This window comes from Styela clava, chromosome 1, assembly GCF_964204865.1.
Source record: "Styela clava chromosome 1, kaStyClav1.hap1.2, whole genome shotgun sequence".
NCBI classification, from domain to species: Eukaryota; Metazoa; Chordata; class Ascidiacea; order Stolidobranchia; family Styelidae; genus Styela; species Styela clava.
Genome location: NC_135250.1, coordinates 26,641,487 through 26,702,947, shown reverse-complemented (window position 1 = coordinate 26,702,947; position 61,461 = coordinate 26,641,487). Strand labels below are relative to the sequence as shown.

Here is a 61,461-nt window from a genome sequence, read left to right as displayed (position 1 = left end):
TTTGTGTCTGCAAATCATGTATATTTAGCCACTTAATAAAGTTTTTGCGTTGTATTGCAAATTGGAAGATGGGAGCGTTCCAGTTACAAGCTTGATCTCTATCACATCTTCCTTTTGCAGTTTCCTAATCCCCACTCCCAACAACGAACGCGACTTCAACAGCACACAATTGATGTATTATTGCCAACTTGCTCTTCACAATTTTACAGGTATTATGGTTGAGGTATATACTGTTCCTTTCTGTCTTATCCATTTTCAATACAATCCGTGACGTGTTAAGTTATATTTAGGGGATAATTTTAGTATTTGCTGTTGTTGTAGCCGATTCTGTTTCGATGGACACATATTCGAAATATATACTCATGGTTCAGAATACATGTATTGCAATTGTGTATATATACACATACAAATGACAGTTCCAAATCATTGCTGAGAAGCCAAACAAAATACCAAGTTCCACTGCACTCACGAGTTCGTTAATTATTCGTCCATCGATATTCTCTCTTAACGAATGGTCGCTTTTAAGCTGGTTTTGGTATTCTCAGTGCATGACGCGTTATCGTCATTACAACCTACAGTTGTACTACTTCTAATTGTTACGTGTTTTATGATTAAAAGCTTATTCCAATTTTTTTAAGACATCTTTAAACAATACGTCTTGTCCTCGGGCTACGGGCCTGCGACTCGAATGACAAACAACAACTATAATACTTGGAAAATGAATTGGTATGAACTTGTTTTGTTCTATTTTAAAAAATGCGATTTGAACTCGATTTACAACTAATAATTTTACTTTGCAAAAATTACCGAAATTCAATAACTTGCTATGAATACGCCTACATATTATATATATTTTCCTGATAGGCCTACTCCGAAGATTGTTAATATTGACAAATTAAAATTTATAAAATGTAGCGAATATACAGACACATATGTCCTTATTGTTATTTATAAAAATTCTAGTTTGAATAAGGAAATTCCTTTTATTCCCCCCTAAATGAAGCTATGTAGCGACTGAGCTTCTTTCTAAAAATTCGTGTGTCGACTTGGTTTTGGCAATGTGTAACATGACTTATTTTTCATAATGCGGCCGTAATTAGTTATTTTCTCAGCTGATCTGCAGTCATGCGAATCATTTTGTGATGCCAAAGGCGCAATAAATTCCCATCGAACCTGCGTCATAAAGACCACTGTGAAGCTAGTAGCAAACCTTCTTCGAATTGTGCGCAGCGGTGCGTTAAGTCTCGTTTTTGTGCTCATTGAAGAGTGATATTACAGTTTTGTGCTTTTTGAAGGGTGATGGAGTAAAACGTAGGCGATTTCTAAATTCCACACGGCAGATCTGCTCTCGATTATAGAATTGCTCTCGAATATAGATATGGAAGAAACATCAAGACCAACCACCCGAGACCAACAATCGCCGTGAAAATGCACAATTGACGATTTTCACAGCGCTAATGTTGTTATTAAAATAGCCGATTATTTTCGGCAGCGTGACATGTTATTCAGCCGTAATGACAAATAGCGGAAGACAAATGTCTTGTTTCATGAAGAAAGATTAAAATTACATATTGTTTATTTATTTTTTGTCAATTGTGCGAGCGAGGCACTTTTTATTCATTGTAAAAATACCTTTTTATATAAAATAATTAATGTGTAAAGTATCTTCAATCAACTTTTTGAACTAAATTTAACTGAATGAAATTTTATTGCTGACGCAGGGATTTGTCTAACCGAAAGAAATGCGATAGAGCCGTGTCAATATTACAAGAACAGCTCAGATTTATCAAATTTGCGAAAATACAAATTACATACAACACGATATTATCAGTCACTTTACCACACATTTTTATGTCCGCGGATTACCGTGTTAATTTGAGAATTAACGCTTTCATTTTGTTGACGCAATTTATCTCATATTATTATGTCCACAGATTGCCGTAGTATATTACAGTAGACTCTATCGACGCAACAACGAGTTACACTGAACACAATTAAATTAATATAGAAGGACTTTTCAAATTCCTGTAGTTGTCGCGGATTAAATATTTCAAGCCACATAAGAGTCATTGTACGCTGAATATATCAGCCGTTTTAACGAACACACAATCTCGGCGAACGTTTTAGAAGCCGTTGCATGGGAATTTCCGATTTTGAACAATCGGTGATTTTAATAACAATATTAGTGCTGTGAAAAACGCAGTCGATGTTATGAAAATTTCATAAGAAATTATTCTGCGCTTTTAATAGAGCGTCTCGCATAGATTCGAGATCAGACATGGGATAAATTGTGTCCAAATATGTTCTTAATAGAAAGTCCTTCCGCTCAAGTGGCACCAAATTTTATAATTTCTTATCAAAGTGGAATATATGAAGTTTATCACACACATTGAACCTAAAACTACTCGAACTTAGAAAAGGGGGTACTTCCCTGTTGAAGATACCTCTATTCATCAAAATTACGTAAAGCGAAAAAGGGTTTAATTTTGCAATTTTCAAATATTAATAGAAAGTCTTTCCGCTCAAGAGGCACGCGATTTTATAAATTCATATCAAAGCAGAATATATGAAGTTTATCACACACATTGAACCCTAAAACTACTCGAACTTAGAAAAAGGAGTACTCCCCTGTTGAAGATACCACTTTTCATCAAAATTACGTTAAGCGAAAAAGGGTTAAATTTTGCAATTTTCAAATATTAATAGAAATATCTTCCGCTCAAGAGGCACGCGATTTTATAATTTCATATCAAAGTAGAATATATGAAGTTTATCACACATAATGAACCTAAAAATACTCGAACTTAGAAAAGGGAGTACTCCATTGTTGAAGATACCCCTATTCATCAAAATTACGTGAAACGTAAAAATGGTAAATTTTGCAATTTTCAATTATTAATAGAAATATGTTCCGCTCAAGAGGCACGCGATTTTATAATTTCATATCAAAGTGGAATATATAAGGTATATCACACACATTGAACCTAAAACTACTCGAACTTAGAAAAGGAGGTACTTCCCTGTTGAAGATACCTCTATTCATCAAAATTACGTAAAGCGAAAAAGGGTTTAATTTCGCAATTTTCAAATATTAATAGAAATATCTTCCGCTCAAGAGGCACGCGATTTTATAATTTCATATCAAAGTAGAATATATGAAGTTTATCACACATATTGAACCTAAAACTACTCGAACTTAGAAAAGGGAGTACTCCCTTGTTGAAGATACCCCTATTCATCAAAATTACGTAAAACGTAAAAATGGTAAATTTTGCAATTTTCAATTATTAATAGAAATATGTTCCGCTCAAGAGGCACGCGATTTTATAAATTCATATTAAAGTGGAATATATAAGGTTTATCACACACATTGAACCTAAAACTACTCAAACATAGAAAAGGGAGTACTCCCCTGTTGAAGATACACCTTTTCATCAAAATTACGTAAAGCGAAAAAGTGGTAAATTTTGCAATTTTCAAATATTAATAGAAATATGTTCCGCTCAAGAGGCACGTGATTTTATAATTTCATATCAAAGTGGAATATATAAGGTTTATCACACACATTGAACCTAAAACTACTCAAACTTAGAAAAGGGAGTACTCTCTTGTTGAAGATACCTCTTTTCATCAAAATTACGTGAAACGTAAAAATGGTAAGTTTTGCAATTTGCAATTATTAATAGAAATATCTTCCGCTCAAGAGGCACGCGATTTTATAAATTCATATTAAAGTGGAATATATAAGGTTTATCACACACATTGAACCTAAAACTACTCAAACTTAGAAAAGGGAGTACTTCCCTGTTGAAGATACCCCTTTTCATCAAAATTACGCAAAGCAAAAAAGTGTTTGATTTTGCAATTTTCAAATATTAATAGAAATATCTTCCGCTCAAGAAGCACGCGATTTTATGAATTCATATCAAAGTAGAATATATGAAGTTTATTACACACATTGAATCTAAAACTACTCGAACTTAGAAAAGGGAGTACTCCCCTGTTGAAGATACCCCTTTTCATCAAAATTACGTAAAGCGAAAAAGGGTTAAATTTTGCAATTTTCAAATATTAATAGGAATATCTTCCGCTCAAGAGGCACGCGATTTCATAATTTCATATCAAAGTGAAATATATAAGGTATACCACACACATTGAACCTAAAACTACTCGAACTTAGAAAAAGGAGTACTCTCCTGTCGAAGATACCTCTTTTCATCAAAATTACGTGAAGCGAAAAAGGGTTAAATTTTGCAATTTTCAAATATTAATAGAAATATGTTCCGCTCAAGAGGCACGTGATTTTATAATTTCATATCAAAGTGAAATATATAAGGTAAATCACACACATTGAACCTAAAACTACTCGAACTTAGAAAAAGGAATACTCTCCTGTCGAAGATACCGCTTTTCATCAAAATTAAGTGAAGCGAAAAAGGGTTAAATTTTGCAATTTTCAAATGTTAATAGAAATATGTTCCGCTCAAGAGGCACGCGATTTTATAATTTCATATCAAAGTAGAATATATTAAGTTTATCACACACATTGAACCTAAAACTACTCGAACTCAGAAAAAGGAGTACTCCCCTGTTGAAGATACCCCTTTTCATCAAAATTACGTAAAGCGGAAAAGGGTGAAATTTTGCAATTTTCAAATGTTAATAGAAATATGTTCCGCTCAAGAGGCACGCGATTTTATAATTTCATATCAAAGTAGAATATATTAAGTTTATCACACACATTGAACCTGAAACTACTCGAACTTAGAAAAGGGAGTACTCCCCTGTTGAAGATACCTCTTTTCATCAAAATTACGTAAAGCGAAAAAGCGTTAAATTTTGCAATTTTCAAATGTTAATAGAAATATGTTCCGCTCAAGAGGCACGCGATTTTATATTTTCATATCAAAGTAGAATATATTACGTTTATCACACACATTGAACCTAAAACTACTCGAACTTAGAAAAAAAAGGAGTACTCCCCTGTTGAAGATACCCCTTTTCATCAAAACTACGTAAAGCGAAAAAGGGTTAAATTTTGCAATTTTCAAATATTAATAGAAATATCTTCCGCTCAAGAGGCACGCGATTTTATAATTTCATATCAAAGTAGAATATATGAAGTTTATCACACATAATGAACCTAAAAATACTCAAACTTAGAAAAGGGAGTACTCCCTTGTTGAAGATACCCCTATTCATCAAAATTACGTGAAACGTAAAAATGGTAAATTTTGCAATTTTCAATTATTAATAGAAATATGTTCCGCTCAAGAGGCACGCGATTTTATAATTTCATATCAAAGTGGAATATATAAGGTATATCACACACATTGAACCTAAAACTACTCGAACATAGAAAAGGGAGAACACCCCTGTTGAAGATACACCTTTTCATCAAAATTACGTAAAGCGAAAAAGTGGTAAATTTTGCAATTTTCAAATATTAATAGAAATATGTTCCGCTCAAGAGGCACGTGATTTTATAATTTCATATCAAAGTGGAATATATAAGGTTTATCACACATATTGAACCTAAAACTACTCGAACTTAGAAAAGGGAGTACTCTCTTGTTGAAGATACCCCTTTTCATCAAAATTACGTGAAACGTAAAAATGGTAAGTTTTGCAATTTTCAATTATTAATAGAAATATCTTCCGCTCAAGAGGCACGCGATTTTATAAATTCATATTAAAGTGGAATATATAAGGTTTATCACACACATTGAACCTAAAACTACTCAAACTTAGAAAAGGGAGTACTTCCCTGTTGAAGATACCCCTTTTCATCAAAATTACGTAAAGCGAAAAAGTGTTTGATTTTGCAATTTTCAAATATTAATAGAAATATCTTCCGCTTAAGTGGCACGCGATTTTATAAATTCATATCAAAGCAGAATATATTGCGTTTATCACACTCATTGAACCTAAAACTACTCGAACTTAGAAAAAGGAGTACTCCCCTGTTGAAAATACCCCTTTTCATCAAAACTACGTAAAGCGAAAAAGGGTTAAATTTTGCAATTTTCAAATATTAATAGAAATATCTTCCGCTCAAGAGGCACGCGATTTTATAATTTCATATCAAAGTAGAATATATGAAGTTTATCACACATAATGAACCTAAAAATACTCGAACTTAGAAAAAGGAGTACTCCCCTGTTGAAGATACCCCTTTTCATCAAAATTACGTAAAGTGAAAAAGGGTTAAATTTTGCAATTTTCAAATATTAATAGAAAGTCCTTCCACTCGCGATTTTATAATTCCCCCCTCCTTTCAAATTTATGGAAAACTGAAAAAGTCACAAATAGCGCGTGCGATTGCTTTTCGCTAAAATTCCTGATTGTTTTTATCAGCGTGACGTGTTATTTAGGCCGTAAACACTTTTAGTTGGTGTTTATTCTCCCTGAATCACAACAATTATTTCACGACAACGATAATAATTACCTTATTTTTGCCCAGAATTGAAATTCGCTGAGAGTTATTATACAATCAATCGAAACTAAATGACGTAACCGCGAGTTACGTTGGACACAAGATTATATCAATATAGAAGAATGTTTTAGATTCTCGTAGCTATCATGAAATAAATATTTTACTGGAGAGAATGTTGGTATACGCTGAAAAACTCGGCCTTTTTAATGAGAGCGTAATCGCGGCGACTGTTTCATGAGGGAATGGAAATTTTCGGTTTTGAAACACCCCCTTTTTAAAATCCTGACTGCGCGCCTGGCTGATTTTCATCATTCCACCGTGAGCTACATGTAACCCTAACAAAAACGATGAAATAAAGGCGTTCCGTAGTATGTGCACCAAGATGGCGGACACCGGAACGTAGAATGTGTACCAGGTTTGGGTTAGGGGATAATTTTATTCCAGTTCTATTCAGAGATGTACCGATACCGATTAATGTTTGGTGTTTGCTTTAACTGATTAAGATACACTGTACACTGTACAGTAACGCTAGTAATCTCGGTGTTCAATTAGAAAACTCATAAGCCGGGATGTCCAATTTGAATTTAATGTCAATATCGCGACCTTCGAATATCGTTGTTCGTGTTTAAAAGAATATCGAATATCACCCACACATTCTAGCGCCGTCGTCCTATTGGCCCCTAAAGAAGGCCTACCTATAACCGTCGAGGATGTTTTTTTACTTTACTATTTCATAATATAAAATATTTTACAATTGCTATCATATATTTTGAGACATTCTAGAGGGCTAGGCGGTCACGTCAATATATCTATAAAGTAATTGTGTAGTTAAACAAAATTAAATTAATACCTGCGTAGAAAGATAATTGTGTCGGAATTTAGTTTATCGATGTCGACGGACTAAATGACACGCGTACTTGACGACAAACAATCAGAATTTATACCCGTGCCAAAAGTATATGTGCCGTTAATAGGATTTACGAATCGAATCGATTCGAATTGCATCTTTTCCGAATCGATTCGAATCAGATTTACGCGATTCGGAAAAAGAGATCGATTAACCGGAAAAAACAAAACATTGAACGTTTGTTAATAAATCGTTGTTTTCGGCGGCTTTAAATCTGCCGAATGCGTGCATGCGCACTCCAAATAACACCAAATTACGGGACCAAAAGAAATACATTCAACATTTGTTAACCGTTGTTTTCGGCGTCGCTAAAACTGCCGAATGCGTTTATGCGGCACTCCAAAAAACATCAAATTACGGGATGGAAATGAATGAAAATGAATTTTTCGTGATTGACTTTTTTACTTATCTGTCGTCATTTGTTTCAAATTCGGCACAACACACTCTTCTACGCATCACTCGAGATGATGTGTGGCGTAATTTCCACCAACCTGCAAGTTCAGTTTTCCACTAAATAGCCTAAGTTTCTATTATGCGCGAATTTAAATAGATCGTATACTTAAAAATTCGTGATAATTTTGATGAAAATTTTCAACAGCACACCTGCGCTGCGACTGAGTTATTGTACGCCCTGTCATGATTGGATAAAGAATCAGCTACCGACGTCTAGATAATATTTAATTTTGATTGAAATTTAATTTGAACTTTGTTATGAGTGAATTATTTCTCGTACAATTGAAGAGAACTATCACTGAATGAGTTCATCGACCGGCAATGTTAATTGACAATCATGTTTCTCATCTTAAATATATATATTTATTTTGTTTGCGTTTGTCAGGCTTCCACTCGAGTGGCGGTAAACGAAATCAGGGGGGGGGGGGGCATAATGTAATAGCTAATACAAAAAAAAGTAGTATATATTTACTTTTAATTTTGTTAGCGCGATACAAGCGGGAATAAAACATTTCGGACTATTTCTAGCAGATGTCATAACGGACAGGTGGGAGTAAATAATACTTGAGGTATGGCAACTTGTGCACTGTTTTATACTTGTGCACTGTTTAAATCAACACGTGCCAGATTTCATACCAGACCAAGCATACTGTGCGAATGTCGTCTTACTTTAGCCCTGTTTGATCGAGATGAAGCGTCGACCAATTATCGCTCGTCAGCGCGCAATTATCGCTGGTCAGCGCGGCGTCCGCTATGCACATTTGGACTTTCTGAATTACGAAATTAAACGTAGTCCACGATAATAATGAAGACCTAGTTAGCCAATAACGCTGTTAGCCACAAATAACATTGTCTGCAATATTTATGGAAAGTTTTGTTCGCAATCGTAGTCGGGTGAACGATTGTTTTTCTCGAAATTAATGTAATTAATCGTGGTTAATTTTATTGTCTTCAGTCATATTCTTGCAAGCATTTCCCATTTATAGTAATTCAGATGCAATTTGAATGTTTTTGTCGTATTACTCTATGCTGCTAGCATAAATATAAAATATTGTACTGAAAATTTTGAAGATAAAGAAGCGCTAATAAGGCCGGCCTCAATTCAATACAACAAGAAGTGAAACACCATATATACTGGTGTGGGACTAGGGAAAGCAGTGCTGTTATTGTGTTTCTGGCATAACAGTACAACTGTTTCCTGCTTATTTTCTTATATGAATTCCGTCAAATTGCCTCAGTCCTGATACAAGTACAGCGTATTTGGAGCTCAAAGATACACAATAATAACTCAATATTGTAAGACTCACAGATAAGTTGCAACAGCAAGTTTTTCATCAATGCATTTATTGGGGATATCTATGACCTACATCTTTTTTTATCATGATGGAAATAAGTGTGACTTATTCACTGAAAAACCCTTATCATCCTTGCTATATAGCTTATTTCACTTTCAAGTTTTTCTCTTCTAGATTTGAGCTTTTTTGTGACTTTGAGCCAACATACGCATTCAATAAACAAAAAAAAAGTTTAATGGAATCAGATTCGGAAAGATTCGATTCGAAAATTTTTGATTCGAGATTCGATTAAAAAAAAAATGTATCCAGAAGTGGCAACCCAAGCCGTTGATAAGGACCCCAATTCCACTGTATGATTTAACACTGGGCGCCTATAGTTGCTTTTTGTTATGTGCTGTGTTGATATATTTCTTCATAATTACTACGTAATATTAAAAATGTCAATATAAAAATTTGACAGCGAAAATAGCCGAATTAGTTGAGCTAGTTTGGCTGATAAATAGCTAAAACACGTGAATCCTATTCTTTCGCGGGGGTGGGGACATGTATGGCTCATAGCTCACGATCTCTCCAGACGAAAAATAAATTAAAAAGTAGTATTCCAACTAATCTTTTAAAACATTCTGGACCATATCAAAAGGGTAAATATATCGGAAATATCGGCCTTAATCCAACCGATGCCGATACCGAAAAATGGCCGATATTGTCGATACCGCTACCGATATATCTCTAGTTCTATTACGAGTTTGGGGACTAGCCAAATGACTCCTGTAGTATTTGTACCTGAAATTATGGCCTAACCCTAACCTGGTACACATTCTACGTTACGGTGTACGCCATCACTGTGCACATAATACGGGAGTACCAAAATAAATTTTATCTTCTTTAGTATTTATCGCGATTTCATTGTTTCTGGCTACAAAACTAATCGCGAGTGTCCTTAATTAATACCTATTACTTAAGTCGTCCAAAGACAGGTCGGGTGTAGAAATGCCGTATGCCGAAATCTCTCGTAGCTATTTTCCATGCACGTTATCCAATAAAATGATTTTGTTGCTCATCCGCTTACTATTCAAACCAGGTAGATGGCTATGCAAACCATACGCATAAAAATGTTTGGCACGCAAAGGTGCTCATTATTCATAAACTGGCACGCCAAGTTCAAAAGGTTGCCGACCCCTGTGCTAGAGGTAACATGCATACTCTACTCCCTACCCCAACAGAATTTTTTTAAAGCTATTCACCTGCTCGAATTATTATTATTTGTATTATTGTTTTATCAGAAAGTTGTTATTTTAAAGGGCTGCGAATTCAATTTTTCTGTGTGCACGATCCCCGGAGGAAAACTTTCACATGGAATATCCGAGATTTTACATGGCACAGTATTTAAAAATGTGGATCTAATTATTTTGGCCCTGGGTATCAACGATTTGAGGGGGTCGTGCGCTTCTCATGCAAGGTTTATAGAATTATACTTTCACTTTTAAATGTCGTGGGACAAGTATCCGTCAAAACAAAGATAACAAATTGTTTGTTATTAACCTTTGTAGCAAAATTTGCGATGCATATGTTAACGACCTGCCGAATGTTAGCCCTAACACTTTTGCTGCCACGGACCACTATAGTGGCCCAAGAAGCTGACTTCCTTTCTTGCACAATAAATCGACGTTGGATGGATTAATTTTAACAATATTCACATCGACAAAATCTGCAATCAATTACCTTGCTAACTTACAACAATTTTGTGCAAATGAGCAAAATAGGCCTGAGAAAAAATTGTGCACGATTTAAATATATTTCCATCGATTCCAAAATGAATATTATATCTTTATTTGTCGCTGAGTTATAGTCAATTAAGTTTGCCATATTCAGCTGTTATTGGTAATTTTGATGAAAAGGGGTATCTTCAACAGGGGAGTACTCCCTTTTCTAAGTTCGAGTAGTTTTAGGTTCAATGTGTGTGATAAACTTAATATATTCTACTTTGATATGAAATTATAAAATCGCGTGCCTCTTGAGCGGAACATATTTCTATTAACATTTGAAAATTGCAAAATTTAACCCTTTTTCGCTTTACGTAATTTTGATGAAAAGGGGTATCTTCAACAGGGGAGTACTCCTTTTTCTAAGTTCGAGTAGTTTTAGGTTCAATGTGTGTGATAAACTTAATATATTCTACTTTGATATGAAATTATAAAATCGCGTGCCTCTCGGGCGGAACATATTTCTATTAACATTTGAAAATTGCAAAATTTAACCCTTTTTCGCTTTACGTAATTTTGATGAATAGGGGTATCTTCAACAGGGGAGTACTCCCTTTTCTAAGTTCGAGTAGTTTTAGGTTCAATGTGTGTGATAAACTTAATATATTCTACTTTGATATGAAATTATAAAATCGCGTGCCTCTTGAGCGGAACATATTTCTATTAACATTTGAAAATTGCAAAATTTAACCCTTTTTCGCTTTACGTAATTTTGATGAAAAGGGGTATCTTCAACAGGGGAGTACTCCTTTTTCTAAGTTCGAGTAGTTTTAGGTTCAATGTGTGTGATAAACTTAATATATTCTACTTTGATATGAAATTATAAAATCGCGTGCCTCTTGAGCGGAACATATTTCTATTAACATTTGAAAATTGCAAAATATAACCCTTTTTCGCTTTACGTAATTTTGATGAAAAGGGGTATCTTCAACAGGGGAGTACTCCTTTTTCTAAGTTCGAGTAGTTTTAGGTTCAATGTGTGTGATAAACTTAATATATTCTACTTTGATATGAAATTATAAAATCGCGTGCCTCTTGAGCGGAACATGTTTCTATTAACATTTGAAAATTGCAAAATTTAACCCTTTTTCGCTTTACGTAATTTTGATGAAAAGGGGTATCTTCAACAGGGGAGTACTCCTTTTTCTAAGTTCGAGTAGTTTTAGGTTCAATGTGTGTGATAAACTTAATATATTTTACTTTGATATGAAATTATAAAATCGCGTGCCTCTTGAGCGGAACATATTTCTATTAACATTTGAAAATTGCAAAATTTAACCCTTTTTCGCTTCACGTAATTTTGATGAAAAGGGGTATCTTCAACAGGGGAGTACTCCTTTTTCTAAGTTCGAGTAGTTTTAGGTTCAATGTGTGTGATAAACTTAATATATTTTACTTTGATATGAAATTATAAAATCGCGTGCCTCTTGAGCGGAACATATTTCTATTAACATTTGAAAATTGCAAAATTTAACCCTTTTTCGCTTTACGTAATTTTGATGAAAAGGGGTATCTTCAACAGGGGAGTACTCCTTTTTCTAAGTTCGAGTAGTTTTAGGTTCAATGTGTGTGATAAACTTAATATATTCTACTTTGATATGAAATTATAAAATCGCGTGCCTCTTGAGCGGAACATGTTTCTATTAACATTTGAAAATTGCAAAATTTAACCCTTTTTCGCTTTACGTAATTTTGATGAAAAGGGGTATCTTCAACAGGGGAGTACTCCTTTTTCTAAGTTCGAGTAGTTTTAGGTTCAATGTGTGTGATAAACTTAATATATTTTACTTTGATATGAAATTATAAAATCGCGTGCCTCTTGAGCGGAACATATTTCTATTAACATTTGAAAATTGCAAAATTTAACCCTTTTTCGCTTTACGTAATTTTGATGAAAAGGGGTATCTTCAACAGGGGAGTACTCCTTTTTCTAAGTTCGAGTAGTTTTAGGTTCAATGTGTGTGATAAACTTAATATATTTTACTTTGATATGAAATTATAAAATCGCGTGCCTCTTGAGCGGAACATATTTCTATTAACATTTGAAAATTGCAAAATTTAACCCTTTTTCGCTTTACGTAATTTTGATGAAAAGGGGTATCTTCAACAGGGGAGTACTCCTTTTTCTAAGTTCGAGTAGTTTTAGGTTCAATGTGTGTGATAAACTTAATATATTCTACTTTGATATGAAATTATAAAATCGCGTGCCTCTTGAGCGGAACATGTTTCTATTAACATTTGAAAATTGCAAAATTTAACCCTTTTTCGCTTTACGTAATTTTGATGAAAAGGGGTATCTTCAACAGGGGAGTACTCCTTTTTCTAAGTTCGAGTAGTTTTAGGTTCAATGTGTGTGATAAACTTAATATATTCTACTTTGATATGAAATTATAAAATCGCGTGCCTCTTGAGCGGAACATATTTCTATTAACATTTGAAAATTGCATAATTTAACCCTTTTTCGCTTTACGTAATTTTGATGAAAAGGGTGTCTTCAACAGGGGAGTACTCACTTTTCTAAGTTCGAGTAGTTTTAGGTTCAATGTGTGTGATAAACTTAATATATTCTACTTTGATATGAAATTATAAAATCGCGTGCCTCTTGAGCGGAACATATTTCTATTAACATTTGAAAATTGCAAAATTTAACCCTTTTTCGCTTCACGTAATTTTGATGAAAAGGGGTATCTTCAACAGGGGAGTACTCCTTTTTCTAAGTTCGAGTAGTTTTAGGTTCAATGTGTGTGATAAACTTAATATATTCTACTTTGATATGAAATTATAAAATCGCGTGCCTCTTGAGCGGAACATATTTCTATTAACATTTGAAAATTGCAAAATTTAACCCTTTTTCGCTTTACGTAATTTTGATGAAAAGGGGTATCTTCAACAGGGGAGTACTCCTTTTTCTAAGTTCGAGTAGTTTTAGGTTCAATGTGTGTAATAAACTTAATATATTCTACTTTGATATGAAATTATAAAATCGCGTGCTTCTTGAGCGGAACATGTTTCTATTAACATTTGAAAATTGCAAAATTTAACCCTTTTTCGCTTTACGTAATTTTGATGAAAAGGGGTATCTTCAACAGGGGAGTACTCCTTTTTCTGAGTTCGAGTAGTTTTAGGTTCAATGTGTGTGATAAACTTTATATATTCTACTTTGATATGAAATTATAAAATTGCGTGCCTCTTGAGCGGAACATATTTCTATTAACATTTGAAAATTGCTAAATTTAACCGTTTTTCGCTTTACGTAATTTTGATGAAAAGGGTGTCTTCAACAGGGGAGTACTCACTTTTCTAAGTTCGAGTAGTTTTAGGTTCAATGTGTGTGATAAATTTAATATATTTTACTTTGATATGAAATTATAAAATCGCGTGCCTCTTGAGCGGAACATATTTCTATTAACTTTTGAAAATTGCTAAATTTAACCCTTTTTCGCTTTACGTAATTTTGATGAAAAGGGGTATCTTCAACAGGGGAGTACTCCTTTTTCTAAGTTCGAGTAGTTTTAGGTTCAATGTGTGTGATAAACTCAATATATTTTACTTTGATATGAAATTATAAAATCGCGTGCCTCTTGAGCGGAACATATTTCTATTAACATTTGAAAATTGCAAAATTTAACCCTTTTTCGCTTTACGTAATTTTGATGAAAAGGGGTATCTTCAACAGGGGAGTACTCCCTTTTCTAAGTTCGAGTAGTTTTAGGTTCAATGTGTGTGATAAACTTAATATATTCTACTTTGATATGAAATTATAAAATCGCGTGCCTCTTGAGCGGAACATATTTTTATTAACATTTGAAAATTGCAAAATTTAACCCTTTTTCGCTTTACGTAATTTTGATGAAAAGGGGTATCTTCAACAGGGGAGTACTCCTTTTTCTAAGTTCGAGTAGTTTTAGGTTCAATGTGTGTGATAAACTTAATATATTCTACTTTGATATGAAATTATAAAATCGCGTGCCTCTTGAGCGGAACATATTTCTATTAACATTTGAAAATTGCAAAATATAACCCTTTTTCGCTTTACGTAATTTTGATGAAAAGGGGTATCTTCAACAGGGGAGTACTCCTTTTTCTAAGTTCGAGTAGTTTTAGGTTCAATGTGTGTGATAAACTTAATATATTCTACCTTGATATGAAATTATATAATCGCGTGCCTCTTGAGCGGAACATATTTCTATTAATATTTGAAAATTGCAAAATTTACCATTATTACGTTTCACGTAATTTTGATGAATAGGGGTATCTTCAACAAGGGAGTACTCCCTTTTCTAAGTTCGAGTAGTTTTAGGTTCAATGTGTGTTATAAACTTAATATATTCTACTTTGATATGAAATTATAAAATCGCGTGCCTCTTGAGCGGAACATATTTCTATCAACATTTGAAAATTTAACCCTTTTTCGCTTTACGTAATTTTGATGAAAAGGGATATCTTCAACAGGGGAGTACTCCCTTTTCTAAGTTCGAGTAGTTTTAGTTTCAATGTGTGTGATAAACCTAATATATTCTACTTTGATATGAAATTATAAAATCGCGTGCCTCTTGAGCGGAAGATATTTCTATTAATATTTGAAAATTGCAAAATTTAACCCGTTTTCGCTTTACGTAATTTTGATGAATAAAGGCATAATCAACACGGGATATTTATAAAAAATTAGTTGCTAACTATTTATTATGCTTATTTTATCAAGCAATTATTGCTTTTGCTTTGTAAACGGTAATTTTAGTTTTATTTAATAAATACCTTTCCTTTTTTGTTATGTTAATTTTACCTGTCTACATTTTTTCAGTTGTAAATAATGACACGCCTACAATTCTGCCAAGAATTTTAACCTTTTCGCCTCGCCGCACACAAAGGTCAAATTCTACTAGCTTCACAGCGGTGTCATAAAGTTAGCTTGTCGAACATTTCCATTTGACTAACAAAGTAATGAATCACATATATAGTACAAAATCTACTTCAGTATTACCGTACGTCAAAAAAGAAATTAAAATATCAGGAAGTTGACTAATCAACTTGATGTTGTGACAGCGTTGAGAAAATAGAACTCACACACCAAAGCTAATTTAATTCATAGGACATATCAAGAATAGAATATATTTATTATTTCTGGGAGAAGAAAGGATATGAGACGTCCTAATCGTATGGTGAAATATTCTCCTGTGGTCCGAAATAGTTAACAAAGTATTTGCATAAGATGCATGGACTTTGATTCATATATCAGAAGAGAGTAAAAGTGTGGCTCGGTATAAAATAGTTAAGAGTTATTTGTATCAGATGGCACATATATTAAAAAAGTGAAATTAATTATGTTAGTTATGTTACCTTGGCAGAGAGAGGGGAGTGAATCACGGGATATAAAACCATGTAAAGGAAATCTGGATGATGATTCCCAATCAATCAAATAGCAATATATCAAAGGCTAGTAGAAAGTAACCATATGGGTAGATGAAAAATACAACAAAATTTGTTGATAACAATTAGATGGAATTCAAAGCGATTATGCTAAGTCCTGAGAAATATGTGAAGAAAATTTAAAAGTTCATTCTCTATCAAATAGCAATATATTAAAGGCTACTTAGTCCAAACCAAAAAATATACAACCATTATTGTTGATAACAATAAGATGAAGACTTTTGGAATTAAGAGTGAATAAAAATATAGAAACAAGCTTTTGAAGCTTTAGTATATTTTATCATTTATTCAGGGGTGTGCAACCTGCGGCCCGCAAAGAAAAATTGTGCGGCCCGCGAAACGAGCTTTCAATTTAGTTTAATCTGGTATGCGCGACTAATTCCAAGCCTATGACTGAGACAATTTTTTTCATCAATGCTCATGACTTTAAAATGCCCTAACAGCTTGCTTGAACGAAGCGAACAACACATGTCATAAGATCAATAATCAAAATTTTTGTTTCTGCAACTACTAGAGAACCTTTGTTAAATGAAGGTGCAGCCCACGGTTTCACTCAGTTATTTGTATCTGGCCCTCCTGTATTAAAGGTTGCACACCCCTGATTTAGTTCATGACTGATTTATCACCTGATAGAGACACCTCAAATCCATGCTAGTTGAATAGTAGAATTATATAAAAAACGGATTCATTGCAAAAAGATAAGGAAGCAATATTGAACAAGCAAAAAATTGATTGGCACAAAATACAAAACGACACAAATACTCCATTTCATTGAAGAAATGCAAGTTTGCATGTTTTTAAAAACATTGAAACTAGTATGGAAAGTATATAATTGTATAAACTTTTAAAATACGGACTAATTTGAAGTAATCCTCAATCTAAAAGGATCCACTGCATTTAGTAAGAATAATTTGTATAAAAACACATCTTAAAAACCAAATGAAGTACAAGTTTTTAAAAAGCATTTGAAACTAGTATGGAAAGTATATAATTGTAAAAACTTTTAAAATACGAATTAATTTGAGGTAATCCTTATCTAATAGTTAATATTTACTGCATTTAGAAAGAGTAGAATACCATATTTCTCCATGAATATTGCACACTTCCACAACCAAATTTTTTCTTCGGAATAAGGGGGTGCGTGTTATGCACTGACATAAAAAATATCAAAAAATATGAGCAAAAGACGGATAGAATGTCTGATACGCTTCCATGAAGAAAACAGCAGCGCAAGAGAGGAACAGAAACCCGGGTTGCGTATTATGGATGGAGATTAGAAAAATTCTTGCTACTGATGTGCTAAAATGCACCTGCCAATTATATATTATGCATGGAGAATATATGGCAATTTGTATAAAAGCATATTTTAGAAACTAAAATATGGATGGTAATTTACCTTGTACTAAGATTTTGAGTTTCTGAGAATTTCATTCAAAATGAATAAAAACATTTTGTATAAAACTTAACTTGCTTGAATCTAACAGTTGAATTTACTGCATGGTTTCAACTAGAAAAAATAAGAATATTTGAGTACAAATACGTATGGAACATGTATGAAATAGTGCAAAATACATAAAAATTTTGACAAGGCTACTTACTTATTTCACAATAAAGGAAATTAAAAGATTATAAAAATATTTATGAGGTTTTTTTATGTATAAGTATGCTAACTACACTAACTTATTAGTCTACACAGGAATATAAAATAATATGTCATATCACATAAAATTGCATTCTGGACATGAATCATAATCGGTGCTCCCGAAGTATGCGAACCAAGATGGCGGACATCGGAAAGTAACATGGCCAACAGGTTAGGGTTAGGCGATAATTTCTTTCCAATTTTCCCTATTTTCCACATAAAATTGCATTCTGGACATAAATCATAATCGGTGCTCCCGAAGTATGCGAACCAAGATGGCGGACATCGGAAAGTAACATGGGCAACAGGTTAGGGTTAGGCGATAATTTCTTTCCAATTTTCCCTATTTTCAACATAAAATTGCATTCTGGACATAAATCATAATCGGTGCTCCCGAAGTATGCGAACCAAGATGGCGGACATCGGAACGTAACATGGGCAACAGGTTAGGGTTAGGCGATAATTTCTTTCCAATTTTCCCTATTTTCCACATAAAATTGCATTCTGGACATAAATCATAATCGGTGCTCCCGAAGTATGCGAACCAAGATGGCGGACATCGGAACGTAACATGGGCAACAGGTTAGGGTTAGGCGATAATTTCTTTCCAATTTTCCCTATTTTAGTCCTATTATCAGTTCGAAGACTAGCCAAGAGCCTTCCGTAGTTTTTATACCTTATAGCCTAACCCTAACCTAGTACACATATTACATTCCGATGTCCGCCATCTTGGTTCGCATACTTCGGGAGCCCCTAATAATCAATAAAATATTCGATTTCTTAATTATGTTAACAATGCTTGTCTGTAACCAAAAATATTCCATAAAATTCCCCAATGACAGCATGATGGAAACACAGCATGCTCTCTATTACCAAAAGAATTTAGAATTGATTTGATTAAATTTGAAAATTTTTGATTTAGCTAAACTTGGTTGACAATTCATTTTACCAATTTCAATTGATTTGTGACTACTCTTCGGTTTGCTCAGGTACTTTTGTACTAATTTTATGAAGTCTGCATTCAACTGCTGCCACTAGTGCGGCGCCACGTCCACTACCATCCGTCGATTCACGGAATGTTATCTTTAAGTCGCCTCCAAGATCCTTTACTTTTGCATGAAGTAGTTTAGCAAACCTGTAAATCAAAAAATTCCTTAATAACTGTCACAATTTGTGTCAGTGTGCAACTAGCTTGAATCAAATAGAATAATCATATTTATTCCTGCTACATCATCCTCCCATTATATGCACAAAGGACCGGACCCACTTGCACAAAGGCATAAAGGAAGGAAAAGGAGCTTGCGTAAACCCCAAATGAGAGTTGTGTAAATATTTCAATTATGGAGACAGATGCTGGTTTGGTAACTGTATTCCATTTCCGAATGGTTACAATTGCATGATTTTTATAATTTTATGCAATGCTGCCTCACGCATTCCACTATGAAGAAGGCTCTTACAAGCATTCAGTGATATGTAAAAACCGAATCTTACAGCTTGACGCCGCCCACCACCCAGGGTGCAGTAAACTGACTAAGCAATGCTGAGTTGCTGAATGCTGGGAAAATCCTAGTTTGGAGTGAATGTTTCACAATGCCACATAGAAAATTCCCAAAAAAATGAATTTTATGCAATTATTTTTTAACTTTCAAAAACTTGTTTTAATCAAGCATAGATATTTTCGGAATCTGTGCTCCCAATATTTCAGAAATATGATTCAGTTTGTGCATCATTGAAAAATAACTTCAATTCAAGTTACTTACGTTGGATGTTTCCTATACACAGATCCATCAACACCAATTGTCATTTTAGCATCTGGTCCTTTATTTTCCGCAATTTTCCGAGCAACTGCTACGACACCTGCTGCACAAAGATAGGCAGCTCGTTTGGATATCGCTTCACAGAGCTGAAAAAAAGAAAAAAAATTCATGATGAAAAAATTAATATACAAGGGAAATATCAAATTTGAAAAAAAATTTTTATCAAAGTTTTTAATTTCAAACTTTTATTGTTATAATCAATCAAATCAATCCTAGGATAATCATGCGTGAATAATATACTATTGTAAATACATTCTAAAATAATATTTTCGAAAGGATATTGAATATATTCTAAATTGGTGCGAAGACAAAGCGATGAGCGATGCTCAAATATATTAACACAAAATCCGTAGTACTGGGTGTACAATCTGTCACAGTAGACTACCGCTACTGGCCGTCACATGTCATAAAAACGTGAAAGACAGCCGTCATGATATCATAAAAACGTGTACCCAAAATATAAATTATATAGCGGCATAGCGCATTTTAGATGAATATCAGTTATTATCAGATCTCACATAATAAAATTTATAAACAAAGTAATAGCCTTCTAGTGAAAAATATGATGTTTAATCACTGAACATTTCAAAGCAATGGGTCCATTAGTGAATTAGAATAGCGATTTTTCATAAGGTAACAAGAAGAAGAATAATAACAACATGATAACAAAACGACCCATAGGCCAAATTCTCATCCAATAATGTATATTCAACGAGTTTGAATTTGGGAATGCAGGGAAGTTAGGATAAACAATAATTTAATTGGGATAAATTTATATATTTTCATAGGTCTCAGAAATGGATGAAATCAAAACTTTCTTGGTAATACTGTAGAATTTCAATTGTTCAGTTATTTTTAAATATACATAATGTACAAAGTACATTTTTAGTATGTTGGAAAAATAATCTACAGATTACCTGAACAAGTTTATTGCAGTCATCATCAGTGGCAATCAATCCAAATCCAGCAAGATATTGACGAATTTGATTGTTGTCGTTATTAGGACTGAAAACAAAATAAATTTTATAAAGGGATTGATGTCTTTCTTCAGTATGAATTTCTCTACATATCAGCTATTAAAAAAGCCCTACTCAATAATGGTACGAACTGAGCTGCTAGCTTATCGACAGAGGAGACACTAAAGCCTTTTCAGTATGGCTGGACCATTGGTTCTCAAACAGTGGAGCGTAGACAATTTTTTGAGGAGGCATGAAGCTAACTGAAAATAAAAATATTTGTTAGATTTGATCTTACCCGCCTTATTTAGAATATTTACATTTCTTTATTGTTTAGAAACTGGGATTCCATCCACGTTATAACCATCTCTTATTTGTGGCTCATTGTTAGCTAATTATTTTTGAGGTGGGGGGCAAGACTTGACAAATTCTAAAAAGGGGGTGCAGCTTGAAAAGTTTGGGAACCACAGTGCTGACCTACTCAATTTAGTATATTTTGGGTGACGCGAAGTCCAATTTTCAGCACACTTTTTTATAGCATAGGAGAGGAAAGCTGTTAATATGACTTGATGGACCACCACAACCTTTCGTCCGCTTACTAGTACATTTCTATCAAGCATGCAGTTAACCTGCTTAACGTGAATAGGGGCGACCAGTGGATTGGATGATGTAATCTAAGAGTCACGTGATTCACATATTTACGGCCCAAATGATTCAAACCAAAGACCTGCAGGGAAATTATTAATGCATGCTCAACACAACTCGCTAAGATTGAACACAGTATATATATGGTATATCCTAATTACCCTTGCATAAAAGCAGAGTTTAAAAACTAAACAAACAGTTGCCAAACTAAGGTGTCAGATTATACGCGCATAACTCTGATCGCACTAATTCTTTTCTGTAACCATTTGTTGTGATAGGTGCATACGGTGTATTACGATTTGTAGGGTCGACTTATATGCGGATTTTCATAAATTTACAGTTTTAGGACCATTTTTTGGGGTCGGCTCATATGCTAGGTATATAAATTTATACAATGTAATAATATATACCCTTCACCTAAAAAAATATGAATGATCAAATCAAAATAACATTACTTACTTGAGAATGTGTGAAACAAATGCTGTTGACAATCCAGAATTAAATAAAATGCTATCGGGAGCAATTCCATCAAAAATTTCACGATTTGAAGTAAGTTTGAGAATGATCAAACGAACTAATTCACCCATGTACATTCCACTGATCATCTTCTCAAATCTGAAAAATGAAGTCAAGAATAATAGTTTACTACAGAAAAAATTTCATATATATATCATATTCATGTCTGCACTCTACACAAAATGTCTACACAAAATTTTGGCAATTTTTGGACACAAAATGGCCCTACAGACTTTTTTACTAAATTCCTATAGTTAAACCCAGATCAAAAGTTGGCCCCTGGTACTGGTCCATAATGATGGGAGTCATTGGGAGATCAAAAAAAATTCTGAGAAATATGGCATGAATACTTTGGTTTTATTGTGGCAATATATTCTAGTAACACAAAAACAAACAAAACAAGATAATATTCATTTAAAAATGTCTTTCTTTAGTAAATATATTATATGTTGGTGAACCACAGCAAGATGGTCCAGCAGTTAAAGCATTACATTTAACTATGTTGTCATCCCACAGGCCCCACTTCACTCAGGGTGAAATAAATTTGTTAGGCAATGCCGAATTGAAAGGTTCCGGTTCTCTCAAAAATAGTATTTACTTACATAATGTTAGATATCATTGGCTGCTTCTATGGGATCTTGTAATTAGCTTGGCCGTGTGGCGCATCATGATAAGCGGTAGGAATACGCTCGCCACCATACCTTTGATTACCCTGCATAGTGTTGCAGTTTCGAATCGCATGGGGGATAATTATGTGTGAGAGGATTGCTGGACTCCTCGCCACTTTAGAGTGGTTAATGTAACCTCTGAAACAAATAACTAATTAATCTGATACCCAACATAAACCAGTACTTGTATGAAAGGCCACGGTTCGCCATTCGCCGGATGAGAACAGAAGGGGCCGAGTCACATTTTTGGAAAATTCACTTTTTTCAATATTTTGGGGTTTTGAGCCATGCTCTACAAGGTGGATGATCTTAAGGAATTTCTCAATAATAAAAATTTTAGCTGGACTTGGACTATAATATTTTGTAGAAGTTAAGAACAGAACGAGTTAAGAACGAAAGTCCAGCTAAAATTTTTATTATTGAGAAATTCAGGATTTCAAGACCACCATCTTGTAGAGCATGGCTCAAAATCCCAAAATATTGAAAAAAGATAGTCCTATGTTCCAGTATGATGAGCATGAACATCAGAAATGAAATGTCCGAAACTTACATCCCTAAAAATTTATTCAGTGCAACTTAGGCCTAAGTCACCTTGTTTTACCTTGCATCCCATACGAATAATTCAGTTGTTGAGAACAGAATGGGCCAAAATCCTTTATGGGGGTAAAAAAGCTGGAAGGAATTGTAGCTGAACTGCCAAAAAATATTGGTTATGGAGATAATCTCATCCGCATTAAAATAACCAGAGCTCAGGTCTTTACTAAGTGTGAATATTCATTGCGTTTGCGTTTTTCTTACAACTCGAAATTGTGACTTAGGCCTGTTCTGTTCTCATCCGGCATGATTAAGCCATCTTATCGGCTTTTCTTTCCCCCGGATAAATAGGTAAATCTTATCCTACAGGGTATTGCTCAGAGCAAAAAACACTACATAAAATATCTTACATATGGTGCCCTTTATTTGGTGATTTTTCATCAATTTCAATGTCATATTCCGTTCTGATTGCTTTGAGACTTTCACTGTTATCACCAAACGCTCCCCACTCTGTATTAATGCACATCTCACTCGCAGGCGTCTTCTTCTCTAGTAATTCAATATTTTCTTGTTTTTCCATGTATGCCATGTTAGTACCAGTTCCTGAATAATTATTGTTAAAAAAACTGTTACAATAGTGAAATAGCTAATACCAATAATTTTGTTCAATAAATCAAGATCAAAATCATATTTATCTCACAGAATGGAAAATTGTCAAAACTTTTTTATTCAATGTTTTACATGTGTGAGTATCCAAATCCAATGTTGTGCAAAGAGCTACAATCTTCAAAAAGGACCAAAATGGGGCAATCTTGGTGAGGTGGCGCGCATGAGATTCACCGTGGTTTTACCACATTAGAACAGCGATCGACAACTTGCAGCTGCGGAGCCGCATGCGGCTTTTTGTTCTCGGATCTCTGGCTCCCGTGAATCAAAGTGTTTACAGCAGTTTTCAGTTAGAAGCAGTGGGGATTCAATGAAAGTCAAGGCATAATGAAGTGGATTACTACTCACTACTATACATCACAGCCCATATAAGTCAAGAGCGGTAAAAATAGGTCGCATTATGGTGATTCAAATCTGTCAAAACAAACTTTTTCTTTTCATTCTCCAAGTTCTTTTCATTTTGTCGTGAACTGAATTACTGAATTATAAGTAGTTTTCCGAGAGTTTTAATAGCCACCGACATTAGAATAAATATTGCAGCTTCGAGTAGGTTTGAGTTTGACGGAAAGGATGCCAAATGTGTTTTTCAATAATAAAGGTTGCCAACCCAAGATTTAGAACAACATACGGGAGTTAGGTACATCGTTTACCCACTAGTCATATTGTACAAAAATATATAAATAGTTTTAGTATCTCTAGGAATTGGCTAGCCATTACTTTACTTAAAGATGGCGAGTCTACTTTACTAAGAGAGTGTTTGTGACATTGCTTCGAACAAATTCCATTAAAATAAAAGATGAAGAACCTACTCACCCACGATCATACCCATGCAAGTATCATTATCATCGTAACCACATGAAACCATGGTTCCAACAGTGTCATTCACAACTGTAGCCATTATTTTTAAATCAAAATTCTGAAAAAAAAATATTTAAAAAAATTATTCAATGAACTTGTATGAAATTGAATTAAATAAATTAAATGACTGGAATTATATTACCGTATATTAAAAACTTAAAACAACAAAATTAGTTCTAATGAGGAATTTAAAAAAATTAATGGAAAGGAAGAAATTCTTGCGCAAGGATTATGATGAATGATGAATCAGATAAGACTGTGTAGTGTGTATCAAGAACAAAGAATCCATCAAAACAATCCATCTAACACAAATACTTGGATATCTAATCGGACAAGTCGTCTTGGTTAACCATAGGATTAAGCTGCCTCATCGACTTTCACCTCCTCCGAGATAAATATGTAAATCCTATCCTAAGATCGAATGATTCCAAGGTATCTTTGGAAATTTGATAATTACATTGAACATTATGGCCACTATCAACATCTAAGAGGTCTTCATCGAATAAAACCCAATTCAGAAAATATTCCATAGTCCATACTCGAAAATATTTTTTTAGAGTACAAGTTAAAATGAAAATATTCTACACTATCCTTACCAGACATCGTATTTTGAATTTCTTATTTATTGCATCATTTAATAACTTTCCAATATCTTCACCTTCTACTCCGCTTGCTGTGTAACCTTTTGTCCAGCGAAGCAAGATTGTCTAAAAAAAGTGGACCATAAATAGTAAAGGTAGAGTCATGAAATAGGAAGTAAACTCTGTTCCCAAAGTTTCTTTCCATGAACTTCAGTCATGCAGAATTCACCAACTCATAGCTTCATGATCGAATAGACCAGGTTCCTGTGACATTCCTGTGACGCTCAAGAAGTGTGTGAACCAAAATGGAGGTAACTAAATTTGTTAGCCTATTTTACACAAAGTTGCGTAAAAGGACTGAAACCTATGTGCAGAAGGTATTATTAACTTGGCTAATACCCTGAACTCGTAATATAACTAAAATAAGAAAAATTAGAATAAAATGATGGCCTAACCCTAACCTGGTACACATACTTCGGAAGTATCACCATTTGAACTCGCAAAATCAATCAGGATATTCTCCGCTTTGATGGTAAGCTTGTTACTTAACGCTCAGCACCATACAACGGGCTGATTATTTCACTTTCTATTACAGGGATGTGTAACATTCTTTGTTGGTGGGCCCTATAACCAACTTCAGATATCTAGCTGGGTCATACACAGAAAATAGCTTTTCCATGCACACATTGAATTAAAAAATTCTAAATAAATTGAACGATAAAACAAATTAAAAAATTAAAATCACGATGACAAAGGCACCGAGAAAAGCGACGCATAAGCACAAGCTATTCAAAATGATCCACGTATATATTATGTTGTAAATAAGTTTGATCCCATATAATTAAAAAATCTTGATGTATGACAGCTTGGCCTCCTACTACCAATCATAAAATAATAAGAAATAATATACAGTTGAAGCTAAATAGAATTTTAGAAGTGTTTTTTTTTACCTCCAGGACTTCTTTTCTGAAGATACAAAAGTAATGTTTCTTTTTTTGAAAATAATAAAGGAATCTACCTTGTCAATTCCTAGATGCTTAGTGGGAAAAGAGAAAGTGAATCCAATAGGTAGAAGTTGACACATCAGTCCACGTTTCACCAGGAAATCCCATAAACAATCCACAAGATGGTCAAAGAGCTAGAATAAAAAATATATAACATTTCATCTGGAGTGAAACTGACGATGCACCATTGCAGAAAATAAACAATTCTTGCTCTTACTACTGAACTCAAGCTAGGAAATTGAGATAATGAGTAGACTTTTTTATATCATCATTATTTGATGTGGAAAAATGCTGCTGTCTTTATTTGGTATGATAATAATGAAACCTTCAGTTATTTAGAACAGGGGTGTGCAACCTTTATTACAGGAGGGTCAGATACTAATAACTGGGTGAAATCGCATGCCACACCCTCATCCAACATAGGCTTTTTAGTGATTGCAGGTACAAAAATTTTGGTTAATGATCTTATTACATGTGTTGTTCGCTTCGCACAAGCTCAGGTTTAGGACCATGGTATATGCTTTGCAGCGCAAATGGATTACTCGCACGCACTAGATTAAACGAAATTAAAAACTTTTTTCGTGGGCCGCACATAATTCAAAATTGGCACTTCTACGTGGGCCGCAGGTTGCACACCCCTGATTTAGAGTGTTGAAGTAACTATTCTGACAATGCAGATTAAGGATTTAGGGTTACGCACTCATATTACCTACCAGAACCAGGGTGTTATATTATACATTATAATATACTTTGAAAAAAGTGTTCAATGCTGATCCGAAAGATGTGATTTCTCCTAAAAATTAATAGCTTATAGATATCTGTGATTGCTTGCCCAGATACTGGTTCAGAGTATAGTCAAGAAATGCCTCTTAAAAGGCGTTAGAAAGTACCAATTAATATTTCCTTCTTGGGGATGGAAAACATGGATACAATTTTATCTGTGATACATATATGGTTCATGATCAGGCCACACAGGCTAATAGGGGCCATAATTAATAAAAGTATTGTTTTTACGGTCTTACTCATATCAAACAAAAACATAGATCTACCTGAGTACCAGTTCCAGTCATTAAGTCCTGTGAAATATGATATATCTGACTGTCCATGGTTATATTTTTATTTTCACCGGCGACGATTTTAACAAGCAATATTCGAAAGTTTGTTCCTCCGAGATCAAGAGCCAAGAATTCACCATCCTCTGTAAAAGACATAAAAATGTCAGGGATGACAAATTATTCATGTGGCCCGAGTAGCAATGATTGAATAAAAATCTGATATTTGTGATAGTTTTACTTAAGGGTTTCGATGTTCAGTGAAGAAGCCTCTGCGATGCCAACATAAAACTGAGGTGTTTCACGTTTTTGCACCAAACAAGACATTATTAAGCATGTATGGTAGCCAGTAGGGATGGGACGAGTCCGGCATTACAGGGATTCGACGAATCCGAGTAATAGGTCAAGGACTCGAATCGAATCCTCCGAGTCCGTGACGTCACAATGTAAGAGTGGAAAAACACGTTTTTGACCATACTACAGCATCGCGCGCTCAAAAACATACGACGTAGCTCATATTTTTTGCCTAATGGTTCTGCAGATAGCTGTTGAATCAATTTAAAAATATATTTTTCATTTTTTTTTTGGCTGCCATAATACAAACGTAAACGTGGGTCAATGTGCGCCTTGGCTGTGAACTGGATTTTCAGCCCACCATCTTGCGTCAATTCTGGGCGGCTATTTAGAAATTCTTACATGTCAAATAGAAAAATAAAAAGCTTTTGACTACAATGCTTTCCCATAATTCCAGATATTTCTAACCTTAAATTTACTATGCCGCGTGTGCAAATGGTAGAGAGATGCCACTTGTCGTTAATACAATGCTTGCAATTTAGTAGTTCATGTAAACGTTCTGAAACGCTCCATGCTTTCCATTGCTCCCTTTTTGGAGAAAGGATTGCACGTAATTACCTCGATTTATAAGGGGTATTGATGAGATTCCCCCTTGGGTTGATCCTGCGCATGTTTCATATTTATTTACGCGAATCGAAAACTCAAAAATATTGCGCAAACACATATTTTATTGTGTACCACATGTATACCAAAAAGGATAGATAGTTTGAAGGCGACTGGCGCATCATTGTTATAAGCTATCAATAGTTTTTACCTTGCATTATATTATCTGGATATCTGTCGTCGTTTTCATTAGGAGTGTTTATAATACACACGAGTGATATTGTTAAATATCTAACCTTGAATTTCAACTACTTAAGGTATGTAGTGAGATTTATAGGGGTAAAAGTACAAAAATAGGCGTAAATTAGTAAAAACAGAATTGATTATAGACTCGGTAAAAACGACGTAGACTCGAAATCAAATCCGAGTCCAAAAAATGCCTGGATTCGACTCGAATCCGAGTCCGGATCCGAATCCCGGCCCATCCCTAGTAGCCAGTAGCCACTACTATGTGTCAAGGAAACACAAAGTTATGTTAGCAATTATGAATTATTTAGTCTCATGGGCGAGAAATAGGTTTCTCATTTTTCTCTAAGAATACGAATACCAGAATCAATAATAAAAGATTGAAAAGTCATGTAATAACCAGTTATGAGAAGTAAACACATTTAAGGTAATTGAATTACTAATGAATTAGCATTACTGCGCTGGCCGGAAGCGTATATCACAATTTTTTTGAATAGGGATATGCATCAAAAAATCTACCATTCTACAGAGTAACAAGTTCACGTTTAATGACTGATTTGGGGAGTGGGAGATATTTATACATAACTCTGACTACAAATTCTGAGCCAAAGATGAGAAATTTTGACTCCAACATAGGCCTATAAACACTTTAATTTGGTAAATCATTGTTTACCAATAGCCTAATAAACAAATGGTGATTTATAATTATCTAAAAATTGTAACTTCAATTACCCAATTCAAATTCTGTCTCATTTTATAATTGAAAACGAATACAATTTATATAATATACCTGTTCCATCAGGAGTTCCAGTCACATAAGTTGGCAGCATTTTTATCTCTGCTTCCTCATTTGTTTTTGCTGCCAATCCTCTACCCATTTCACGCCTCATTGCATCCGTCAACTCATGAAGAGTTGGATCAGAAATATCAAGTGACTTCAGCAATGATTCCATCTAAAAAATATGATGATAAGTGCACTCTTTCCATCGTGGGATACCCATGTGTGAGAGGATTGCTGAGCTCCTCGCCATTGTCAGGTGGCTACAGTAATATCTGGTAGGTTACATCTTACTCCATCATCAGGTCCATGCGTCTGACATGAATAACATTGGCATAGCCAACATGGATTCAGTGATTGGTAACTAGCTTTATTTTCGCAGTTTTAGGAAATTATCTAGATTTCTATATTCACATGAGTAAACAATTTAAGTATTCGCAGATTTATGATCTTCATTTGTGCAATGTGGTAATCAACAGATGAAACTTCTAAACTTGATAAAAATGTAATGTAGGCTATCAATGTCTGAATGCCAAAGGTGAATTCCAAAATCAGAAAATTGCATCATCTATACCAGTATACAGCTGTACAGTGACAACAATCTTATCTCAGTATTAACTTACCTCTGTACCTTGTCAGTTGTCGAAACGGATTATTGTATTTTAGAGCTACGTTCCTTTTTATCGATTGGAATCTAAGAAAATTCAGAAACAGACTAAACGCAGAAAAGATTGCCAAAATGGGCGAGCCAGCAACCAAGCCTGTCCTCCGTTTGTTTGCAAATAGCAGATATCGCATAGTCACGATTAGTCATGGAATCGCAAAGACCAATGAACGAAAGGTTCGTGTCTGCAAATCGAGTTTATCTATCTCTATTCAATCTTCAATATAATATTCATTTGGCACTTGTGAAATGTCATCTTTTACAGATATTTAAACATATTTACAATTTAAATTTTTATTTCAATTAATTATGCTAGTTTAATTTAAAAAAAAAAAATCATTTTTTTCGTCGCTTTCTGGCGCTGTGCAGATTAACGGGGATTCCCCGTCAATTTGTTCTTCCTCAAAAAGTTTATGTCATGATTTAGTATTGGTGATGATAAAATAATTAATTATAAATTGTGCTAAGTCAACGATTTGGGAATTCAGAAATAGCGTTAAATACGATGAGGTTTGTCAGATGCAGTGCAACATGAGGGCTATTCTCAAATGCAAACTCATAGGCATCATTAAATTAAAGCCGAGCTGTGATCAAGAAAATTTATTTCTTGATGAAACTATAGATGAAATCCTTCAAAAATCTATAATGGTTTGATTATATAGTCAGGGAAATAGGAAAATCCTAACAGCATGATGGGCTTTTCAAATTCCCTGTCTAATTTTTCAATGTATCTTGTTTTTCCATACTAATCTAAAATATATAACTATGTGTCTGCACTATGGTGGCGTTATGGACAACTGTCAAATCAAATGGACTTATGATAAACAATGGACTATCAAAAATGGATGAAAACATAATACTTGTGTATATAAATGTATTTATTGTATCTGTATGGTAAAACTATATTATTCATATTGAAATTAACTGGAATGCAAAACATGTGATTGTCTTCCAAAACAAATCTTCGAAACCAAATTATTTATAATCAATGTATTGATTTAATCTTAAAAACAAAAATTATAACATAAAAATGTCCACATTGGCTATGGAATGATATTTGGCAAAAAAAAAGTATTGGTAATGTTTGATCTAGCTTAGTTGTTCAAAATGCGGTCGTATTTTGTTATCTTCTTCGTTCTTATTGGACAATTTGCATTTACGACTTTGTGCTTCGAACACGAATTTGAAATTCCTGAAGGCTGGGTTGACCATACTGACATGCTAAATTTCGATTACGCTACCAAAACAAACAAGAAAACTGAGACTCAGGAGGAGACAAGTGCTCAGAAAGAAAAAACAAAAGTTAGTGATTGTTTACAGTTTTTCTATTTCTTTTTATTCATTACTGTTTGTTGCATTTTGATGCCACAAATTAGTTTCCTTTGAAAAAAGTCATTTAGCAAGTCCATGCTTCTGAAAACAAATAACTATCCATACCCAACATCAGGGCATGGAATGGAAACAGGTTGAGCGGCCGTGGTTTGCCATATGGTTAAGCCATCTTATCAGCTTTCCTCTCCTCCGGGATGAGTATGTAAATCCTATGCCATTCTCTATATCTGGTACCAGTAACTAACCTACCAATATCAGAATATATCTTCGTCTGCTATGTTTGTTTGTTACTATTGTTTATTTGGGTCTTCTGAAGTATGTGCTCTCAAGTACCTCAAGAAAACGTAGCATAACGATTTATTAGTATAATATTCCTAACCCCCACCTGAGCAAGTCACCCTAAAATTACATCACTCAGTCACTGCGATGTCACAATCGCGCCATAGAGCTTGCTAAATTATCGGTATAGCTACAATCATCCGAAATGGCATCTGTGCCGACTATAATGAACTTGCTAACGTCTGCGATTTCTCTCGTAGCTGTATCGTTTTGGCGAGAAAATGAGAGAAATAGCTTGCTAGATTTCGGATGATTGTCTGCGCGATTATCCGCATACTTTGGAGCGCTGTATTAGATGATATAGTCAGATGGGGGTTAGGAATGACATGTTGAGCCAGGCCAACTAGAAGTACTTGCGACCTGTACTTCAGGAGACCCGTTTATTTTACTATATGTCAAGAATAGATTACGGTTGTTGTTGCCTAATTACTCTGGTAAATTTGTAGCTTCATGTCCTGTAGGAAATGTGCATTTGCTTGTCTGTGACAATCGCCATAATTTTTCCAGACAAACAGTGATCAAGCTGGGAGTAACACTGAAGCTAAACCTGAACCTGATGAACACAAAAAATATGAATCGTCCTCTACAATTGAAGAGCAAGAAAACAAGAGAAAATTCAAAAAATCTGATTTGAGAAATGAAAAAGGTTGTTTTATATATACATTAGTTGTTCCTGACAACTTGACTTTTTAAAATGTGAAAAATTGGTTTCTCCTTTCTTCTGTGTAGTAAATGTGAATTATGAAAAAAATTCAACCTTCTGTAATAAAGTATGCAAATTATTACCTAATCTGCTATTTTTGACCCATTCCAGAATTTGATCCGTCAACGAGTTCAGAATGTAAACATCCTTTTCTGCGACGATTTGTTGGTGTTCTGCATTCCAAACTGAAACATGTTGGAACTGTGAGTTAATTTTGTGAATTCATTGATTTCCAAATTAATTGTTGTTTTTGTTTTGTCTCATCAGTTTGTGCATTGTTCAAATTATGAGAAACACTTTCACTATTACATCTATAATAATTACCCCACATAAGTTTGAATCCCATAGGGAATGATTAATGTATATTGATTAATATCATTGTGGATTCATGAAGTTCTTGCGTCTTGAGTGTTGAGCCATTCAAGTTTATGCATTTGATACTGTTTAGCAGTGGTTCCTAATCTTTTTGGGGTACTCGTGTAGTATGTTAAACAAGATTGTGGACAGGGTCAGGCCATAATTTCAGGTACAAATACTACGGAAATCACCTGGCTAGTCCCTGAACCAGTAGTAGAACTAAAATAAGGAAAATAAGAATAAAATTATGTCCTAATCCTAACCTCGTACACAAACTACGTTCCGGTGTTCGCCATCTTGGTGAATCCATCATCATACTACGGGAGCGCCCGTTTCGATATATTTCCCTCTTCCCATAGTTTGAATCTCTTCATTTCCTCCATCGGTATGCATAAAAACTTTGTTTTTGTTTAAAGTAATTTCCATTCAATAAAAACTGCTTAGCTAGTGAGTGTTATGTGCAACTTGCACTGTTTATAATATAATGTATATTGTATAATCACTCTCACTAGTATAAAAATCAATTTTTATCACTCCATTATTTAAGTTTAAGTTTTAGTGGTTTACCAAATTGTTAAATCTTCTACAAACTTTTCTCTCTCCTGGGATAAGTATGAAATCCTCTCTTATTCCTTCCCAATCCTTTTAATATGTTTACAGCCTCCTCACATACAAGACTACAACTTTGCCATTCATTTGAACAGCGAGAATTGGCTTGCTGTAGAAGAGTTTGCTGAAGATTGTAAGGCTAATGTACAGGTATAACAATGATGACTTAGTATGTTCAAAAACTTTAGTAAGTTTATGAGCAATCTACAAATAATAATGGGAAAATATAATTTAAGAATTACATCTGTAAAAATGCCTTTTTGTAGTGAATTACCGGAGATATATTTGTGTTTTTTAAGTATACTCCAATTAACTATGTGATTGAATTATGCGTATTTGAAAAAGTCTGACCTCGTTCAGATATAAAGGGGCAGAAACACATTTGTAAATCGTATGAAAAAAGCCTATTTTAAAGCTAAATATTATAAAACTGCTTTCTTTGGTGAATGTTTAAATCGATGCATCAATCTGTGTTATAAAGTCACTCACATGTTTGGTTTGGTTCGCTGAGCGTTAGGCTTTCACTTGTCATCATACCTTAGTTACCTATTACTTCACCTGACATGGACTGATAACCAGATGGGGGCAGTGGAGGGCTTTCTGAGATAAATACAGGAATTCTATTCTGACTTAAATCTCCCACACTCCACTTTTCTTTTACTGATATTCTTTTTGTCCTATATTTCATGAAGGAAGTAACCAAAGTACTTGAAGACATGTTACTGGACGTTCACGTTTCTGTAAATGACGTCGATCCACAATGGGTCAAAAGGTTTGAAGATATCATTCATATGCCTTTTCAAGACTTCCTCAAGGTAACAAATTATGATTATTATTTTTCTGCATTTCCATCTTCAATATCTGAGCGAATGCGTGTGGCGTTTCTTCAAGTAAATCCTAATTTATTCACAATAGTTGAGATTCCATTATTAAACTCATTTTCTTTTTTACATTGAAGCTCGGTGTTTGTGTTGCTTTGCTCGTTGCAATATTGACGTTGGAATTTATAAGCAAAATATCATGGACAACACAAATAAAAAGACTTGTTATTCTCCTATTTCTAATCAGCTTGGCAATGACTTACGTCCACGAATTGAAGGTAAAATATTTTTTGGTGCTTTAGTCTTTTGCTGATGGGTTGCGTACTTGACTTAAATGTGAGATCAAAGTAATATTATGAATATTTATACAGAGTGTTTATAAAGTCAGTTCTCAATATATCTTAGCCAGGTTTGGTTTAATTTAAGCAGTGAATCAGTGTTCAAGGTTTTTTCCAATATAGTAGTATATTCCAAAATTGGATAATTTCTGTAGCTCACAGCGTTGCATGAAGCATTTCAGATGCCTCATTTGACTCAACTAAGAGTCACTTTCACTTCTGAGTGAGTATGTTCGAACTTGCTGTGGGCAAATTATTTTGGAAAAATTGTCTATTGAAATACAAGACAATCTGTTGAAGTAATGGTACGAAATGCACCATAATATCATATAGTTTCTGCAACCATTGTCATTTCATATGTCGTGACGTTCTTTAAAGCGAATTGTATTAAGAAATACAGTTATAAGATTGCTTGTCACAAAGCAATAATTTATTTTTGTTTGTAGCTTGCTGAAGCAGAACATAAGTCCAAGTCAACTGATATTCCCAAAGAATGCTTAGGAAAAGAAAATGAAGACAATTCTTATTGGAAAAGTTTAAGTTCTGTCTACAATGATATGTTCAGGTAAGACAAATTTTTATGATTGATCTCATGCTTTGATATCGGAACCTATTCGCACACAAGTTTACGTAGGATTTTGCAGAGGCGATTTGTCTAGTATTTGAAGTTAGACTCAACTGTGTTGGCAGTGTAGGTCACACAGCTCAAGTTCAAATCCCATGCCACTATACCTTTTTATTGAATTTTTTCATCTTTATGTTTATGAATTTGATATCATGTTTGCATGATTTTGCTGAAATAATTTTCATTGTAATTTTTTTCCAGTGTCAAGAAAGATCCTTGTGCAGAATATCATGCAAATTTTCTCATCAGTCCTCATATCAGAGTTACTCCAACAAAGGTAACATTAATTTGTTTTCTATCAGGTTATTCCATAGGTAGGCAAGGTTTTTGGACCAGGGGCCAAAAATTCTGCCCATTCAGACGGGCGGGCCATATAAGTGTGACGTAAAAAGGTCCATTTTATGAAGAGTGTTACAAAAGCGAAAGTGAAAACAATAAGCCTGGTGCCAAAACTGAATTTAATCGCAATCTTAACAAATTCCTTGAGCTTTTTTTTGACTAAACATCAAAATTTGGTTTTAGTTTTGTTATAGCAATTGTCAAAACAGATTTGCGATTTCAATAACAGCAACTATGTAGTGCATGCAGAATTGACTAAAAGTAGAAACTTATGACAGCATCAGGCGGGCCAAATTGAATCCGTCCAACAGGCTGTAGTTTGCCCATGTCAGGGTAATTCTGTTGTTTTAGAGTCCAATTTTTTAAATAATTTTACAAGATGGAAACTGAATTTCAATATTACGGAATTCTCATATTATAATATCACCAGAGTCAAAAGGTTATTAAATTCAAGTTTTCACAATCTCATAGTTTTTTATTTGCATGACCTTTGTCCTGTTCATGTCACCCACAATCTTTCTCAGTAGACAGTCAGGCATTATGTACTCAGTACAGAGGTATTTTTGGTTTGGTCAAGTCCATGCATCTGAAAACAAATAACTGGCCAACTGATCTCATATAGTACCCGACATGGATTGGTAATCTGACGAGAAGCCGTGGTGCGACATTTGATTAAGTCGTCTTATCAGCAATTCCGCTGGGATAAATATGTGAATATTATTCAATTGAACCACCATTTATTGAAGACCTCATGTTACTCGAGTCATTTTGATGAATCACCCAAACTTTTCAACTACCGGTAAATCGCCAGTCAGCCTCAACTCTGTGATTGATTCGATTTCGGACTTAACTCAACTCCAATGGCCCAGCTTTGGGACTAGCAATTTTTATCGAATACCAGTAACCAATAACTACTGGTAACAACCAATCAGAAATCTTCATCTTTGTTTAGGTTATTGCAGTCACACTGACACGATTCCTTGTGGAACCAATGGAACATATCGGTACAGCGTTCAGTAAATCTTTCAAGAATGTTTTCCAAGGATTGCCAATTACATTATGGATTCCTGCTTTTATATTTGTTGTTCTTATTATACTTGGATTTCTACTGATAATATCAGGTACAATGAGAAGTATAGAATTTTATATTTAATCTTAAAGGGAGAGGAAAGCAGATAGCAAGGAACAATTATATGATATGACCCTACACTAAGAGTCCAGTAAGATTTATCCGCACAATTGGTGGGGAGGGGCCTGTTTTAGGGAACATATTCCCAACGCTCTAACACAGCTAGTGGCCTGAGAAAATTTTTTAGGAACAGTGTGCAGTATATTATACGTCATTCATATTGAAAACAACCCATCTATGCCCATAACCAAATAGTTTTCTTCAAAATACCAAGTTGATAATTTATTTCAACTGTTCCTATTCACAATCCTTATCCAATGTTTTTAGTTGAAGACAATAGGGTACATCTATAATATGCTTTTCCTCAAAGCTTATGATATAATAGACATAAAATATACTACCCGACTCTTTGCCAAGCTATCTTTACTTTTCAGTATTCTTTGGATATAACTTCAGTTTTAATCTGCCATTCTGGACTGGATTACAGATGGGACCCCAACAGACTCTTCAACACAATCCGCAACTTGACATGGTTTTGGAAGACAACAGGTATGGTGTGCGTATTTTTAAATTGACTGACTGATTGTGATTGGTGTTCCCCTACAAAATTAGTAGTCTTGTGGGTGTGATAAATCAAAAGGTTTGAAGATTAGACTTATTAACTTGGACCTTGTTACAATAGGCATATTTTTCATATTTATTTTGAGAGGAGGACCGATGAGGCCACTTAACCATATGGCATACAATGGCCTCTTGTCCAGTTACCAATCCAAGTCGGGTATGGTATTAGTTGGCCAGAAATTTCTTTCGGATGCATGGGCTTGTTGTGGAAAGAGGTGTAAAACCACCATACGGTGGCGAGCGATCCACCAATAATATTAATGATTCCAATCCTTAGTGTTACAGCTCCTTTATTCCCACATTCATTTATCGTTTGTGTACTATTATAATATGGTGAAATAAATACTACACAAGATTCCATTTCAGACGACACATCGACCAATTGCAAGAAACAATCCGTGAACTACGCGAAAGACCTTCGCAACAAGCATTACCTGCCCCTCGTCAAGTTAGCCCCAGCAGGGCACAAGCCATCTTGGGTTACTTCGGCTTAGGGGGCAGAACTCCATCCCCTGAACCATCACGTCCCCCACCACCATACCCCCAACAGCAAGCCCCAGAAAATGACCTTCCTTATCCTAATTTTAACTCCCCGGCATATCCCAGAGAAAACGAGGACTTGCGAATTGATCCGCAGGGTTACAGACCTTTCCAAAGTGGGTATAATGACCCCGGTTCTACAGGAGCGAGAGAGCTCAGAAGAAGACACACTGTACCTGGGTCACGAGGACGACCTGGCTTTGCAACTGGGGATGTTGGATGTGAGTATTTAAAAAATGAATACCACAGAGACAAAATTATATGCAACTGGAGGTTCCTAAGATTGTTTTAGGGTCTTTGGGTCAAAATTAGGCATGCTGAAATATTAATTTTCTTTTTTTGTAACAAGGCTCCTAAAAGATTCATACATAAGGAGCGGAGCGGGCTATTATTTTTTAGGAAGATTGGAAATTATTGAAAATCTATATTTGAGATATGGACATTTTATGCTCATTTCTGTTCTTTGTCAGGTATTCATTAGGACTTTTTCACCCCAAACAAGCAGCCACTAATACAATGAGCTACAATTTTTGAATGACATAAAAATGAAACTTGGATGCTAGATGAGATTTTTTTCTTTCTTGATATCTTGGGAGGAAATGAGCTTAATTTTATTGCAAACTCGAGTCTTGTCCATTTTGACTATGCAAATACCTAACACTCAATTATTTCATATGCATAGATTTTTATATATATTTTAGGTCCAGCAATCACATTAAATCATCCATAGAAGATCCAAACCTGTATTTGGTGACTGGAAGTAGGTTGGCAAGTGTCTTAACGATTATACTATGTTTATTCTCAGTTAATAGAGATCCATCAAAACAGAAACCATCAACTCAGAGTGCATTACCTTATCCAGTATCATCAGAAAATCAAGCGAGGAGGCCGTTTCGAATTGGTTTTGAGCAATTCTTAAACGAAGACAGTGAGGATGATCTTGAGAGTGAATGTAAGTGTACTCGGTTGGCCTAAGCATTTCTCATAACTTTGTATTATTAGTGAGTTTTAGTTTCTTAATGGGTACTCCCGTAGTGTGTGTACCATGTTAGGCCATAATTTTATTCCGATTTTCCTTATTTTAATTCTATTACGAGTTTGGGGACTGTCTGTGTTAGCCAAGTGAATATACCTTTGCCCATAGGCTTTCAGTCCCTTTACACAACTTGATGTAAAGTAAGCGAACAAAATTAGTTACCTCCATATTGGTACACACACTTCTGGAACGTCTCTTAATGTGAGTTTGATCAAAGCATGGCCGCGAGCTTTCATTAAAGGCATAAATGTCAGTGACTTACGTGTATGGAGTTGTTGTATTTGTTTTACTTAATTAGAGATTACGATAGAAGAGGAAATTAATGAATTCAGTGTGAACCAAGGCCTGTTGTCACACTTTCACCAATGGTAGTAGGCAGAAGTAAACCGGTTAATCAATTGTGAGATAGTCATGGAGGATTTCTATGTTCACTTTTAATCGTATGATTGAGTCATCAAGACAGGCAACTATCCATGTTTATGATGCAGACTAAAAAAAAGAAAAAACTATTTATTTTTCCCAGCAAAGATTTCACCACCGGTGATACAAGCTGTTGAAGAAGTTCAGAAGCCCACTGTTGCCAGATCTGTCACAGAAACAACAACACCCAACACTGCACAAGTGGAATCTAATTACAAAGATGGGGAATCACCTGAAAAAGCAAAGAAGCAGAAACTACTGAGGGATGAAGCAATAAAGCCAAAGAAGGATAATCCTGAACCATCAACGATTAAACCTCCCCAAATAGAGCCTGAAACATTGCCAATGCAAGACATTGCCCACTCAAAAAATGACATCAAAACGCATGACAACCCTTTGGAGAAGGGTGAGAACATAGAAACTGAAGATTGGGTAAAAGTTCCAGAAACAGATAAATGTTGCGATGATGAGAAATGTATCGGCGATAGAATGAACTCTGTGGAGCTGGCGAATGTTTTTCAACGCGAAGCAGAGGAAGGATTTGCTTCAAAAGATGATTGAATTTCTGTTCACGATAATGTAGTCGCGGCCTGAACTAGTTAACATCGATTAGGGGCAATTAGAGTTTTACCTTGAAAAACAAACACCTTGCGCTGTATGTAGTTCAAGCAAGTTTGAGGTAGATCTCTCTCTAGACCTCGCACTATATTAGAACCCTGTTTATTAGGTATTTGTACATATGCACTACTCTTCACTGGTCACATGTTTTTTTTTAATTATCTAACTGCTTACATGCAGTGGTGGGATTCAATTTTTTTGTCAGCCGCTTCCATCACAAAAGTCATATTTTTCAGCCGGTTCTGTTACAAAAAGTCATATTATTTTAGCGAATAAACTGATTAAGGCTAACCACTTCGCTGATCCCATAAAATTCTGTAAGACGGTTCTATAGAACCGGTGCGAACCGGCTGGATCCCAACACTGCTTACAGGTGTATATTGATTTCTGATTTATTCCCAATGTTAGATAAAGACTGATACAAACCATGATCTTGTTTCTCATATTTACACTCGACCCCTCCAAGCAAGTAAAATTTACAAAAAACCTAAGGATGCACAAAGGTATAGTATATTCTTTGATTTTACTTCCATGAAATTCTATTTGCACATGATCTCAGTTTTTGGAAATTTAGGAACACTGGAGGGAAATCTGGTAAGAAGATATCTCTTGACCATATTATAGCTTGGCTTTTGATTATGTTCTGTCTCTGGTAGATGGTATTTATAGTTCCATACTCATGTGCTTGTTAATGTCGTTTAATTGGTTTTTTGATTATCTTTTTTGATCACTGTTTCATTTTACTTCTGCAATAAGTTCCATCAAAGTATAGAAATGAAATGATCGCTTGCTTGGTATTATGGCTCTTTTCTGGGCATGGAATTAACCAGTCTATCTTTCCTGATAATGGCTTCACAAATATGATAAAACAGTTGTGAGAAACATATTAAGACATCCTTCCCCCAATGGAATTTTTCCTATTAACAGCTATTATAATTGGGTTGTCCGTGTATCTGGTGCAAAGCTGTGGTCAACTTCTTGCACCTTCCCATCGTAGCCTCGGCATTTTTCTTGCTCAGTACAAATATATCCAAACCAATTTACCAAATTCCCTGGAACTGGAAAATTTTCTTTTAACACAGTCTAAAAAGGCCGTCACATAACTTTTGCAAGGTCTTGTAACAAAACTGCCTTTGCATTTTATTTTTCCCCAGCTAATATCTGCATTTCATTCTGTCCAAACCTTATAATATGCAGTCCAGTTTCTTCTGTGATATCTCTAGCACCCGCTGATTTGTAAAATTCCAATGCATTACAGTTCCATTTATAACAAGCTGCTTTAAATTGAAGACAGCCTTTTTCTATCCCGATTTTTGCGACTGCTTTCATTAAATCAGCCCCGATACCGTGCTTCCTCTGAGGTTCCTTCACATATAAATCTTCAAGATATATTGTTCTTCCTCCATGTACAGAATATGTAAAATTGCGTACCCAACGGCCTGAATAGCACGACTGGCCGAACCAATTTTGGCTTCTGCAATTAGACATTTAAAAGCTGCATTTTTCCCAAAACCGTCTCTCGTAAAAATTTCAGGGGTCATCCGGCACTTGCCCAGGTTATTCTCGTACTCAGCAAGTTCCCTTACCATCGTGGTGACGCTTTCTGCATCTTTTTCAGTTGCTGGTCGTATTTTATGACTTAACGCCATATTACCAAATCTAATAATTTCCAAATTATGTGTGCGAGGAATTAATTACACTTAGTTTCTAATGATGGGTAATATAGACTTTATTTAGACGGCATTTTCATACTTATCCCGGGGAGAAGGGAAGTTTACACGGCGGCTTAGTCACATCAAACTGCGGCCTTTCGGGATTGGTTAACCAGTTATTATTGGTCAGTGAGATTGCAGTTCCCCACAGGCGACGCAGTTATTAATAATCCATTCCGGGACCAAATATTCAGTATATGTCCTTTCTATTTAATAGCTGGAAATCTTTTATTTATATTATACACATTGTCCAGAAAACAGAGATATAACGACTTTTAATCACTGAACAATGCAATCTTGATTCATTAACCGTTACTGCTCCGATCAGACATGAATAATAATTATAATATAATTTATTATGCTGTGTTATATGAAATTATTTGGACCTCATGAAGTATGCGCACCAAGATGGCGCATAACCTGAACTTAGGTTGTGTACTAGGTTGGGGTTTAGGTTGTGCAACAGCTTGGTGCGCATACCTCAGTAGTACCATTTATTTTTCAAAAAACGCTGCCCAATATCTTGCTAAAATGAAGGATAGCAAGTAAAAGTTCTCGACAAACCGAGTGTAGCTGTAACGTCTAATAAAACATAAAAGTCATGATTTTTATAGTCATTGCACATAGGGTTGTAGATTTTGTCAATAGTTTGATTATTTCAAAACAAGCACTCATTCAAGACAAAAAGAGACACCTAAATTAATTAGTCAATAAAATTAAGGTTTACCATGTACCATCAAGTCGCTATGAAAGTTTTTATATAATTAGGTACTGTACTATGCTATCTGCAATCACCAAAGTTTTTGAATACCAGCTTGCGCCGTAAACGCTCATTTTTTACCTAATTTACTTGCAAAATCATGCAATTCAACTTTTTCAAATCTAAGCATATGCCAGTCTTCTATGTTTGTCATGTCTCTTGCACCCACAGATTTATAAAAATCTAATGCACCACTATTCCACCCAAGACAAGCAAAACGATACTGTGAACATCCTTTTTCAATAGCAATTTTTGCAACGGTTTTCATTAAATCGCCGCCAATACCATGTTTTCTGTAAGGTTTTTTTACATATACATCTTCTAGATATACATTTCGTCCTTTGAATGTAGAATATATATAATAGTAAAGAGCATATCCAACTGTCTGTACTACCCCAGTTGCAGTTTTTGCTTCGGCAATAATGCAATGAAACGCTGGATCTTCCCCAAAACCATCTTTCCGAAATATTTCCGGTGTGAGTTTGCATTGGTCGAGCATATTTTCATACTCAGCGAGTTCTTCAATCATAGATATAACATCTTCAGCATCTTTCACTGTTGCTTTTCGAATACTATAAGTGAATTCCATTTTAAACAAAAGTAATTTGAAAGACTAAATATACAATTGAGAAAAAAAAAAATTTATTTGTATATAAATTCATGATTGTTGCCAGAAATATCAAAATGAAAAATATATTCTGAATCTGTACCATTGAACACACAAATACTGTATATAATAAAGATCTGGAGTGCAAACAGCATTAATAAATAAGAGAAAAATCTATGCTGTCGAGTCGGAGCTCCCCAAGTGTGTGCTCCAAGATGGCGCACAACCTGAACATAGTATGTATACCAGGTTAGGGTTCAGGTTCCATTAAGTTTCAACTTGTAATATAAACAGAAACAGGTCCCGGGGATGGTATTATTTTGTGAAACGAAATAAAAAGGCTACTGCACTAGTGGAATCTCATTTGCAATAGGAGTAGAGAATGAAGGTTTCTCAATAAATAGGTAAAATGTGAAGAAATGGTATAGACGAGATGAGCTGAATATAAAACAAACAACATATCAATTGTACTAGGCAAGAAAACTAGCAAAAGCAAATTATCATGTACTGTACCTCGTAATAAATAAACTAAAAACTATAGAACGAAAAGACCGTGTCTGAAGAGCCTAAAAACATTGCACATTCACTACATGTAATGAAGTATATCTTATTGAATGTTTTTTTTTGGTCATCAACTAAAAATTGGCATCAAAAATAAAGGCAAAAAGCTTTCGTTGGCACAAATTCTATAGGAAACATGAACTTGCATGCTTATCACTAATTAGTAGAATGCAATCCGTTATTTTCATAATCAACTTGGCAAGAAAATGGGTACGACATTGCAGTTTCTTATCAGCAATCAAGAAATAAAATAATGAAAGAAACAACTTGTCACAAAATACCATTGGAATGTAATAATTGACAAATACTATAAAATGCATTAGGAGGTATTTATAGTGCATATTCAATGATGCAATGAATAAAGAATATAATCATGTTGAGGTTCAGATTCACAAATCAAAAACTTTTGACACAAACATAAAACAGATTATAATTCCTAAATACTCTAAAATGAAATGTGAGGTATCTGTGCTGCATATTCAAAGAAATGATACACAAAAAGTTAAAACATGTTGAGGTTTAAATTCAAAATCAAAAACTTTTGACACAAAAGTAAGAAAGAACAAAATTCAAAACAGATTATAATTCATAAATACTCTAAAATGAAATGTGAGGTATCTGTGCTGCATATTCAAAGAAATGATACACAAAAAGTGAAAACATGTTGAGGTTTAAATTCAAAATCAAAAACTTTTGACACAAAAGTAAGAAAGAACAAAATTCATAAATACCATAAAATGTACTGAGAGGGATCTATCTGTGCTGTATATTTAAAGAAGTGCTACACAAAAAATTGAAACGAAAACTGCTAAATCACGAACTTTTGATACACATGTAAGACATATTATAATTCCTAAATACTATAAATTGCACTGGGGTGTATCTATACAGATTAATTGAATGAAGCATGTTGATCATAGAACTTAAACAACACAAAGGGAGTTTTACAATGCACTGTCAACTAGTAAGGTAATGCTTTAAATATTACCAGCATCACTAGTCACTACATTCATCAAATCTTTCTATAGATTGCTATTTTGCCATCTTGAATATCCTTATTTACTTACTCGCAAATTCATGCAATTCTTTCTTTTCAAATTTAAGCATGTGATAGTCTTCTGTATCTGTGAGGTCCCTTGCACCCATGCTTTTGTAGAAATTCAAGGCATTGCGATTCCATCCAAGACAAGCAAAACGATACTGTGAACATTCTTTTTCTATAGCAATTTTCGCCACCGTTTTCATCAATTCACCGCCAATACCATGTTTTCTGTAAGGTTCTTTTACGTATACATCTTCTAGGTATACATTTCTGCCTGCATAGGTGGAGTATACATAGTAATAAAGAGCGTATCCAACAACTTGTACTGCCCCACATATGCCATGCCATGCTTCGGCAATAATGCAATGAAATGCTGGATCTTCCCCAAAACCATCTTTCCGAAACTTTTCTGGAGTGAGTTTGAATTTGTCGAGCACTTTCTCATGTTTAGCGAGTTCTTTAATCATGAATACAACATCTTTTGCGTCATTCTTTGTTGCTTTTCGAATACTATAAGTGAACTCCATTTTAAACAAAGTACTTTTAAAAGATTAAATATGCAATTAAAAAATAAATTATTTGTTAACACCATGATTCATGTATAATTTAAGATCAACATACTTTTAGTGGTAATTGCATTTCACTCAATCTTTTCAATTTATAGTTTTTTAGCCTTCCTATTTCAAGATGCAGTATATGGTTGATTATTTTCATGTTGAGCCATATTGCCTCGAAGTTAAAATAATTTTCTTTCATTACTGTTCCATGCCTAGAACAATAATAATGATTGAGGACTATATTTAGATAAGGCTTCTCACCACTTTTTTTTTAATCACTACTTTTGCAAATTTCAACACAAAATTTACCCGTTAAAAAATTGACACTAAAAGTAAATGCAAAAAGTTTGATGTAAATATTTCAAACCCTGCAAAATACTTGATTATTGGAAGAACATTCTTCTTATATTTTCATCGCTTAACAACACTATGAAGGCAGAATATACATCAATAACAAGGTGTGAGCCTGCCTAATTATCACATATAAGCAGCATGGGGGATTGAAGCACAAAATATAGTAAACTTCTATAATAATAAACGTCTTCTCGTGAAATCATTTCTGAATACTACGAAATGCATTTATAACGAAAGGAAACTATCTAGTTCACACAATTGATTGTTCTGTGATATTTGTCAGGAAAAGCATAACAAAACGGATCAATCACACAGTTTGGAACATTTTCCTGTTATAAACAAAATAGCTGATGCACACTTTAGATTATGCTACAAATATATGCCCTAATGCTTCCGTAAATATGAAGTAAATCCGGGGCGTCACAGTCTAGAATAATAAATTGGCAATTGAAAAATTTAGATCACACCCAATGCCAGTGGATACTGTCAAATTTATTATTTCATGGCTATATCTTCATTACAACAGTAGGGTATACGGTACACTAGCAATAAGGATGTGGGATTGTTTAATAGACAAAAGAGAGAGTGAAATATCTGGGATTACGCCTAACCACTTATGATACTTTCAAAACACTATACAGGGGGGGTTACAGGAAGACAAACCTGTCCCTAGGAATCATTCGTACAATAAAAAAAAATGGTTACTGAATTCTGTGCAATTATATTTCACAAATTTCATAACTAGTATTTGCATAATTCTACAATAAATTATCAAATTTTAGGGAAAGCGAATGCCAGTCTTCAGAATCTGTGAAATCGTTTGCACCCATTGAATTGTAAAAGTTCAACGCATTTGTGTTACTACCACGACAAGAGAAACGACATTGCGTGCAACCCCTATCTTTAGCGATGTTAACCACATTTTTCATCAAATCACTGCCTATACCACGTTTTCTGTGTGGTTCCTTTACATATATATCTTCTAAAAAAGCACTTCTTCCATTAAATGAGGAGTAAGCATAATAGTAAAGAGCATATCCGACTGTCTGTACCCCCTCAGTTGCAGTTTTTGATTCGGCAATAATACAATGAAATGCTGGATCTTCCACAAAACCATCTTTATAAAATCTTTCAAACGTTAAATTGCATTGGTCCATCAGACTTTGATATTCTGCGAGGTCTTTTAACATCAAAAAAATATCTTTTGCATCTTTTTCAGTTGCTTTTCGAATACTGTAAGTAAATTCCATTCTAAATAAACTATATGCAGAGCTGAAAATGCAATTATTACAGAAACAAGTATTAGCGATGGTGGCTGCATGATGTTTGAGTGACACAAAGACCATTAAATGGTACCGTATATCCTACTGTATTGAAGTGCGGTATATTCTTACATATAAGCCGAGTTTAAAACTAAAAAAAGTTATACACATAGGCTTATACGCATATCTCTGATCACACTAAAGGGTCGGTGAAAAATAACAATATCAGTAATGGTTATCATTTATATTATCTTCTTCTGCAACCATTTGTGCGTACAGCATGTTGTGATATGTAAGGTCGGTCTATATGCAAATTTTTATAAATTCTCTGTTTTAGGGCCGTCTTTAGGGGGTCGGCCTATGTGTGGGGAGATACTGTAAATGAATAAGAATGTGACACCAGCGTTATAATATTACAGTTAAGAGTAGGAGACAATTGCTGTCAGATACATTGCTTACCATTGTGTTTATTAAATAAAATATCCACATAAGCTTATTTTCAGAAGAAAGACACTTACCGTAGCTTAGTTCAACCACAATTACAAAACAATTTGATTCAAACCGTCCCGTAATCATATTTCCTCAACTCACTTGCTATTTATGATGAAAAAGGCAGATACCAACATGCAAGGAGCTACTATTCTTGGTAGGTCTCTTCTTTTCCCCAAGGATTATTCCCAATTTATTGCACCAATAAGGAAGTGCTGGTCATTGAGGTCCAAAAACCAGAATGTGCATTTATTTGTGTCCACATGATTTGCATATCAAATAGAGTTACTGTCCATGTCATGAAATTACAACCTACTCGATATGTTGGAATCGTCTTTAATTATGTTTATGCAGTTATCAACCACGCATTCTCAGAAATAGGATATCATGCATATACCTATCTTCACAGGGTAATCAAAGGTGCAATGGCAAGTGTATTTTTATTAACTCCAACCCTAGATCCTTCTGTGAGATTTTCTTTACATAGGCTCTATATCTTCTAAACACAGCTTCGTTACCATAAAATAACAAGAAAAAGCATATCCACTGTTTGCACCACTCAAATGGAGACAGATTTTGCTTCAGTAAAAATGTGGTAAAATACTGTATCTTCCTATTCTTTCCCAAAACTTTAATCTTGGAATCGCTCAATTGTTATTTAATCCACCATTGTTTGACATTCTATATGAACCTCAAGGTCTTTCGCAACTGTGAATATATCCTCAGCATCTTTCTTAGTAAGTTTTTGAATACTGTAGTTTGTAGGTCAATTTAATTTCAGTACACAAGCAATTTAAAACTAATTACATAATCAAGATAATAAGACAAGTTTTTGAAAATTAGGAATATTTTCACAGAAAACTTGCCAGGAGGCCAGCTGGATGACTGAGCTAAAAAAAATTGCAATCGCACAATACTCTCTTTTCATAGCGAACCTTGAGTGGTAATTATGTGTAAAAGCACGGTTAGTTTATCACTTCTCTCAACAAACAATTTCACATATCTCGAACAAATTGAAATCCCCACTTGGGACAGGAAATTTAATGTAAGGGTGGGGGTGTGGTCTGCGGGGGGGGGGGGGGGGGGGGTCTTTTCCGCCATGATTAGAAATATGTTTCCAAATTCCCAAACACAAGCCTAAATCAGGGTTTCTCAACATGAACCATCAGCCCCTGTACAGGGACACAGCATTGTTTTTTCTGAGGGTTGTTGATATGGAGTGTTTCGAGTCTTTGAAATGGATCCAAGGATCATGGAAGATTTAGGACTACTGCCTCTAATATTGTTAAAGATTTCACATTCGTCCATTGAAAACATATTGTATAATATTTACAACAAGACAGAAGAGAATGAGTTTTTACAGAACAATACAATCCATTGAATAAAGCCAGAATATATACTCACATCAGAATAAATGGTCATGCTTTATAACAGGAATGGCGAATCTAATTTAACACATTAAAGAGATACAATTATACATAGTTAGGCCTACACATATAAGGATGTCTGAAACAAATCGAACATTCGAAATAGTAAATTATTGAATTAGTATAATTCAGTGGAGTTTTATCTAAAAAACGTCCTAATAAAGTATACTCATGTTTCATTTCAATTTCCTATGAACCATCATTTTTTACTTTTGAGTGAGTACACATGACCTTGTTTTGAGCAAACTTTCAACTTTTGATAAAATTCAGAAATTCAGTATTCAGTGATATTTACCGTAGATGTCAAAACTGATGCACAAATTAGAGCGTTTCAAGGCAAAAGTGCAACTCCTAAGTTTTGAAAAACTTATATTTGATATTTTACAAAGAAATACATGTATTTTCATCTGGTTTACTAATTACAGTTTGAAGCAATATTCACCAAAGTATTTTGATTAAAAATATAATTCAAACATAAAAATATGTGTATTTTCCCCAAATTCACCGAACAGTTTATTTGAGGTTTTGTCCTTTTGGTTTGAACCCTCTAATTTGTAACAAGTATGGAATTTACATAAAGAGGATGTACGCCATTACATTGCCAATTTGCCCAATTGTGTGCTGCACCCACATTTATAACTTAAATAAATTTAGCCATTGGGTCTTCCATATTTTTCTTAGTCCTATGGTAAGCTTCCAATTCCTCTTGTGTTGGTTCTTGTACCTCGACCATGCTATTATACGGACGTTTACGTTCATCAAGTCTCATCAATTCATCAACTTCCTTTTGTCTACTTTTTTCTATCTTGATCGCTTTTTTAATCGCACGTTCTTTATCCTTCTCCGCTTCGTGAATCATTTTCTTTCGTTGTCTTTTCTCTGACGGCTCATCAGAATCTGACGATGATGAAGTCTCTTCACTCGACGAACTGCTTGAACTGCTTTCCACTTTTTTCTTTTTCCGTTTCTTTGATTTTTTTTTCTTTCTCTTTTTGCTTTTCTTTTCTTTCCCTTTTTCTAATTTTTCTCTGTGCTGTTGTAACAATGACTTAGTTTCAGTCTCTTTTTCAATTTCATCATTTTGTATCTCCGTGATTTCTTCCAATTGTGGTGCCCCATCTACTGTCTTGATGTTTTCCAAACCTAGAGCTTTCGTCCAAGCAGAATGCTTTTCCTGCAAGGCTTCCATACGATTTTGTTTCTTTTCAGGCATCTCGTTTGTATCTTCTTTGAGAGTATTTCCAGTACAATATGATTGTTTGATAGTTGAATGGCAACACTGGAATCCCCATCGCCCTTCCTTCCAATAAGAACCCCAAACAGATGTGTGGTTGTTCAAGTAAACATCTTCAATATATTTAGACTTTGCTTTTGCTTTTTCAAGTCCTTTTATAACAGTTCCATGTCTTGAATACTCCACATAGTCTTCTGTTTGAGCATGCAATAGTTCTTTCGGTGGAGCATCTAAATGTTCCACACCGCCGTACTTATCAAGAATTGAATCTCTTTGGTCGTTTTTGAAATCCTCTTTCCGCACTTTATATGTTCTTTGCAGCATCTCTAATCGTGTTGGGTCAGCTTGTAAATGAACACCAGACCCCTTTTCAGCTGCTTCCCAGGCAAACATTTGCATTGAAGCCATTTTTTGTGTATCGCCAGTTACTCGTACAAAATTATCTCCAGCAAAATCTAGCTCTTCTTCATTTTTACCTTGATTAGCGTAAGGATTCTCTCTCATTGTCCTAGTTTTGGGGTCATAATATGCAGAATTTGGATCTAAATTTCTCAAATATTTAGCAGTGTCCTCTCGTATACGTAAATTACGAACAGTAATTCGCCTTTTACTGTCAAAATTTTGTCCAGGCATATCTGCTGCGTCAGCATATTTATCATCATCGCTCAGATTATCGTCGTTATCGTCTAATTGTTCCGACATTTTTCCGCTCAATAATTCTTCTTGTAACTTCTGAGCTTTTAGGGCTTGTTTTGCAACTTCAATTTTTGCATATTCTTCAATAACATCTTCATGTTGTTCAGCGGTATATCCATTCCATCGATCCCGTTTTCCGTCAAAATCCATATTTAAATCTGGCTGTATATGTTCATCTGGAGCTATCATATTTCCTGTGAATTTAGCCCCAATTTTTCTCGGTCGTTCTAGACAATCTTTCTTCTTATGCGTCATGGCACCACAATTTTCACATGCACCTTTGCGATATTTTGTCGCTACAGTTTTAGTCGACGCACCACGGAGATACCAATCATTAATTTTACTGAATTCTTTTACAGTCTCTGGCTGTACCCTTTGATGTTTCAATGACGGTCGCTGTGTGGGGTCAACATACCAAGGAACTGTAGAAATATATTGCGGAATGTGAGGGTTGATATCCTTTCCCTCTTCATCGACTTCTGCTGGAGCGTTTCCTAATTTCCGAGCCTCCTCAAGTTCTTTCTTTTTCCGCCATTCTTCTCTCGATTGTTTCTTTGGTTCTTCATTTTTTCTTTTCTCTCTTTCGATCGCTGACAAAGGTTTAGCGACCTCTTTTGATAATACAACTGGACGTGACATTATTACATTTTCTAATAAAAAAATATTCGTTAGATTTTAAACAGAATAATGATGTAGAACAAACAGACAGCACACTATATTTCACAAGAGCGATGTGGAACAAACAGACAGCACACTATATTTCACAAGAGCGATGTAGAACAAACAGACAGCACACTATATTTCACAAGAGCGATGTAGAACAAACAGACAGCACACTATATTTCACAAGACCGACTGCGATCTTTACATTCTACAGTAGGACACAGTTCTCCAATTCCATGACATCAATACATTTGGTTCAATTGAACAAACACTATTTTTGTCTCTAGAACCAGGACCTCTGGCAAGACAGCAGTTCGCACTATGCTTGACCCGATAATATAACTCTCGGATGTTACAGTAAACTTTTTTCTCTTAGTGAATTGAATTATTTTCTGATTAATCCAATAGTAACGTTTTACATTGTGCTTCCTTTTCGTTTATTGAGCAGGGCCAATTTGCTAATATGGAAGCCCAGACCGACTTGTGAAGATCCATTACTGTTTTAATTGATGCCTTTTAATATTGGGGCTTTTTTTGAATATGGGAACTGTGCCATACGGTAACGTACCTACTGGTCTACCGCCCAATGAGTTCAGTTATACAGTATCGGTATGTCTTCCATTGCAGGGGCTATTTTTGAAATTGGAATAGTCTACAGTATTGTATTGCTACAAGCGAACAAAGTTATGAAACAATTGTAAACAAGCAGATCTTTCTCTGCAGGGGGAAGTGGAATAAAAGGATTAATACCGGTATTGGGTCTTGGTGTACAATATTATTTGAAAAGCCAGGTTTGGAAATAGACTACAGTTTTCTTGAAGTTTTGAATGTAAATCTTGTAGCTGTAGTTAGGCTACTTCAGTACTTTGATATGAGGATAAATGCAGAAATTGCTTCTAATCCTTGATTCATTCCTTGTAGCTTACATGAAAATATGGACTCAACTGTTCGGCAATTAACATAAAATCGAATAAACATCCTGGTACCGGTACCGTATCTGGGTATACAGGTACAGGCCTAGTTAGGGCAAAAAAGTTCAGAAACAGGGCTACAGATCCAAAATATAAAGCTTAAAATAAGACTAAAAGTCCCAATGCAGATAAGACTACGTTACCGTAACCAATGATATGCATTGGCTAACATTGATTGATTGACATATAACCGGTACCGTATCGTACACTAGATTTCACCTCAACCAAACACTAAAAACGAAGAAGCAAGAAAACCATAAACCAAAACGTTTATTCAGTCAATACTGACAATAAATGCACTAGGTGACGCAACACAAAAACGTTATTTTGCCCCCCCCCCCTCCTCATTTCGCTGATTAACCTGAAAGTGGCATAGATGTGTATAAAATAACTTTTTTTTATTAAAACTACAGGTCTGTTCCGGTAGGAACACATAAAATATGATCAACCAATTGGCCGGAGACTCTTTAACTGCGGTAAGTAATATCCCGTTATCGGGCAAGGAATGCCAAAATGAAATCGTATTGCTAAATTGTTGTTGGTCTTGTTATCGGTCTCAATTTTCTCATTCCGATATTTCACCAAAATGTTGCTGTTTAACATGGATTGGAGACGTATACTTTTTTATTCCGTATCGCTCGACCTCCTCCGTATTTCTTGTCCTTCGATTTTTCAGCAAAATCATATTCTCAGATTCATTCCTTTTATTTCGTGTTGTTAAAAAAATCTTAAGATATACGATAAACCAAAAAATGCAATTTATTTCAGTAAATTAGAAAATTGATCGAACACAAATTACAATGACAACTTACTTCATCGAACTGTAATCCGAAATACAGCCGTGTACGGCCAGCCTTAGGCAACTATTTTAAATGGCCTTCTTAATAGATTTGAAACTCACAATGAATAATAAATCACGAGCGAGCATTTCGCGCGAGCAATTAATTGAACTTTTCATTTTTAGCGCGTATGTATTGGTTGCGATTACTATTGTTTATAAAATAGCATTTAGATAATATTTTCTCTGTCGCAGGCTCCGAAAACCAATTTGAACATTTATTAGTTCGATTTGTAAATTTAGAATGAATAAATCGGTTAACTTTTTTTAAAATTTCCAATAGGATTCAATGATAATGCTTATGGGTGTACGTCGCACATCTAGGAATATGTATCCCGTCTTTGTAATATTGTTAAATTATTATGCAGATTCTGCTACATTTTTGAGGTAAATAAACATATATATATATATATATATATATATATATCTAATACGGTAGTTAAGTAGACATAGCGTGCTAAAAAAGCGACAGTTATGTAGACGGAAAAATTGTGTAGACATTTTCCTGTCCGCTTAATTATTCCACGTGCCATAATTAAAACGTTTTGCGATATTTTGCTGAAATCTTTTTTTCTCTGATAAAACAGTATCAAAAATAATATGTTCTTTCAATATTTTTCAAATAATTGCACATTTTCGCCAACTTTAATGGGACAGTAGTTCTGCTGGTTTATAATCAACGGGTTTAATTTTCGTACATAAAGTGGACATTTTATTTATGCAAAAATCTTTTAATTTTTCGGTATATGTTTTTACGATTTTTGGAGAGTAGGTTTGATAATTTTGATACAATAACCAGGCAGAACATGAAGATCGTCCGTTCTGTTTTTTGCAATATAAGCTCAATAAACTGAAAAGGACCTCAATTCACAACTCCGTACTAAAGAGGCTTTGTGTCGCAATAGTAAAACTGTCGGGTTCGCCGAGAACTTTACCACGTTTGCCGTTTTGTTCGCAAGTAACCTGGGCGCCGTGAGGGGATTGGGATCTTCATGAGTGCGTGATTGCCGAAATTTAGATAAAATAGAACAGTTGTGTTTGGAGAAGCGATCCAAGTCTTTTGTGTCAGGTGTTATCAGTTACCCAGTGAGTTGAAGTCGAGTCATAATAAGCAAGGATTTCAACGTCACCGAGGAATGCTGCTGGAAATCATCACTCATCGGATGAGGTGATTAGTCATAACGATTTTTAATATTAGGGTTACTATATTTTTGGTGTTGAGATTTTTCACGTAATCCAGATTATCAAAATATAGACTACTGATACTGTTATGCTTTTACTGGTCGTAGTTCTGATCTGACCATCAAAATAATTCTACGACTGGGTTTGCGTTTGTAAGAGTGTGTAATTCAGAAGGATTCCAAATCCAGATGAAAATACAAACGAAGATTGTGAAAATTCAATGAATTCAATTTTTTGTCGAAAAAGAAGGATATACGAGAAGCGAGTGGTTGACGTTTGTATAGTTTGGTGTAAATAAAAATATCTAATACACCGCTCCATATTAGATTAAAATATTTCATCTTCGGAAAACAGTTTTGAAGAATTGCATTGCTAGCAATTTTGAATTTTGTTTTGTGATTTGGCACATATCCCTGAGTTATTTTACCATCCTCATCTAGTTATTTACTGGGCTGTATTTTTTGTTCACATTTAGGTGACTCTCCAACGAGATGGCCCACGTTTCAGAACTTGGCAGACGGAAATGCGGGTAGTGATTCGGAGAAAGCTGTGCCAGGAGGTGACTAAATGAGTTTGCTATGCTTGTTTTTTTTATTAAATACAGTATCGTAAATTGATACCAATGAATGGTAATAAACCAAATCATAATATCATTTGTATCCCATCACAAATAGCGCAGCTATCTACGAATAATTGTAGTGCACCTTTTAGAAACTCTGGTTTATTTGAGTAATAATGCATTTCGTTTGTTCGATCAATCAAGAGTAGCGTAATTCTGAATTGGACTAAAACACTGTGATGATGTTTTGTGACTTATGCATGTATTTTTGACCAAAGTTTCAGATACCGCACCATCTTCAGAATCACTTTCAATAAGCAATGTAAGTGATTTCAAAGAAAACCATATATATGGAAAAGAAAAAGGCTGTAAATCAATTAAAAAAAAAAGCTTTTAAACAAACGCGAACCAGAAAAGAAACGACGAAAAGAAAAATATTTGCACGGATTGGTATATCTTGCGAGAAGTTTATTGTAAAGCTTTAAGACATCTCTGTATAATTCATAAAGATGAACCGGTAGTGAGCATAATCTTGTCTCTCCTCAACAACTTAACCTAGTGGGCATATCCACATTCGTATACATACTTGGCATACATTTTTACTATTTAATTATAAATTCAAAATAACAATCATGTTTTTGTATTCCGAGTTGGTGCAAAAATTTTAAATAAATTGTGCAAAGATTCTAAATTGATATTGATGTTCAATAATTTCATTTTGATCGCTTGTATAGTTGACTGTATAATCAATCACTGCTATAATTAGGCGCCCTGATAGGTAGACATTTGAGTTATAATTGGTGTAATGCTTTTCATTTTAATTGACATGGCAAAATTTCGTTTCGCATTTATAGGCCCCACTGAAAAGTCACTCAATTGAACATTTGAGATATGTTGTGTATAATGTTTCTCGATATTTTATTCAGAATTTCGTGTTTTAATTATATACCCTCTGAAATGGTCGGATGCTTGAAATTTTTTTTGAATGCTTCTCAATATTATTGCCATTCCAAAATATCATTTTGCATTTACATGACACACTTACGTAGCTGAGTAGGTTACGATTTGCGATTTATTTTCTGTTTTGTTTTTCAATATGGTTTCAAAATTTTGTTTTATAATATTTGTCACTCTCAAGTTATCGGATAGGTGAACATTAGAGATAAATTTTGAGCAATTTTCCACAACACCAAAATATGATTAGTATTCGAAATTTCGTATTTCAGGTAAATTTCACACACTTAAGTGTGTGAGATATATTTTGTGTAAGATTTCTCAATACGATTCCAGAATTTTGTTTCAATAGTTGTATGCCACACTTAGGTGGTCAGATAGGTGGACATTTGAGATATACTTTGTGTAATGTTTCTCAATGTGATTTCAGAGTTTTCATTGTGATTGTTTTATGCCACACTTAGGTGGTCGGATAGGTGGACATTTGAGATATACTTTGTGTAATGTTTCTCAATATAATTTCAGAATTTTCATTTCAATTCTTGTATGCCACACTTAGGTGGTCGGATAGGTGGACATTTGAGATATATATTTTGTGTAATGTTTCTCAATATGATTTCAGAGTTTTCATTGTGATTGTTTAATGCCACACTTAGGTTGCCGGATAGGTGGACATTTGAGATATACTTTGTGTAATGTTTCTCAATATGATTTCAGAATTTTCATTTCAATTCTTGTATGCCACACTTAGGTGGCCGGATAGGTGGACATTTGAGATATATTTTGTATGACTTTTCTCAATACGATTTAAGAATTTTCATTTTAATGTTTAATGCCTCACTTAGGTTGCCGGATAGGTGGACATTTGAGATATACTTTGTGTAATGTTCCTCAATATGATTTCAGAATTTTCATTTCAATTCTTGTACGCCACACTTAGGTGGCCGAATAGGTGGACATTTGAGATATACTTTGTGTAATGTTTCTCAATATGATTTCAGAATTTTCATTTCAATTCTTGTACGCCACACTTAGGTGGCCGGATAGGTGGACATTTGAGATATATTTTGTGAGATGTTTCTCAATATGATTTAAGATTTTTTTTTTTCAATTGTTGTATGCCACCCTTAGGTGGTCGGATAAGTTGACATTTGAGATATATTTAGTATAATGTTTATCAATATTATTGGAATGTCATAATTTTGACTTGGTATTGATATCTTGACACTCACAACATAGCATCTGTTTAATCCATATGTTACACCATAGGGTTGGAATAGGCGAACATTTGTGATATGCTCTGTGTATTTCTCAGTTTCAAATATATAACACGTTTGGATCAATTTGTTTCGATTTACCTTTGCTACCTTCACGTTGCATTTTGAGTATTTTTTGATATAGAAGAATATTTCTAAAACCAAACACAGTGCATCTCCCTTGCACGAAAGACGGAACATTGAAAAAGAAATGCTATTTTTTGTGATAAATATTGCTAAATCGTTCGAATCCATCGGAAATTGAAGCGAAGTCATACGCTTTAAAATGCGTATTAAAATAAAAGCAACATCATTTATGTAGACATCCAGAGCGACATATAATAGGGGTCCGGCTTAGTGCCGAAATAGGCTAAAACATTTGGTGGTCTGAATTAAGTGGACGAATTAAGCGGACAAAAATTTTATATCTGTTATCGAGAGGATTATGTTGACTCTTTTTCTCCGTAGTTGTCAACGGCTCTCGCGCTCTCCAAGCACGTATTTAAAAACATTGATACGGACACAGGAACGACGTCCGCTTAAGTACTGCAATTATGGCAGGTCCGTTTAACTACCGTAATAGAGTTAATATATATAATATATTAAATAAGAAGGAAATCGCGATAGGTCATCGCCGACATGAAAGATGAGAATTTGGGAAATTGACTTGAACTTATAGCAGAGTTTTTCAGTCCTAATATTTCTTTATGGGCAGCCGAAACTTCGGTAGCAGATTTACTTCTTTATTTATCCTCAGCGCATTGTAGAGATAGTTGCATAAAAGCTTTCGCGTTTTATATATAAGTAACATAAAAATAGTTAATGCGAGAAAAAAACGTTCGACTTCAGGAACAAGCACAACACCCTTGTTTCAAATTAGATACAGCTCGTTGACATGAAGTTGTCGAAAGCCGAAATAATCATGAGGTGTAGCAGCGTTTTTCAGTCTTGAGATTTTTTTATGAGAAGCCGAAAATTCGGGTAGCAGATTCACATTTTTTATTAATATCTTCTGCGTCTTGTGGGCGATAGTTGCATAACAGCTTCTGCGTTTTCATAAGTAACATAAAATAGTTAAAGCGAGGAAAACACGTTTGTGTTAAAATCTACCTGTAAGAGGGAACTTGCGGAAATACAGCTTGTCGACATAAAATTGTGAACGGCTGAAATAATCATGTCACGCTGACGACAATTATAAAAAATCAGCGAGTAACGCAAAATCAGCCGAGTGAGAATAGATATATATGTTATGTTATTTTTTACTGTATGGAAACAAATTAACTTGCCTATGCGAATTTTCGATCTTCCAGGGTGTCAATCCCTCTAGTTACGCCAATGATAACACTTTTTAAAGTAAGCTCAAAACAGTCAGTCAGTCAACAGTTTATTTTATCACCTCTGTCGATAGCGCACTTCGTTCATACAGAATTAAGAAAGAAATACATAGTGCAGAGGCAAAACAGCACGAACTAGAATAAGCTCAAGGAAGAACAAAATAGATCGAAACAAAAAAAAATAACTCGGAAAAAGTTTGCCCGTTCTGTTTACTGTACTCCGTTTCGCCGTGTTTGCCGTATATATTTGTTAAAAGTTCAAGTGTAGAGATAAGGACTTAGCCGACATGAAAGACAAGAACTTAAGAAATTGACGAATTTATAGCAGCGTTTTTCAGTCTCAATATTTCATAATGGGCAGCCGAAAATTCGGGTAACAGATTTACTTTTTTGATTATCTTTAGCGTCTTGCGGGCGATAGTTGCATAAATGCTTTCGCATTATCTTGAGTAACGTATGAATTGTTATACGAGAAAAAACGTTCGACGCCATGGGCTAACACAGATAGACTTGCAGGGGAGAACTTACGGAAATACAGTTTGTCGACACAAAGTTGTGAACAGCCGAAATAATCATGTCACGCTGACGACAACTATCAAAAAACTCAGCGATTCATGCAAAATTAGCGTACTGAGAATAGCAAATTTTTGATCTTTCAAGGTGTCCACCCTTCAGGTTACGCCAGTAATACCACTTTTTGAAAGTGAGCGCAAAACAGTCAGTCAGTCAGTAGTTTATTTTTTCAAGATAAAAAAAATAAAGATATATAAAGAGACAAAACAGCATAAACCAGAATAGAAATTCTCGAAAAAAGGGAAATAACTCATAAAAGATTTTGAGCGAGTCGCGTTTCCTAAAGTAACGTATATATACATTAAGTTATGCGAGAAAATATTGTTCGACGTCATGGACTAGCACACAACAACTTTGTGTTAAATTAGGTACAGCTTGTCGACATAAAGTTGTGGAAGGCCGAAATAATCATATCACGCCGACGACAATTATAAAATAAAAACGCAAAATTAGCCTAGTGAGAATAGCGAAGATTCGATCTTCTAAAAATTTCGTAAAGGTTGTCCACGTTACGCCACTGATACCATTTTTTGAAATTAAGCGCAAAACACAGTAGTAAAGAGACAAACAGCACGAACAAGAAACAACAGCTCAAAGAAGAATTAAATAGCAACAAAAGAAAATAACACCCCTCTGGTTACGCCAGTGTTACCACTTTTTGAAAGTAAGCGCAAAACAGTCAGTAGTTTATTTTTTCACATGCCAAAAGTGCACATTGTACATACAAAATTAAGATAAGAAATACATAGTGAAGAGGAAAAACAGCACAAACCAGAATAAGCTCAAAAAAAAAATTGCTCGAAACAAAAGAAAATGACTCCTAAAAAGTTTTGCCTACTCCGTTTCGCGGTGTTTACCATATATATATATATATATTTGTCGAGAAAAGAAAATGATCAAATGACGACCCCACCGGGCATTTTTGTCAAATCTTGGACTCTTTTCGAAGAGTCCCCCAGATAAATTGGATGGTTTAATTAAATGCACGAGCCTATGACAAATGTTATAAGTAACGATCGTCCGTGTGTTTCAGCGCTGGTACTCCAACGGAGAAAGAAGCGCTGTATTCAGTACGGTCCTTAATTAATGCGTATATTATGAAAGTTTTCTTTGTCGTAATTTAGCGAATTTGAGATTAAATTTCCTTTCAATGGGTTGTGGTTGAACGGTACATGCACTATACACGTAAATCATGAACCTTTGAAAACCAAATTAAAGCCAACGAAATAAAATTTATCTTAAATTTGTCGTGATTTTCATATCAGAAAATACGTGCGCCGTGAGTTAAATAAGTTTGGAAACTTAGTGAAAATCTTGATACACTCAGTCTTAATATGTATGTGTATATATTTGCTCAATACCGAACCGTTATTCGGGACCACCTATTCCCCGGAGATTGAAATTCTTTCGGCTTGTTTTTCGGGCTGTTCTTCCAAATTTTAGTAAGAACAGCCCTTATTTTAATATTTAGCAGTCTAGTTATTACAAGGGTTAACTATTAGCAGTCGCACTAGGATAAGAAATCTATGCTTTAACCAACACGATTCGTCAGCGATCATTACGCCACCTATGTTCGATATAGCCATCCGCAATACCCTGGCAACAGGACTTGTAACAGATTTACCATTTTATGCCATATTCTAAGCAAAAGCATACAAAAAATATTCTTTTTGGAATTGAAAATTTCGCACTCGCCCATATTTGTAGCGATGCAAAGCTTTACGGTTTCGATTGCCTTCTTCCAATTTCCTGAGAAAAGTAGAATGAACCAAGGCATAAGAATGTTTGCAAAGTGTTGTGTACTTGTGCTTTAGTCGTTATATATAATAAGATTATCTTTTGAGTTTACCACACTTTAAGCCAGAGGTCGGGAACCCATGACTCGGTGGCGGCATAATGGTACCCAGAAAAACCTAGTATTCTAATGTTAAGATTACTATTGTTTTTCGAGATTTCAAACTCTTTTATAGCCAAATATGGAACAATACGCCAATACGTTTGAGAACGCGCGCCCTGCGCATATCTATGTTTGAATAAAGCTTATCGTCCGTTTGTACGTACTAGTTTTTGTCATATTTGAATCGGACTAGCAAAGCTAGTTTTTAAAATACTACGGCCTGAGTGAATACTAATATGCCTGAGTGAAAGAAGGTATCGTAGATTTCAACTTGTGCTACATGTGAGCAGCCGTTCAAGGCCCGCAGCAAAAACATGCAGCATCAGAAGTCACGTTAAATGTATATTTACATTGTATGTGTTGACTTTTGAGTAGATATTTCAAGCCTGATATTTCAAGCCTGATTAAGTGAAGAAATGCTAAATGGCTCGCACGGAAATGCAGTTGAAAATAGGTACCTTTTATAGCTCTCTTGGCCATAAAGGTTCCCGGCGCCTACTTTAATCAATAATCTGACAAGGGGCAACCTCGGGACTTTGCAATGAAAATGTGGGCGTATTCATCTGCTGCATATATAGCCTACTGCGGGAAATCCTTTTCCTGAGTGTTAATTTCGTTGATTAGAATAAAAATATATCATCGACCTCCTGTGATTTGCAAGTTCCCGATCCGTATTATATTGGGCGTGAATCACGGTGGAAATAATAAAGTGAAGCAAGGAAAAGAGATTAGAATCTAATCATCAGATGATGGAAATTGATTCTGAATCATACCTTTCAAAGTATGAAATATAAACTTCAAAATGTTGCCCCCAAACGATTGAAAATGTGATTCCTGAAGCCGTTCAACATAGCTCGACATTGTACAACATGTCTGCCCAACCCAACCGCGGGCAACTTTC

The 61,461-nt window shown here is 34.7% G+C and overlaps 4 protein-coding genes and 2 pseudogenes across 5 annotated transcripts; 1 reads left to right on the top strand and 5 right to left on the bottom strand.

Moving 5' to 3' along the window:
- Nucleotides 1–15,949: 15,949 nt before the first annotated feature.
- Nucleotides 15,950–29,954, bottom strand: LOC120334911 (hexokinase-4-like). The gene is made up of 11 exons (XM_039402429.2): nucleotides 29,765–29,954; nucleotides 29,154–29,316; nucleotides 27,218–27,366; nucleotides 26,183–26,302; nucleotides 25,180–25,290; nucleotides 24,539–24,641; nucleotides 23,470–23,662; nucleotides 21,801–21,956; nucleotides 20,658–20,745; nucleotides 19,684–19,826; nucleotides 15,950–19,058 (listed from the first exon to the last, which is right to left on the bottom strand). The coding sequence occupies exons 2-11, from the start codon at nucleotides 29,314–29,316 to the stop codon at nucleotides 18,893–18,895; spliced, it is 1,392 nt and encodes a 463-aa protein (XP_039258363.2). The 5' UTR covers nucleotides 29,765–29,954; the 3' UTR covers nucleotides 15,950–18,892.
- A 708-nt stretch (nucleotides 29,955–30,662) lies between these two features.
- LOC120334908 (uncharacterized) lies at nucleotides 30,663–40,422 on the top strand. Its single transcript, XM_078113001.1, has 13 exons — nucleotides 30,663–31,107; nucleotides 31,984–32,122; nucleotides 32,291–32,382; nucleotides 33,197–33,295; nucleotides 33,838–33,960; nucleotides 34,104–34,244; nucleotides 34,751–34,869; nucleotides 35,131–35,206; nucleotides 36,221–36,389; nucleotides 36,832–36,946; nucleotides 37,385–37,779; nucleotides 38,364–38,510; nucleotides 39,118–40,422. Exons 1-13 carry the CDS (start codon nucleotides 30,913–30,915, stop codon nucleotides 39,573–39,575), a joined length of 2,268 nt encoding a protein of 755 aa, XP_077969127.1. The 5' UTR covers nucleotides 30,663–30,912; the 3' UTR covers nucleotides 39,576–40,422.
- Nucleotides 40,423–41,687: 1,265 nt separating this feature from the next.
- LOC120334912 (thialysine N-epsilon-acetyltransferase-like) lies at nucleotides 41,688–42,816 on the bottom strand. Its single transcript, XM_039402430.2, has one exon. It carries the CDS (start codon nucleotides 42,691–42,693, stop codon nucleotides 42,175–42,177), a length of 519 nt encoding a protein of 172 aa, XP_039258364.2. The 5' UTR covers nucleotides 42,694–42,816; the 3' UTR covers nucleotides 41,688–42,174.
- LOC120334914 (thialysine N-epsilon-acetyltransferase pseudogene) lies at nucleotides 42,718–45,986 on the bottom strand (annotated as a pseudogene). The gene is made up of 2 exons (XR_013475480.1): nucleotides 44,936–45,986; nucleotides 42,718–44,854 (listed from the first exon to the last, which is right to left on the bottom strand). The product of XR_013475480.1 is annotated as a thialysine N-epsilon-acetyltransferase pseudogene (transcript).
- LOC120335083 (thialysine N-epsilon-acetyltransferase pseudogene) lies at nucleotides 45,984–46,475 on the bottom strand (annotated as a pseudogene).
- Nucleotides 46,476–47,731: 1,256 nt separating this feature from the next.
- On the bottom strand, nucleotides 47,732–51,008 carry LOC120334910 (pre-mRNA-splicing factor SLU7-like). The gene has a single exon (XM_039402428.2). It carries the CDS (start codon nucleotides 50,970–50,972, stop codon nucleotides 49,044–49,046), a length of 1,929 nt encoding a protein of 642 aa, XP_039258362.2. The 5' UTR covers nucleotides 50,973–51,008; the 3' UTR covers nucleotides 47,732–49,043.
- Between the last annotated feature and the right edge of the window lie 10,453 nt (nucleotides 51,009–61,461).

Excerpts from the sequence above, each read along its gene's own strand:
- LOC120334910 (XM_039402428.2), bottom strand. The coding sequence starts at position 50,972 with ATGTCACGTCCAGTTGTATTATCAAAAGAGGTCGCTAAACCTTTGTCA.
- LOC120334908 (XM_078113001.1), top strand. The coding sequence starts at position 30,913 with ATGCGGTCGTATTTTGTTATCTTCTTCGTTCTTATTGGACAATTTGCA. Across the intron at positions 33,296-33,837 it reads ATTGTAAGGCTAATGTACAG|GAAGTAACCAAAGTACTTGA; the intron begins GTATAACAATGA and ends TATTTCATGAAG. Across the intron at positions 34,245-34,750 it reads CTTACGTCCACGAATTGAAG|CTTGCTGAAGCAGAACATAA; the intron begins GTAAAATATTTT and ends TTTTGTTTGTAG.
- LOC120334912 (XM_039402430.2), bottom strand. The coding sequence starts at position 42,693 with ATGGAATTCACTTATAGTATTCGAAAAGCAACAGTGAAAGATGCTGAA.
- LOC120334911 (XM_039402429.2), bottom strand. The coding sequence starts at position 29,316 with ATGGAATCATTGCTGAAGTCACTTGATATTTCTGATCCAACTCTTCAT. Across the intron at positions 21,957-23,469 it reads CCAAATAAAGGGCACCATAT|ATTTGAGAAGATGATCAGTG; the intron begins GTAAGATATTTT and ends TTCATTTTTCAG. Across the intron at positions 19,827-20,657 it reads ACTGCAATAAACTTGTTCAG|CTCTGTGAAGCGATATCCAA; the intron begins GTAATCTGTAGA and ends TCTTTTTTTCAG.